This window comes from Microtus oregoni, unplaced genomic scaffold, assembly GCF_018167655.1.
Source record: "Microtus oregoni isolate MIOR12 unplaced genomic scaffold, Mior012 000028F_ref0000031, whole genome shotgun sequence".
NCBI classification, from domain to species: domain Eukaryota; kingdom Metazoa; phylum Chordata; class Mammalia; order Rodentia; family Cricetidae; genus Microtus; species Microtus oregoni.
The window spans coordinates 10,170,889-10,242,977 of NW_024543087.1; the positions used below are offsets into that span (position 1 = coordinate 10,170,889).

General features: G+C 46.2%; 1 protein-coding gene across 1 annotated transcript; it reads right to left on the reverse strand.

Annotated features, from left to right (window-relative positions):
• Positions 1-5,586: 5,586 nt before the first annotated feature.
• Positions 5,587-49,292, reverse strand: Susd5 (sushi domain containing 5). The gene is made up of 5 exons (XM_041676784.1): positions 48,793-49,292; positions 41,421-41,598; positions 36,705-36,823; positions 23,362-23,550; positions 5,587-8,674 (listed from the first exon to the last, which is right to left on the reverse strand). The coding sequence occupies exons 1-5, from the start codon at positions 48,890-48,892 to the stop codon at positions 7,401-7,403; spliced, it is 1,860 nt and encodes a 619-aa protein (XP_041532718.1). The 5' UTR covers positions 48,893-49,292; the 3' UTR covers positions 5,587-7,400.
• Positions 49,293-72,089: the final 22,797 nt, after the last annotated feature.

The window sequence follows — 72,089 nt, forward strand, 5'->3', positions numbered from 1 at the left end:
GTGGTGTGCAATGGTAATCCTAGCACTGGGGAGGGAGAAACAGGGACCTCTGTGGGATTCCTGGGCCAGCCTAGGTCCCAGTAAAAGACTCTGTCCCAAAACACAGCTCCTGAGGAACGGCACTTAAGGTTGACCTCCTCCTGCACAGTGTACACACACAAAGGAGAGGGATTATTAGTAAATACGGCCAGTACATGTAAAATAGACTTTCATTTCCCACAAAGATGGTGAGCAATAGCCCCAAATGTTATTTCTGGCCCTGCCTTCCTCTTGAGTTAGGGTGGTATGTTCAGTCTGTGTCTCGGAGGAAACTAGAATTTGGAAAAATAGTTGGGAAAAGAAGCTTTTTTTAAAAAGCTACTTAAAAAGTTTTGTTTTGCTTCCTTCCCATTTTCTCTTCCATCCCATGGGCTCGGGGATCATAGCCACACCCAGTCATTCCAGGACACGGCTGCAGTGAACTCCTTTCTCTCAAGTCCATGAGATTTCTGATATTCACCTACCAGGGCAGAATCTTCACAGAAGGACCCCTGGGTCTCCCAAAGTCCAGGTGGCCTCCCTACAGAGCCCTGGACTGGCCAGGATTGGGTGAAGCAGGAGAGGCCCATCCCTCTCCCTGGGAAGACTTCTGGAGGAGATCTGCAGTCCAAGGACCCAGAGCACTCTTGGACATAAATGCCCATGGTGACTGCTTCATGCATGTCACTGAAAGGCAGTGGAGGGGACAGAAATGAAAAGCAATGAGCGGAAGGAATAAAGAACTACCCGGTACAGAAACAAGGGATGCTGGGCACGGTGGTGCATGGCCTCAAGCCTACCATGCAGGCTGAAGCAGGAGGATTGCGGTTTGAGCTAACCTTGAACTACATTTCAAGACCGTATCATCTCGTTTTAGAGGTGGGTCAGGCAGTGGTGGCACACACCCTTAATCACAGCACTCAGGAGGCAGAGGCAGGTGGATCTCTGTGAGTTCAAACCCAGCCTGGTCTACAGAGTGAGTTTCAGGACACCGCTGCCTGGCCCATCTCTATTTTTTTTTAAAAATTTAGGTTTCCTCTTTCCTTATTTATGTCTTGATAACCAACTCTCTCTCTCTCTTTCTTTCTTTTTTTTTTTTTTTCGAGACAGGGTTTCTCTGTGGCTTTGGAGCGATAACCAACTCTTTGATTCTTTGGATTGCTCTTTCAGTCTTGGTCTCAAGCCCTCATCTTTATTACATTGACTTACACACTAAAAGTATCGAGACACACTCATCAAGTTATTTGCTTCGGACTTGTTTAATTTTTTAATTTTTACTCCTATTCATGGGTATGTGTGTATGCACATGTGTGTGGGTGTCTGAGGAGACCTCAGGAAGGTGTTGAGTCCCTGGAACTGGAGTCCCAGGTGGCTGTGAGAGACCAGTGTGGATGCTGGCCACTAAGCTCCTGTCGTCTATAAGAGCAGAGAGTGCTTTTAACATGAGCCAATGCTTCAGCTTCCTCTTTGATTTTTTTTTTTTTTTTTGGTTTTTCGAGACAGAGTTTCTCTGTAGCTTTGGAGCCTGTCCTGGAACTAGCTCTTGTAGACCAGGCTGGTCTCAAACTCACAGAGATCCACCTGCCTCTGCCTCCCAAGTGCTGGGATTAAAGGCGTGCGCCACCACCGCCCGGCTCCTCTTTGATTTTTTTTTTTAAAAAATTGTACTGTTTTTTTTTTTAAAATATTTATTTATTTATTATGTATACAATATTCTGTGTGTATTCCTGAAGGCCAGAAGAGGGCGCCAGACCTCTTTACAGATGGTTGTGAGCCACCATGTGGTTGCTGGGAATCGAACTCAGGACCTCTGGAAGAGCAGGCAATGCTCTTAACCACTGAGCCATCTCTCCAGCCCTCCTCTTTGATTTTTAAAGATTTTATTTGAGAACAGTTATTATTTTATTTTTATATGTATAGGTGTTTTGTCTATATGTCTGTGTTGGCCAGAATACGGCGTCAGATCTCCTAGAACCAGAGCTTCAGAAGGTTGTGAACTGCCGTGTGGGTGCTGGGATCTGGACCCAGGTCCTCTGGAAGAACAGTCAGTGCTCTTAACCACTCAGATATCTTCCTGACCCTGATTAAAAAGTACTTTTTAGGTTTATTTCTTTTATGTGTGAGTGTTTTCCATGCAAGTATGTTTGTGAGCCTCGTGCCTGTTGTTCATGGAGATCAGAAGAGCCGTTGTGAACTGAGAGAGCCCTTGGAACTGAGTTACAGACAGTTGTGTGTGAGCTGCCATGTGGGGCTGGAACTCAAACCTGGGTCTTCTGCAAGAACAAGTGCTCCTACCGCTTTGAGCCTCTCCAGTCCACAGCCCTGGATTTTTAAACATAAGCATTCAGTTGTAAACTTCTTTCTTGGCTGCAACCAAGAATTGAGCTTTCACGATCATTTGTATCCAGTTTATGGTCTCCTTTCTTCAGTGACCTATTAATCACTCAGGTGTGCTGCTCAATTCCTGCGTTCGTATAATTTCTTTTGCTATTGTTTTCTAGTTTTATCCCCCTGTGATTTGATGCCAGATCTTTCTCTGCATACTGCACCCCACCCAGCCGGACCTCTTTGCCTCCTTTTCCCAATTCCCATGGTGTACACTGCCTGGGCTTCCTCACTCTCTGACTTCCTGTTGCTAATTGGACACATATGCAGAAGGCTGCAGAGAGAAGGTGTCCAGTTTTTACCTCCAAATGCTTTAGGTCATGGCTGGACCATGGCTGCATCTTCTCCAAGGCTAGAACTCCCCTTTCAGCATCCTTACAATTACTGATACTGTCATTGAGTTCCTTGCCAGCTCCCTACCAACCTTTGCTACTTCTCTCAGGCCACACCTTTGCAGACCTCTATCTGACCCTCTTTAATTGTTCCTTTGAGAGTCTACATATGGAGAGGGTGTCCCTGTGGAGAGGGTGTCCCCTGTCCACAGCCCATGTCCCCTGTCCACAGCTGATGTGGGAAGGTCATTTGTCGATCTGTTGATTCATTGGTTAATCAATAAAGAAAACTGCTTGGTCTGATAGGTCAGAAAATTAGGTAGGTGGAGTAAAGAGAACAGAATCCTGGGAGGAAGTGAGGCAGACACCATGCCTCTCCTCTTCAAGGCAGACACAATGAAGTTCCAGCCCAAGATGGACGTACACTAGAATCCTTTCTGGTAAGCCACCACTTTGTGGTGCTACACAGATTGTTGGAAATGGGTTAGTCAAGATATGAGAGTTAGCCACTAAGAGGCTAGAGCTACTGGGCCAGGCAGTGTTTAAAAGAATACAGTTTATGTGTTGTTATTTCGGGGCATAAGCTAGCCAGGTGGCTGGGAGCCAGGCGGCAGGAACACAGCCCGCAGCTCCCTTCAACTCACAGCCCGTGTCCCCAGTCCACAGCCATGTCCTCTCTCTACAGGGAACCCTCCCTACAGGGACACCATCTCCACAGCCCATGTCCCCTCTCCACAACCCATGTTCTCTCTCCACAGGGGACATGGGCTGTAATCTCTCAGATCTTCCCATGCACACTTATCACTGGGCACCTTGCTCAACGAGGTTCTAGCTCAGCAGTTCTGGAGAAGGCCCAAATTCTCTATTTTCTAGCACGTTCTCCAAATTCCTCTGTGGTTGGCATGAGGAAGATGAACAGACTATAGAAGAGGGAGGGGGGAAAGAGCTCTGTAGCCCCCTCCCCATCCTGCAGAAGGAGGTAACACAGCTGAGGTCAGGGGTTAGAGAAAGCCACTGTCAACATTGCAAGCCCTCAGATACTGCTTTCAAGATGACTAGTGAATACTTAAAACAACAGTCATGGTAGGGTAGCGGAGATGGCTCAGCGGGTGAAGCACTTACAATGTGAGACCTGGGGTTGATCCCCAGAACCCACACAAACCCAGGCACAGGAGTGCACGTTTGTGTCCCCAGTGCTCCTGCTGAGAGATGTGAGCCAGAGACCAAGTCCCTGGAAGCTCACAGGGAGCTAGCTTGGCTGTGCAGAGGTACGCAACAGGACACTGTCTCAAACAATGCAGAAGGTTAGGGCCAACACCTAAGATGGCCCTCGGACCTACACACACAGTCAGTCACACAGACACCAGATATAGACACACCCACACAGACGCTCACACACAGACATACAGTCAGACATAGAGATATAAACACCCCCCACACCCACTTACAGACGCTCACACACAGACACAGTCAGACATAGAGATACAAACACCCCCCCCACACCCACTTACAAACGCTCTCACACAGACACACACAGTCAGACACAGAGATATAAACACACCCACACAGATGCTCACACACAGACACACACAGTCAGACACAGAGATATAGACACACCCACACAAACACCCACATACAGGTGCTCACACGCAGAAACACACAGACACACATAAGAACATACAGACACATACACAGACTTGAATTCATGCATACACACCATATACGCAAATAAATTCTTAAAAAATGGTACAATAATGTAGAAATTAAATACATTTATCAAGTGTTTGTGGGAAATAACTGTTTATTTTAAATATATCAAAAGCTTTATGTTAAGGAAACCCTTCTCCCTCCCCATTTTCACAAGCATTACCATTCTCAAAGCATTTGCAGTGACAGCTTGGGTTCCTAGCTAGCCAGTCACTCATGCCCTTCTGACATGCAGGCTCATGTCCTTTCATCTTTATTTAGAAGACAGCAAGTCAGTAAAATTTATGAGCTAATGCGTTGAGCTTACTTTACACTTCATGTCTACAAAAGAATGCATTGGCACAGGTTAATAATTTATAATAAACTTATTAATACCCTTGTATTAATACCACCTACTTACATGTTGATGTAAATTCAGTGTTCTGGGTTAATTTGAGTTACTGACAGAATCCCCATGTGGAAACAGAGGTTATTTTACATAACTAGTAATAAAAATAGAAGTGCCACTTCACAAGAGATTAGAGTCTAATTTAAAAATACGCAGTCTCTGGGTTTACTCCGTCGAGTTCTTCTTTGGCTACATACCGGAAGCATCTTCTCCATTTCCTCTGCAGCAGACGTATCCCAGCAGGCTCCCTCAGGCCTTCGTTTAACCTAGTTATGGTCAGTGGGATTTTGTATGCTGTTCTATGCCGATTCGTAGCTACTGATCCTACTGTTTCCCAAAGCTTCCATCAAACACGTGGCGGCACGGAAAACACATTGTGAGGTCTTTTCTCTTCCTTTGGTAAACTCCCATCGCCAGCACATTTGTTTTTGTGGTACCAGAGTGTTGGGGAATATTGTTTTAAGGTGTGTGATTTTTGTTTACGCTGCATTTGTTTAACTCTGTGAAGCTGTGATTCTTTGCCTGTCTAAAACACCTGATGGCCAATAGCGAGGCAGGAGCAGGGATAGGTGGGGCTGGCAGGCAGAGAGGATAAATAGGAGGAGAAATGAGGAAGAGAGGAGCAAGAGAACAAGGAGAGGAGAATGTCAGGGGCCAGCTACCCAGCTACCCAGCCACCCCTGGAGTAAGAGTGAAAGGTTTACAGAAGAGAAAGTTAAAAGCCCAGAGGCAAAAGGCAGATGGGATAAATTAAGAAAAGCTGGCTGGAAACAAGTCAGCCTAAGGCTGGGCATTTGTAAGTAATAATAAGCCTATTTGTATGATTTATTTGGGAACTGGGTGGTGGCCCCCCAAAAAGCCAAAAGAGTGAAACATCGTACAACACCGGAGATTGAACCAAGGACCTCACACCTGCCAGACAGTGCCCTGTCTCTAAGCCACACCCCCACTAAGCCACCTCCTTTTCAACTATAAAACCACCACAACCAAAGACATGAGCCAGAATTTCTTGTGCCATACAAAAATAGACACTCCCATGGTGCCTCAGAATACATGTATGGCCGCCATCACCTTGACACCTTCAGGAAGAATTCAGATAGAAAAACATGGTGTGCTTACTTCTGGGCTAATACCCTGGAGTCAACTGGAGGTAACACCTTACAAGTCACTGTCGAGATGCTGAGGTCAGGCTAGACAGGGCACATGAGGTGCTCACCACCCCATCTCCAGGCCTTCCTGGGTTCCAAGACCACCACAGATGACAGAAGCCAACGGCTCTTCGTATGAATACACATCAGAGCCATCTGAAGAGTCTGAGCTCAGAGCTGGCCCCATCCCAGGCTTCCTGAGTCTGGGGTGAGACTAAAGAATTTACATCTCACCGTGCACCATCTTGTGGTGGCGCATGCCTTTAATCCCAGCACTCGGGATACAGAGGCAGGCAGATCTCCTGAGTTCGAGGCCAGCCTGGTCTACAGGGAGAGTTCCAGGACAGGCTCCAAAGCTGCAGAGAAACCTTGTCTGGAAAACCAAACCAAAACAACCCTCCACGCCAAAAGAAAAGAATGTATGTCTCCAACCAATCACCCGGTGATGCGTTGCTGGTCTGATAAACATCCTTGTAGAAACCACACCTGGTGAGATGCCACTCGACGGTCAGTCTGACAGGAAATGGCTGGGTTAGATCAACCCAGGGCAATCCATGTCCACATTCATTGCTTCTCTGCCAAGCAGGCACCTGTATTCGATATGCCAGTCTTTGTGCTTTGTCAGACATTATCCCCCTTCCACATCGCTCCCTCTTACTGGAGTTCAGAGAAACAGTTAATCCCGAGAGAGGAGACTAAGAGTTGGCCTTTGTCATCAGCCCTGGTAGCAATCCCAGGCACTTGTAGGCACAGAGCAGACAGGGACACCAGATGTTGTCCTCACTGGCACTAAGGTCACCTTGTTCTTAAAGGAAAACAGTGGGCTGTCCCACAATTGCGGGACCAGGGGTGGGCATGTGCCTGTTTGGTCCTCATGCACCAAGGCAAAAAAAAACGTCAGTGTTAAATTCTCTCCAAATTCAGCAAACAGAAAAAGGAACTCCAAAGTTTATAGTGTATGTTCTGGCTCGAGACTCGTTTGTCCTAGGCACCGTCACATGATCCTTCCCTGTCCCGGTCCACAGTGCAACGTCTGTTTCCTAACACGGCCCCCGGATGCGCAGCTCATCGAAACTCTTTCCTATATTTCAGGGCATGGAGTCTGTGACTCCCTAAAGATGCAGACATTAGTGCGATAAAAACAGAAGGTGATTTAAACAACAGTCCAACCTTACGTTGGAACAGGGCCAAAGCAGAGGTCTGTGATTTGGGTAGTGAATTCCAGGGAGCACGGTTGAGGAGGACTCCACCAGACCCTTTCCGCTCTCTAGGTGCCTCCAGAGACACTTCTCAGCGTGTAGAAGGAAGGCTTGAACTTTAGAGGGTGAACCCTTTCCACCTTCGATCCTGAGAATTATCAGTGTGGTGCTTCACAGTTAGCCTTCCTCTGAGCGGCTTTGTGAGAAGCCATGCTGACAGAGGCTAGACCTTCTCCATCTCGATCTGCTGGTGGTAGTGTCTAGCCTGCCGCTGTCCTACGTTCAGCTTGTATACAGAGCTCTTGTGCTGGTACCTGCGGTAGCCCCACACAGCCCCCACGACCGCCAGGAGCAGCAGCAGGCACAGGACAGTGACAATGATGGCGATCACTGGGCCTCTCCTTAAGTTGGGACACTCGTTCCCCACACATGGTGCCAAGGTTGGAAGAAACTTCTCGCTTGCACCAGGCCCAGGACCCTCCTGTCCCAAGAAGTCCTCAGACAGTAGGTATGGGAAGTTGTCCTGAACCTCAGGAGCTGTGGCCTCTGCTGGAGGCTGGGTGGCCTCCACACTAGTCAAGGGGTTGAGTTTAAGTGTCTGCTGCACAGTTGTTGGGACCGTCTCTTGGGTGGAGGTGGTGAGTTCATAGGGTAAGGTGGCCATGGGTGACCACTCTGTGGTGACTCTCCGGGGTATGGTTGATTGATACTTAGTCAAGTCACCATCACCGGTGTGGGGAGCCTCAGTCTCGGACACATCCATGGGTCCTGGAACCAGGGCCTCTACATCGAGCATTTCAGACGGAACAATCGAACTGTGTATCACAGATTCGCTTGTGGTGACGGTGGCATTCTGCACCTTAACTTTCCCAGTAGGCTGGTCAGGGGTCACGAGAACACTTTCGTCCAGTCCCACTGACCCATCATCCTCCCGCCCTGCCTCTACCTTCCTCCAGGCCCCGTCTGTCACAGGGTAGCCATCTAACCAAGAGTCGTCACTGCCGCTCACCACCGGGTCCTCTGCTCTGCTGTCGTTCCTATCCACAAACGGCTCCGAGGGGCTGTCGGTGGTGGCATAGACCAGCCTAGTTTCAGACTCCCCTGGGACCAGTTTTCCTTCGCTGTGATTTTCTCCAGCAGGAAGTGGATCTTTGCTCTCATCCCCCACTTCCTTTTCCAGCTCTGACTTGTGGAACGTCTCAGCAGGAAACCAGAGTGAGTACTTCCTGTTTAGGCGGGATCTGGGCCAGTCTGTGTGGACCCTGCTCCCAGGGCCAGGCAAGCCTGTGGTCGGCATGAAGGCTTTCTCCTGGGCTATGTTTTCTTTAGACACAGAGGTGAAGACCAGACGGTCTTGTTTTGGTGTCTCCTCAGAGGCGTCCTCCTGAGCCTTTTCCTCGTCTCCCTCTGCTTGGGAGTCTTCCATGAGTTCCCTGAGTGACACAGATCTGTCATCTGGGAAATTGTCTTCATAGTCAATGTGGGCCTCGGCCTCATCTGAAGGGAAAGAGGAGAAACCTTGTTAGATCTAAAGACGTGGAATTAATGTAGAAAACCTGAAGGGGAACAGAACACGAGACTGAAGAGAACAAACAGCCCTGGTGTTGCTAGGGAACCATAGCCATCCCGGAAGAATGCACATTTAGGCAATTATAACTAAAAGATGAGCTTATCATAGGCATTGGGGCGCTATGAAATATTAAAAAATTAAGCATATTTGTATATACTAGAAACCATCGTTTTAAAGGGATTTTCAGGAAACTAATAGTTTTAAGGAATGGTAGCGTATGCCAGTAATTCTGACATTTGCAGTAATGAGGCAGGAGGGCATGAGTTTGAGACTAAGCCATGCAGTGAGACCCTGTCTAAAGAGTGTGTGTGTGGTGGGTGATGGGGGGGGGGGGGGTTGCGGGACGGGGTAGCTCAGTTAGGAGTGTGTTTGCTAGCATGCATAGTCTAGTTGGTTTTCTATACCCGTGATAAATACCACGACTAAATGGAATTTGGTCAGCTTATACTCTGAGTCACACTCCTTCCTCGAAGGAAATCAGGGCAGGAACTAAAGCAGAACCATGGAAGAGCACTGCTTCCCAGCACGCTCTTCGGGCTGCGCTCAGCTAACTTCTCCCTTCCTCTCCCTCTCAGAAACCCTGGCTGATCTGGGACTCACCATGTAGACGGGGTTTGCTTCCAACCCAAATTTACCTGCCGCTGTCTCCTGAGTTCAGCTAACTTTCTTATCCAGCTCAGGTCCACAATGAGCTGGGCCCTCCTGAATATCCATCAGTCTAGACACTGATCCAGACATGCTCATAGGCCATCTTGCTCAAGGCAATTCACTCTTTTCTGGGTGACTCAAAGTTGTATCAAGCCAATGACAAACAGTGACCAGTACAGGGCACAAGTCCTGGGTTTGATCCCTAGCACCACATAAACCAGATGTGAACATGCCTACCTGTTATCCCAGCTCTCAAGGGGTAGAGGCAGGAGGATCAGAAAGTCCAGGCCATCCTCAGCTACATAAGGAGTTTGAGGTCAGTCTGGGATATATGGGACTTGTCTCAAACACATGTGTGCACGCACACACACACACTGTAAATCAATAAAATGTAAAAATATTGAATGAATAAAATTTAAAAAGAGGTCAGGAACACACGTGTCTAACCTGAGCACCGGAGGTTAGAGACAGGACAATTCCCCAAGATTTGCTGTCTAGCTAGACTAGCCAAAAACAGAACTTAAGGTACAGTGAGAGACTGTCTCAAAACAAAACAGGGGGAAAGGAGCTAGGGAGATGGTTCCGTGGGCCATGAAAGTATAAGGACATGAGTTCAAATCCCCAGAACCCACATAAAGCCCAGTGGGTGTCTTAAGCCTGTGACATCCCAGTGCTCCCCCAAGGAGAGACACACAGGGTGTCCAAGGCTCACCAGCCTACTGGTCTTGTGTATTCAGTAGGAAAATGAACCTGTCTCAGAGTGAAGGACCAGAACCCGAGCTTGTTCCTTGTCATCTTTCCAGGCCTGCTTTGACCCAACTCTGACACTTAGTGAACTTGAGGGAAGGCCAACTGCCTGTCTTGAAATCTGTCACGTTGAGGTTCACAAGCTTTTGTATGTGAGGTCTTACTCATGATGCTAAATAAACAGCGGGGTTTTGTTTACAAACTGTACTTTACTACAAAACACACAAGATAGACGACAAAACTTTTCTCTAAAATTTATGTGAAACTGACCAGTTGTTCTGGATTCAGGAGGAGATTTACAAAGGCCTCCGTGAAGTCTTGGGCCTCAGGAATAAAGAGGTTAGGTTTGCCTGAGTTCACTGACTGGCCTTGACGGGAACGTTGCCGATGGATGTGCTCCCCAGTCTTCCCTTTGTCTTTTTGTTCTTCTCTCTCCATGTAGCCCTGGCTGAAACTCAGTAGACTGGGCTGACCTTGAACTCAGAGGTTCATCTGTCTCTGCCTCCCCAGGGCATTATGTATCCATCCCAGCAAATAGCTGAGTATGATCTTAAACTTCTCCCCAGAGCCTCTTACCTCCACATCTTCAGTGCTGAGATTGTAATTACTAGACACTTCACAAGGCTCTAAATGATTATTGTTTCTTATTAAATTTTTTTTATTGTGTAATATATATATATACATATATATATATATATATATATATATTATGGGTGTTTTGCCTGTGTGTGTGTATGCATGCGTGAACCGTGTGTGTACTGCTCACAGAAGCCAGAAGAGGGCATTGGAACCCCTAAAACTGGAGTTACAGATGGTTGTAAACCACCACGTCATTCATTCATTCATTCATGCCCTAGCAACGCTTAAGCATGCATGGGCAGCCCGTTTATGGTGTTCTCCAGTTGTTCCTATCCTGGACAGTGCTAGATGTTTGTGTTATTGTCATATCCAAGGTTCCATAGTCTTCCTTTATGCTGTCTATCCAGCATTTTGGGGGCCTTCCTCTTTGCCTTACCCCATGCACTCCTCCAAACAGTGCTATCTTTGGGTATCTGCCAATCATTCATTCTCATAACATGGCTGAAGTATCTCTAGTGCCATTGCTGCCATGAAACCCAACATGGAACTGCCATGTGTGTGCTGGGAACTGAACTCAGGTCCTCTGGAACAGCAGCCGTCGCTCTTAACCACTGAGTGATCTCTCCAGTTCCCTGATAATTGATTGAGCCAGGTTTTGGGGTGAGGGTGGTTTACTGTGCAGAAAAGCTAAGACATGGCAATGGATTGCTTGCAGGAGGGAATCCAAGTATTGAATTTTTAGGATAGGATAAGAAGACCTATTGCGAGTATTTTAAAAAATATCTATCTATCTATCTATCTATCTATCTATCATCTATCTATCCATCTATCTATCTATCTATCTATCTATCTATCTATCTATCTATCATCTATCTCTATCTATCTATCTATCTATCATCTATCTATCTATCTATCATCTATCTATCTATCATCTATCTCTCTATCTCTCTATCTATCTATCATCTATCTATCCATCCATCTATCTATCTATCTATCATCTATCTATCTATCATCTATCTATCTATCTATCTATCATCTATCTATCCATCCATCTATCTATCTATCCATCTATCTATCTATCTATCTATCATCTATCTATCTCTCTATCTCTCTCTCTATCTATCTATCATCTATCTATCTATCATCTATCTATCTATCTATCTATCATCTATCTCTCTCTATCTATCTATCATCTATCTATCTATCTATCTATGTATCTATCTATCATCTATCTCTATCTATCTATCTATCTATCTATCATCTATCTATCTATCATCTATCTATCTATCTATCTATCTATCTATCTATCTATCATCTATCTATCTATCTATCTATCTATCGTCTATCTATCTATCTATCATCTATCTATCTATCTATCTATCATCTATCTATCATCTATCTATCTATCTATCTATCTATCGTCTATCTATCTATCTATCTATCTATGTATCTATCTATCATCTATCTATCTATCTATCATCTATCTATCTATCTATCTATCTATGTATCTATCTATCATCTATCATCTATCTATCTATCTATCTATCTATCATCTATCTATCTATCTATCTATCATCTATCTATCTATCTATCTATCTATCTATCATCTATCTATCTATCTATCATCTATCTATCTATCATCTATCTATCTATCTATCATCTATCTATCATCTATCTATCTATCTATCTATCATCTATCTATCTATCTATCTATCTATCATCTATCTATCTATCATCTATCTATCTATCATCTATCTATCTATCTATCTATCTATCATCTATCTATCTATCTATCTATCTATCTATCATCTATCTATCTATCTATCTATCTATCTATCATCTATCTATCTATCATCTATCTATCTATCTATCTATCTATCATCTATCTATTATCTATCTATCTATCTATCATCTATCTATCTATCTATCTATCTATCTATCTATCTATCATCTATCTATCTATCATCTATCTATCTATCATCTATCTATCTATCTATCATCTATCTATCTATCTATCTATCATCTATCTATCTATCTATCATCTATCTATCTATCTATCTATCATCTATCTATTATCTATCTATCTATCTATTATCTATCTATTATCTATCTATCTATCTATCTATCTATCTATCTATCTATCTATCTATCTATCATCTATCTAGAGACAGTGTCTTGCTGTGTTGCCCATGCTGTACTAAAACTCATCATCTCCTAAATTGCTGGGCTTACAGATATTAATCCTCATGTCTGCCTCACAGAGGCATCTTTGAATGAATGAAAGAGTAAATTGTTCTGGCATGAGGAAGGAGAAAATCTGAAGTAGCTCACACCCCAAACTGCTCTCCAAAGCGGCTTCATAACCACTCAGAACCAAAGACCTTTTTCCAGAAGCTCAGCCCACCAAACGCAAGGGGGATACTGGCCCACTGCCAACTGATGAGGAACGGACGGCTTGTACCAAGTCCTCTGAAAAGACGCCATTGTTGGGCACACACACAGACACACACACACACGAGGCCAAGAGCCCAGCTCCTCCTTGATGCCTGAACCCCCCCCCCCCCCCCCAGTTTAACAGAACACCCCGGCAGACCACTGCTGGCGGATTCGTCATAAAGAGGAAGAGAGGAGATTTTTCACTAGCATCAAATCTTACTGCACGGAAGCTTGGCATTCCTCTCATCCTACAAGTTATTCTAGGCGGTGTCCAACTTGCTTTTAATTAAAAGTGGAGGGGGGAGCTGGTAAGATGGTTGGGCAAGTAAGATGCTTGCTGTCTGGTGATCTGAGTTCTCTCTCCACGTGGTGGAAGGAAGGAGCTGGCGGCCACAGTTGTCCTCTAACTTCCACTCTTGTGCTGTGGTACATGTACACACACACATACACACACACACATACACACACACATACACACACACACATACACACACATACACACACACATACACACACACACATACACACACACACACACACTCTTTTCTAAAGGCTGTGAGCAGCATTTGTCTATATGGTTATCATCATAAATATTTAGAAGGCATCTTGGCACCATGGCAATTTAGCTAAACAATATGATTAAGTTTACGCTTCTGGCCTCAGATCTCTTCAGCCATGGTAGTTTTGTTGTTGATGATTTCGTGTTCTGAGATGGGTTTTACTATGTAGCTCTGGTTGGCCTGGAACTCATCATCTAGATCAGGCAGGCCTTGAACTCAAGAGCCACCTGCCTCTGCCTCCCTAGCTCTGGGATCACAGCCCGCAGCCACCACACCCGGTCAGAAGACAGCTTTTGTAAAGCTCTATTGGGTCTGAAGCCAGTGAGCCAGATGGACAGAGCCTGTGATTTCCAGCACTGGGAAAAACCACCGCTCAATTCCTCCTATGTGATTTATCCTGCGTTTCTAAGTATGTTGCAAAGTGAAGTAGCATCTTCAGCAGGGACAAGAGATGAGCCATGGTCTCAGTCCCACCACCTGGAATAGGAGACACTGGCCTTGTGTATGGTGTCTGAGGTGTTGAGGATGGGGAAGGTTACCCACTTGGGCTAGGGAGTGGACAGTGTCCATGAGATACTTAAAGTCACTCTCAGCTCGTGTGTGTGTACATGTGTATCTGCCTTTAGTTTCCTATGGCTAAATCTCCCAGTGTCCTAGCCAGGACCTTCCTGTCCCCAGATCCTAGGTCCCATAAGGTCCTGGCTATTTCCCCCAAATCTGTGTCTGTTTTCCCAAAATATCAAATGAGGACAAGGACCATCAAGTGTTTATGAACAGCTTCCTCATGGAAGAGTATCCCAGGCATTTTTTTTTTTTTTTACAGCAGACAGCAAAGTCTGCTGTTGACTGAACTCTACCAGAAAGTGCATTTGCCCCAGAGATGCAGAAAGCCAGCCCTTTGCTATTCAGGTGTGACTTCTCTCAGCTCCTCGTGTTCATTCTTATTGCAAGCTGACTTCACGCCCAGCCTCCTAGGTCTTCCTTACATGGTACTCTCCAAGGAGCCTGGGATGACACAGCCTGGAGCCTGCAATTAACACAAGTGAGGCCAGAGAAAGAGAGATCGTGGTTTTCCTGGCAAAAAACCAGGTCAGTCGCTAGGCATTTATATTTGACTGCTACTTTAGGAAACAGAATACAGAAGTCAGGAGTAAATGAGAGGTTTGGCCTGGGTCTTTTTGTTTGTTTCCTGAGACAGGGTTTCTCTGTGTAGCCCTGGCTGTCTTGGCCTTGAACTCACAATCCCAAGTGCTGGAATTAAATGTGTGCACCACCACAACCTGGACTTTTTGTTCTTTAAAAAAAAATCAAGTTTAAAACTGGACATAGTGGCTCATGCCTGTAATCCCAGCATGTGAGAGGCTGAGGTGGGAGAATCACTGTTTTTGAGTCAAGACTGCACTACAGAGTAAGACTCTGTGCCCCCCCCCCAAAAATATCAATCCGTTTTAGTGAGGCACGGTGGTGCATGCCAGCAATCCTAGTATTTGAGGAGGCTGAGATACAAGGTTGGCAGTTTGAGACCAGTTTGGACTATACAACAAGAATCTATTTCAAAAAGAAAAACAAATCGATAAAAATTTTAAATTAAAAACTAGTTTTAGCAGGACAGGCTCCAAAGCTACAGAGAAACCCTGTCTTGGAAAACAAAAAACAAACAAACAAACTAGTTTTAGGGGTTTAACAGTTTAAGAGCACTGACTGCTCTTTCAGAGGATCCAGGTTCGATTCCCAGCATCCACATGGTAGCTCATATGGTTGTTTTTGCCTGCATATATGTCTGCATACCATGTGTGTGTGTATCTAGTGCTTAAGGAAGTCAAAAGAGTTTATCTCTTAGAAGTGGAGTTACATTCGGGCAGTGATGGTGCACGCTTTTAGTCCCAGCACTTGGGAGGCAGATGTAGGCGGATCTCTGTGAGTTTGAGGCCAGCCTGGTCTACAGAGTGAGATCTAGGACAGCCAAGGCTACATAGAGAAACCGTGTCTCAAAACAAACAAACAAACAACAAACAAAGAACTGGAGTTACAGATGATTGTAAGCATTCTACTCATGTGGGTGCTGGGAATCTAACCTGTATCTTCTGGAAGAGCAGCCAGTGTTCTTAACTGCTGAGCCAGCTTTCCATGTGTTTATTGTGTATATTTAAAGTATACGATGAGATGGTTCAGGCAATAAAGGTGTTTGCTGACAGATGAGAGAGGGAGAGAGAGAAAGAGAGAGAGAGAGAATAATAAATGTAAAGAAAACAACAAGTTAAGGGACACATTGAGAGTAATACCACACAGTTAAGGAATCAGCGCCTGATATCTCAGAGGCATCCATGCTGTGCCCTTTTGTTGTACAAGAGCAACTAAAAGAACCTGAAGGAGAGTTGGTGGGGCATAGACAAGGAATGGGAGAGCAGCTTCCTGAGATGGTGGCTTCTTGTTCCAGGAAACCATGGGGTGGGTATCTAAACAGGACCAAAAGGGGAAAGGAGTCCTATAAAATCCCCAAGTCTGCGCCTATTTAGTGGACTTCAGTCTCACGCCTCTCCCATCTTTGAGGAATGAAGTGTTTACTCTCCCTTTCTCTAAGGGTTGGTCTTTTGTCTCCCTGAGATGTTCAATTCTTTCTCTGAGCCAGGGCATGGCCACTAGCATCCCCATTACAAAATCTATTTGCCATGAACTCCACAATTATGTGTTATACAATTTTATATAGCACAGTTATATTGCACGTGAGTCTCATGATTAACTCTATACTTGAGTCAGGTAGAGTCTCCTGCCTGCAATTCCAGATATTTAAGAGACTGAGGCAGGAGAATCACCCCGTTTGAACCCAGCCTGGTCTAATACAGCAGATTCCAGGCCAGCCAGGCAACATCATGGACTCTTGTCTCAAAACAAAAGTTGTGAGGGCTAAAGTCATGTTTTAAGTTTATATTACCATGCTTAAGAGGTCTAGAAAACAAAAATGCCTCTAACCTGTGAGCCCCACTTGCCCAAGGACAAACAACTTCCTGGAATGCTGGGGGCTGTTCATGTAAGACAGCAAACCCTGTGTTTTTCTTCTGTAAACAAGTTTGGTTGCTCTAACATCACAGGATGTACGCTTGATCACACATAGGCAGGAAGTACCTCAGGTTGTATCCTTGCCTCTGATTGGATGAAGGCAGGAAGTACACAGTCTTGTGAGTTTTGCCTTTCTAAGCCCCAGACTAATGTAAGTTGGTGACATATTCTGGGAATCCTGGGAATGGACCTGTCCAGTATCCAAGGACCTGGCCAGTATTTAATAACATTTGCTTCAAATTTGACTAAAAACTATGGTAGTGGTCCTGTCCTTGACCTCTGGGATTAGCAAAACCATCTAAATCAATAACACTGTGGTGATAATTTGTGACCTGAACTCAGTCCCCAGAACCCAGAGCAAAAAGCTGTGTATGAGCATGGATTCTCCAACCTCTGCTGGAAAAGTAGGGATAGGTGCTGTGGTGGTCTGAATAAGAATGGTCCCCATAGGCTTCAGGGAGTGTCACTACTTAAGAAGGATTAGGAGGCGTGGCCTTGTGGCAGGAAGTGTGTCACTGGGGGGGGGGACTTTGAGGTTTCAATAGCCCAAGCCATCCCCAGTGTCTCTCTCTTCCTGCTTTCTGTGGATCTAGACATAGAACTCTCAGCTCCTTCTCTAGCACCACGTCTGCCTGCCGCCAACACGTTCCCCACTGTGATGAGCGTGGATTAAACCTCTGAAACTGAAAACCAGTCCCAATCACATGCTTTCTCTTATGAGAGTGGCGTTGGTCATAGTGTCTCTTCACAGCCATAGAACAGTGACCAAGACAGACCACCCAGCCTAGCCTGCTTGGTGAATTCCAGGCCAGTGAGATGCCAAGTTTCAAATAAACAGATAAAAATGTAAAGATGACTCAGTGCTTAAGAACATTTGCTGCTCTTCTCGAGAAGCCATGTTTGGTATCCAGCACCCGTATCAGGAGGCTAACAGCCACATCTAGCTCCAGCTCTAGAGGCTCCTGCCCCCCTTTTCTGGCTTCTCTGAGCATTCACACAGGTGACATGCACAACATAGACACACACACACATAAACATTTTTTCTAAAGGTAGATAGCATAAGAAGAATGACACCCTAAGTTGTCCTCTGGTCCCCATACACACACACATACCCCCCTACATCCCCTCAGAGACAGAAAACGAGATAAACAATTCCCTGACTTATTCAGCCTATGGGATCTGTTCTTGACATCTCTGACCTTTCCCTCCCTTCTTTCCCTCACCCCCATCCTCAGCTGGAGTGGCCACCTCTGTACACTTGCATGTCTGTAGTTCTCACAGGGATGTGGTCAGGGGCCAATGTCCAGAAGGAACCCAGAGCTCCAGGGTTCTCCTGATGCCACCACTGTCTGTCCTTGTCCTGTCTCATTTTGGAAAACCTTCACATTGGTTTTCTTTGCCCTCTGGTCCTGGCTACACAGTCTTTAAAAATAGTCTTTTTATAAAAAGACACCCAGACATGCCAGAAATAGCCAGTGGCTCAATGAAGCGCTGCACAAATATGGTCATATCGACGAGGGAGTTCTAAATCCAGCTTTGGGCTCATATTTGAGTCAATGAGGAAAACGAAGCCCAAATGGCAGAGAAAAATAGAGACTGAAGTTGATTTAAGAAACCAAAAGAATGTCTTCCGAGACAAGAGCACAAGCAAAAGAGTTTGGGAGCGAGCGCCTGGCCTTTGCTTGCTAGAAGTGTTGAGGTTCCTGGCAGAGGCACCACGATCCCAGGATGACAGTGGAATGACTCGGGCCTGCTTTAAGTCCCAGCTCTGTGATTGTTTTCATGTCTGTATGACATAGGCAAGTCAAGGAAGCTTGTGAACCTCAGTTTCCCCATCTGCACACTGGAGCTAGCCATTAATATACTCACACTTACAAAGACTAAATGAGGCGGAGTGTATGACCACTGAGCCATCTCTCTAACCTTGGAGTCCTGTATTTGGTTGTGATAATGGGTTCACAGGTGTATCTGCCTGGGATAAGTCAGATACTTTTATAACTGAAGTGGGAGGTTTGTTAAATGTAAGTGAAGCTGTAAACCAAGGTTTAGGAAGAAAACATCACAATTCCCAGGACAGCAATAGCGTGGAACAGATACTTGGCTGGTAACAGCTCTTTTCTTAGTGCCAAACTGAGATGTGTCTTGTGTCCATGGCTAATCACACCAGGGGCGTTAAAAAGAAAGGCTAGAGAAAGTCAGACTTTTGTAACCTTGGAATGTGGGAGGTTCAGGCAAGAGGGTGTGGAGTTCAAGGTCATCCTCAATCACAAGATGAGTTCTAGACCCAGTTTGATCAACAGGAGATATTGTCCCAAAAAACCCTTAGGCAACATGATACAGAGAAGTCAAGCTTGTTCATGGGGTAAAGGTGCTCACTGCCAGCTCCAAGGACCTGTGTGGGGTATCTGGGTCCCACATAGTAAAAGGAAAAAACCCACTCCTACAGTTTGTCCTCTGAACTCCACAGGTGCAATGGCACATCTGCCCACACAAAATAAATAATAATAAATCCAAAAAAACCCTAAACAAGATACACAGATATCCCCCCGCCCTCTCTCTCACACACACATCTTCAACAAATATTTTACTCACTTTCATGTTTGTTTTGTCCAGCGAGCATCTTTTTTAGGTTAGGGAACTGCTTCAGATTGGAGAACAGCTCTTTGGGGAAGTATGTTGAGGGCTGGAGCTGGGGGCACATGGGTTTGGATGAGCACTCACCCTGGTTAGGTAGACTGGCCCACGTCATGTGCTGTCATTGGTCAGTTTCTTAAGTGTGTCTATAGAGCTGAGTCAAACCAATTGCTAGTCGCCGGGCGCCCCAAGAAGCCCATGAGGCAGAGGACGAGGAGGTAGTGGAGAAGCCGGGAAGCTGGTGTTTCGGGTGACGAGTAAAGAAGCCATGGTTTTGCACAGAAGGACTCAGAGGGCTTAGTGGCTCCAGAAGTCGGGGGAATGAAAGCTGAGGAGTTGTGCTTGGCTTCCCAGGCTTCAGGAGATGCTATGGCCCTTCTGTTCAGTGGGTTTTTTTGAGTGGGGGTGAACTAGGGCTGTACTGCAGTCATGAAGTGATTAAGAGGGAATGAGGAAGGGGACCAAGGGAGCGTTCTCTCCCCGGGGCCCTTGGACTCACAGAGATCCTCCTGCCTCTCTCCTGAGCTCTGGCATTAAAGGTGTGGCCCACCATTGACACATTTTAATCCCTGATTCTCATGGAGGAGACGGGGAAGACATGTGGTGGAGCTGGCAGGGAGAGTAGGCTGCCCAAGGGTGCTGAGGGCTGGTTTGGCTTGCTTGGTTTTTTAAAAACATTAATTAAATAATTTTGTGTGTGTGTGTGTGTGTGTGTGTGTGAGAGAGAGAGAGAGAGAGAGAGAGAGAGAGACAGACAGACAGACAGAGACAGAGACAGAGACAGAGACGGAGCACATGTGTGGAGGTCAGGAGATATTTAGAAGTCAGTTCTGTCTTTCTATCACGTATGTTCTTGGGCTCAAACCCAAGTCTTCAGGTTTGGTGGCAAGTGCTTTTACCCCCGAACCATCCTATCAGCCCTAACTCTTGTCATTTTAAAGATTATTTACTTAGGATATTGAAATGGTAGGAGGGTTTGAGGGAGCTGAAGACAGGCCACTCCTCTCTGTTTTCCTGAGTCCTAAAAGAATGGGAATGGTTTATCTCCTAGACTTAGCCCAGGTGTTGCTGGTCCTGCGAGCGCTGACCGCTGGGCTAACTGGCCTGCTGTGCTCGCTCACACGCTGGTGTTTTATAGCTCTGGCTTTAGAGCCCTGGTCTGGGTCTAGCTATTCAGTCTTCCATTCTCCTGTCCAAATCCACACATCTTGGTTTCCACTCCCAGGCTGGCAGCACTGTCTGGCACGCCTCTTTCCTGTGCTCAGTATCTAACTATAACTGCTTGTTGCTCTAATTACATAAAACCTCAGCGCACTGCTCCTTGAGCAGGATGCCACAGATTTCCATGCTGGGTCTGGTTTCTATCGGGTTCTTACTATGCCAAACCTAGGTTTTTCTTTAGGGCCATTTTTCTTTCTGGGCCACTGGTGCAAAGAGAACAGTTCCCACCCCAGTAGCAAGCACCTCCTGTTGGCCTCCTAACGCGCCTCTGCGGTTCTCTTGGCTCACAGACCCACCCGCTCTTCTCCATTCTCTCGTGTGCTCCAGTACAGCTACCGCCACCTGACCTCGGGATGAAGCCGTACTGTGGCCTCTGCCCCTGGCTCCAAAAGTGGCCACACAAAAGTGGCCAGAGTGGGAGACAATGACTATGGGCAAGAAAGGCAGAAGCAGAAAACCTGGACACTAAAGCCTTTAGTCCTCGTCCCCATGGTGAGCCCCAAGACTCCAAAGGGCCAGTAGAACCTTCCACCCCACGTTCCATGTGTGTTTAGTTCTTGTTTTAAGACTGTCTCTTGTAGCCCAGACTGCTCCCTAACTTGCTGTGTAGCAGAGAGGTGACCTTGACGGTTTGAGCCTCTTTCCTCCACCTCCCAAGCACTGGGGTGACAGGTGTGTGCTACCATGCATACTGTGTGTGGTGCCAGGGACCAAACCTAGGGCTTCTGATATGGAATGCTCATACCCTATCAAACGGGTAAATCCCCACCTCCCAGGTTCCTTAGGTTCCAATTATGTTTTCTGTAGTGTCAGGAGAATGGCTGTCCCTAAGCTTGTCTAATTTTTCTCTCCTCCCCATCTATTCTTCCTTCCTTCCTTCCTTCCTTCCTTCCTTCCTTCCAAAATAATCTTCTCCAACCCTCAAAAAAAAAAAAAAAGCTCACGTTGCCCAGGCTGGCTTAGAACTCACTATGCAACCAAGAATAGCATTGAGCTTCAGATCCTCCTGCCTTCACCTCCAAACTGTTCTGATGTGTCACAGGTGTGTGTCACCACAGACGGTGCTAGGAAAGCACGCTACCAGTTGAACAATAGTCCCTGTCCTTTTCTGTTTCTTTTCCAGGTGTATTTTCATGTATTCCAGGCTGGCCTTGAACTTGCTTTCCAGTCAAGGATGGCCTTCAGCTTCCTCTCTTCTTGTCCTTCCCACCTCCCAAGATTACAGGTGTGTGCCACTATGACCATGTTGTCGAACACGCATGCGCACGCACACACACACACACACACACACACACACACACACTTCTTACTAGGACACAGACGTTTTACATGCTAGCTCTTCTGAGTAAGGAGAACTGTGGAGGCCTGTCCAGCCAGCCAAGTGAAGCAGCCAGAATCAGTTGAGAGCTTTGACTCCTCATCACAGTGAGAAAATAAACACCTTCTGGAACACACAAAACCTGCTTTTAGTTCCCATCCTCCTCCGGCCGGTAAACCAGCCATTTGGTAGATAGGTGTGGCTTACAGGAAGGTGCGACCTCAGTGCCTCTGGAGAACGGTGCCCTGCCGGTCTGGGTGAGGGTGGGCGCTAGAGTTGATGGGCAGAGCCCTCCAGCACCCGCCTTTCTGTGCGGCTTTCCTTACCACAAACTGCTAACCAACTGGAGAGAACAGCTGGGGACACTGCTGGAATAATTTCACAGGGAATTTAAAAAGCTATGCTAACAAAAAAAATGTATTTGTAATGGGAATTCATTTTAGTTTATATAATTCAGTTTTTAAAATCTAATACCAAAAAGCTTGTAATAGTCCCCAGAGTTTGCAGCTAGTCTAAACCACCCTAAATGTACCCACTCTGGTCTGGAAGGTTATAAAATGGATAAAAACAAAACAAAAAAACAACCCATGCATTAAAACGTGCTCTGAAGAATAACAAGATTAAGCCGCAGACTGGGACAGAATCTTTATTTTTAACAATTCTGTTTATGGATTAGGGTGTAGCTCACTTAGACTGCTTGCTTAGCGTCCCGTAGCCCTGGGTCCGACCCCCAGGACTATATAAACTGCTGCCTTTTAATTCCTTTACTGGAGGGAAAACAAACCTGATCAAACCTGATCAAGAAAAACAAAAACAAGGTATGGGTGAGGTGGCACAGGTCTTTAATCCCAGCACTTGGGCAGCAGAGGCAGGCGGATCTCTGAGTTAGGGGTCAGCCTGGTCTACAGAGTGAGTTCCAGGACAAATACTTTATGAATGAGATATACCTCCCAGGCTGGGAAAAGTATTTATAACATATTAACTATAAATATTCCATAAGAAAACCTATGGTATGTAAATTAACATTTTTTCTTTCTTTTTCTTTTTTGTATTTGTTTTGTTTTTTTCAAGACACTTTTTTGTTTTTGTTGCTGTTTTTCAAGCTGGACAGCAAGACTATCTCTTTTTATATTGGCAAGCTCTGGGTTGACAGACAAAGCACCCATAAGACATAAAGTAATATAATACAAACTTAAAAAAACAACGACTTTTTTAACACCTGGGTCAAGTCTCTCCTTAGAGAAGAGGGGTGGGACATTGTTAACCATTCACTTCCAGCAGGAAGATGGAGAAGGGAGTTGTGAGATGCTAGGCACATATATTCCCAGACGTAGAAGCTCTCAATGTCTGTGGGTGGAAAGGGGGGTCACCTTCAAAGCCCTGTGTGGGCTCCACGCAGGCAGGTGGTGCTTACCTTTCCCGCAGGCTTGTACTAGTCCGTACCACTCCCCACAGCTGTTGCACAGCAAGGTGAAGGCGGTCTCTCGACGGCCTGGAACGGAGCCTGGTGCACACACATACAGCAGCTCATCCCCCATCTCCAAGCCAGTGCGACCCTGGAGGATGGTGTGTGGGAAGGATGGTGGGTCTCCACACGGCCTCTCTGAGGAGAAGGAGCAACAGTCAGTGTCCCTGGACTGTGATGGTTAACCTTGCCAACTTGACAGGACCTAAGATAACTATGGAAATGTATCTCTGGACATGAATGACTGTGGGATTTTCTAGACTGGGTTAACTGAGGGAGAAGGACTTTAACGTAGCTGGCACCATTTAATGAGCTGTGGTCCTGTGGTCCAGGACTGAAAACAATGGAGAAAGTAGCAGGGTGTGGCGGCCCGCACCTTTAATCTTGGGAGGCAGAGGCAGGAGGGTCTCTCTGCGTTCAAGGCCAGCCTAGTCTACAAGTCAAGTAATAAGATAGTCAGTACTACATAGAAAAGAGACAGACAGAGAGAGAGAGAGAGAGAGAGAGAGAGAGAGAGAGATCTAGCTAGCTAGCTGACTGGGGTTGCAAGAGCCTTGAATCTTCTTCACCATGTATGGACTGTATCCTCAGAGTATGAGACAAAAGAAGTCTACCTTGTCAGGTATCCCACCCAGCATCATGTCACATAAGGTATATACAAATGATATAGAATGTTTCCAGACTGTGAGAAAAAACAAAACACTGCAGCATGAACCTACCTACCCTGACACCGTATTCCCTGAGTGCCTTGTACACCCAGGACCAGGATCCCAGGGGCAGCCTTGATGCCTGACCGAAGGAAAGCTTGCCTAGTGACTCAGAGTGGTACCAAATGCTGCATTTTGTATTTTAAGACTGTCAGACACCAAGACCTTTTGCCCTGAATGACTCAGACATACAAGGCTAGGAGCAGTTCCTTTTGCCTTGTTAGGATGAAAGAATAAGTCTGACGTCAAGGAGTCTACGTCAGGCGTGGTGGATGACTCACACCCTTAATCCTAGCTCTTGGAAGGCAGAGGCAGGTGGATCTCTGTGAGTTTGAGGACAAACTGGTCTACAACAGGAATTCCAGGACATCCCATCCAGTGCTAGACAGAGAAAACCTGTCTCGAAAAAACCAAAAATAAATAGAATAAAACTAGAGATAGAACGGGGGAGGCTGCAAACACGCAAGCAAGCAGATGGGCATGTGTGCATTCCTTCTCTCTCTACTGAGCATGGAGGTGATGTGACCAGCTGCTTGAAGTCCCTGTGCTCATGGACTAATCTGAGCTAAAATAGCCCCTTCCTCCCTTCCTGAGTTGCTTTTCATCAGGGTGTATTATAACAGCCAACAGAACTGAAAATAGACCAGCAATGGTATGCATTTTCCTTTGTAATGCATTGGGCAAAGGGCATTGAACACCTTTTCATACGCTTGCTTGCTATCTGTCTATTTCTTTCTGGAGGTATTTGTTCAGGTCCTTTGTCCATTTTCTATTTTTATTTATTTTATTTTTATTTACTTTTTGGTTTTCCGAGACAGGGTTTCTCTGTGTAATAGCCCTGGCTGTCCTGGAACTTGATTTGTAGACTAGACTGGCCTCACATTTGTAGAGATCCGCCTGCCACTGCCTCCCAAGTGCTAGGGTTTAAGGTGTGCCCCATCGCTGCCCAGCTTTGTCCGTGTTTTAAACAAGCTGCTATTTGTTTATATTATTGCCGAGTCTTGAGAGTTCTTTGCCTGCTTGTCTGTCGATCCTTCATGTCATCCATAGACCTGTTCCCCAGCTTGTGGCTCATTTTCTCATTCTGTTAGTGTACCTGCAGGGCAGAGTTTACTCTAACAAGCCCCAATTATAACTACAACTTTCACAGACTGCCCTTCTGGAGCTCGCTGCCATACCCAAGGCCACCTAGGCTTTCTCCTACACTGTCTCCAGGAGTTCATAGCACAGTATTTTATACTTAGGTTTGTGATCCATCTCCTACACTGTCTCCAGGAGTTCATAGCACAGTATTTTATACTTAGGTTTGCGATCCATGTTGAGTTCATGTCTGTGAGGGGCTTAAGGTCAGCTTCAGGATGTCCAGTTGATAAAACTGTCTTTATTCCATTGCGTTTCTTTGATCCTTTGTCAAAGACCAGTTGCCTGAATTTATGTGAGTCTAGTTTTGAGCTCCCTGTTCTGCCCCACTGATGTGACTTACTCTTGCTTACCATAACTTTACAGGCATTCTGAAGCCCAGCAGTAACACCCCCCTCTTGCTTACTGTAACTTTCCAGGCATTCTGAAGCCCAGCAGTAATAGACTTCGACTTTGTTGTTTACAATTGAATTGGCTGCTCTGAGTGCTTTAGTTATAGTAGCTGTAGCAATTGATTATATCCATAAAGTAACTTCTGGGCATTTTGATAATGATATTGTGTCAAAGGAAATCAACTTGGTAAGACCCAACATGTTGACAATATCAAGTCTTACTGTTCACGTGGAATATTTTTCTTTCTTATTTCCTCACTATTTTGTAGCTCACCTCATACTTACCATCAGATTTAGGTTTATATCTAATTTCATTTGGGGATCACTACTATAAATACTCTTTTGAATTTCAAGTCCAACTTCCCACTGCTGTTATACAGGAAAACAGAGTAGTCGCTTTTGTTTATTAATGTTGTATTCTAGTTTAATTTATGTTGCTGTGACAAAATATTCTGACCAAAGGCAGTTTAGGGGACGAAGGGTTTGTTCAGCTTACAATTCTGAGTTATAGTCCACTGAGGGGAAATCAAGGCGGTAGGGACTTGAAGACATTAGTCACATCACATCCACAATCAAGACAGAAGAGAGAAATGAATTCTTGCTCGCTAGATAACTTTATTATTTGTGCTTGATGGAGGAGGGTCATCTGTCTATCTGTTGCTTTCATTGGTTAATTAATAAAGAAAGCTGCTTGGCCTAATAGGGCAGAATTTTGATAGGTAGAGTAGACCAAACAGAATGCTGGGAAGAAGGGAAGTGAGCCAGTCACCATAGCTCTCCTCTCCGAGATGGATGCAGGTTAAGAATATTCCTGGTAAGACATCACCTCATGGTGCTACACTCATTAGAAATGGGTTAATCAAGATGTGAGAGTTAGCCAATAAGAGGCTAGAGCTATGGGCCAAGAAATGTTTAAAAGAATACAGTTTCCATATAATTATTTCAGGTGTAAAGCTAGCCATGCGGGCGGCCGGGCACCGGGAACGCAGCCCGCTGTTCCAACTACATGTGCTCAGTTCAATGACTCCACTTTTATCCATTTAGGACCCTCCTGGCTAGGGATGGTGCCACCCACAGTGGGCCAGAGCTTTCCACATCAGTTAACTAAGACAGTCTTCCACAGCCATGACGATAGTCAACGTTGAAGATCCCACATGGAGACTCTCTTTCCAAGTGATTTGAGGTTATGTCAAGTTGACAGTCAAAGCTGACTCTATGTCATCATAATCTGTATCCCGCAACTTTATGTGATCAATTTCAAGATACTTTTGTCAGTTATTTTAGGTGTGGGGGTTGGAGAGATGGCTCGGTGGGAAAGGGCACTTGCCTGCAAGCCTGATGACCTGTAGAAATAACTATGCCAGCTAAGGATAAAACAATTATGTTTATTATATTTTATTTATTATAAGGGGAAAACTCACGAAACAGGAAACAAGAAATCCAAGCACAGCAATGCCCCATGGGAAAAGGTGCAGAGAGAGTGCACACAGAGATGCACACCTCTTAAAGATGGTTGGCTAACAAGGTTCCCCATCAATGACCTATGTTCAGTTCCAGAACCCACATTGTAGAAGAGGGAACCAAGTCTCAGACATTATCATCTGACCTCTACACGTCCACCATGGCAGGCACATGCCCTCTACCCACTAATCAAATAAACAGAGAAGCATCAAAACATTGTTCAGGGTTTTCTACCTACACAGCCATATAATCTGCAATCAAAGACATTTTTAGCTTTTCTTTACTGCTCTGCATACCTTTTATTTTATCTTATTTAAAAATGATTGATCTTTATTATTTTAAGTACATAAACTTGTGTGGGGGTTTGTGCGTGTGTATCTTGGAGTCCCTGGAGCTGGAATTACAGGCAGGTGGTCATAAACCTGATGTGGGTGCTGGGAACCAAACTCTTGCCCTCTGGAAGAGCAGTACATGCTCTTAACCATGGAGCCATCTCTCCATCCCTCTCCATATACCTTTTCTTCCTTCCAGTACTATCTATAGCCTCCAGTTGATGTTGGAAGGCAGGGGTAAAAGGTGCATTAGTTCTGATCTTCGTGAGAAACCCTTCATCTCTCACCATCGTGAGAAACACTTCACCTCTGACCATTCAGGGAAATGGGAGTGGTAGAGTTTTTTTTTTTCCTAGATGTTCTTTGCCAACTCGAGGAAGTCTCTCATTATTTTCAATAATGGTGAAAAGTATATTTTATCATCCACCAGTGCTGGATCTGGTCAACTGCTTTTCTCATGGGTCAAAATCGTCATGTGATTTTTCTTCTGTGGTCTCTTGGTGTAATGGATTATATCAGTTGTTCTTTTAATGTGAAACCAGTTAAGTGCACCTGGGGGCAATCCCACTTGGTCATAGTGTGTGTGTGTGTGTGTGTGTGTGTGTGTGTGTGTGTGTGTGTATGATGTCTGCATGGACGTACTCCTGTGTGCACATGCAGGACATCAAGTGTCCTTCTTTATAGCTCTCCACCTTATAGCTTTGAGACTTGATCTCTCACGCAAGATGAAGCTTGACTAGGCTGCTTGCCCAGAAAGCTCCCAGGATCCCCCCATCACCACCCCTAATTCTTGAGTAACAGGCATATACAGCTTTTTACTTACATGATGAGGATTTGAACTCAGAACTTTATACTTTCGGAGTAAGTGTTCTTAACCACTAAGCCACCATCCTAACACCTGTAATTTTGGGGGGATGGGAGGGAGAGCAGGATCTCACTATATAGCCCAGGCTGACCTCAGATTTGTGATTCTCTTGCTCCTACCTTCTGAAGTGATGGGATTCCAGGCATGCTACCACATGGCTTTGTAATCCTTTTATATCTTGTTAGACTAATTTGCTAATGTTTTCTTGTCTGTGTTCATGAGATATATTGGTCTGTAGCCCTCTTCTCTTGGAATGTCTTGTCTGGATTTGGTTTGGAGGTAATAATGTCCTCATGGAATGAATTAGGAAGTATTCCTTCTGCTTTTAACTTCTGGAAAATTTTGCAGAGAATCGGCATGATTTCTTTCTTAAATGCTCAGGCCATCTGTGCCTGATACTCTGTTTCAGAGTTATTATTTATTCTGCTCTTTGACAGAGAGGGGTTTTGTGAGATTGCTCCTGTCTTCTTAACTGTTTTGTTAGACTGTTCTCTCAGCAAATTGGTTCGTTTCATCTAGGTTTTCAAAGCTGAGGGCACAGCTACTTAGATCTTATTTATATTTAATCATTTGTATTTATGTGTGTCTGTGTGGGGGTTTGTGCACCTGAGTACAGAGGAGAGAAAAGGGCATCAGAACCCCTGTAGTTGGAGTTACAGGCGATTGTAAGACACCCAGCATGTGTGCTGGGAGTCAGACTGACTGACACATGACCTGCCTGCAGCAGGGGCTGAGAACGGGTCCTATGTGGAAGCAGCAGGCTAGTTCATCTGTTGAGCCCTTGTTTCAGCCCTATTTATATTGTTTTTGTGATTCATTTAACATCTACAAGGTCTGTAGTGATTCCCCTTTTCCCATTTCTCTTTTTCTTTTTCTTTTCTTCCAAGGGTGGGGAGGTCTCACTGTGTAGCTCTGGCTGCTTGGAACTTGCTATGTTGTCCAGGCTGGCCTCAAACTTGTAGAGATCTGTCTGCCTCTGTCTTCTGAATGTGGGGATGAAAGGCAAATGCCACTATGCCCAGATGTTTTTTCACTTCTTTTTAAAAGTATTTGTCTTATTATTTGTGTATGGTGTGTGTGTGTGTGTGTGTGTGGTGTGTGTAGGTGCCCATGGTGGCCAGAAGGGAGTGTCAGCTCCCCTGCATCTGGAGTTAGAGATGCTCATGAGCCACCCAATGCAGTGCGCATGCTGGGGATCAAAATCTGGTCCTCCAGAGGATCAGGAAGTGCCTGCACCAGTGAGCCATCTCTCCTGCCCTCCCTTTTCCATTTCTCATAGGGCTTTCCCTCTTAGTCTGGCTAGAGGTTTGTCAATGCCATTTGCCATTTCAAAGCACCAACTTTGGGTTTTATTGATTTTTCTCTTATTTTCCTTTTTTAATTTCATTGTGCTCTTCTGTTTTGAGTGTCTTTTTTTGTGTGTTTTGAGTGTCTTACTGAAGCTTAGACAACTGATTTTAGATCTTTGTTTTTCTAATATAAGCATTCAAAGCTGTACATTTCTGTCTGACTACAGTCTCATAAATTTTAATAAATTGTATTTTATTCTTGTTTAGTCAAAGAAAATCTCTTGAAAGTTTTTCTTTGATTCATGTGTTGTAAGATTTTTAAAAAAATTGTGAGTCTGTGCACGTTTTCTCTCTCTCTCGCATTTATTTTTGTTCTCTTTAAGAACTTCTATTTAGGGCTAGCGAGATGGTGCAGTGTGTAAAGGGGCTTGCCACAAAGTCTGGAGATGTGAGTTCAATTCCTACCACCCACCTAACAGAAGAAGAGAACTGACTCCCACGTGTTGTTCTCTCAGCTCTACACCAGTGCTGTGGTGCGCACACGCTTGCACACACACACACACACACACACACACACACACAATAAACACATTAATTAATTAAACAATGTTATCAATCTGCTGCCTCACTTCATGTTTTGCCTGTTGTTCTGGGGTGTAGCTTCTTAGACATTCACACGTTGGACCAAAAGACCACACTTCCCACCCCCCCACCGTGTGTGTGTGTGTGTGTGTGTGTGTGTGCATTTGTATTTGTCCATGTGTGCATGTCTAGAGGCTTATGTCTTGTGTCCCCCTCCATTGCTTTCCACCTTACGTTTGCGACAAGGTTGCTCATGGATCCTGGAGTTTACTTGTTTGGCTAGACTGGCTAGCCAGTGAGTCCCAGGATCCACCTGTCTCAGCTCCCTGGCGCTGGGGTTACAGACGTATTACAGACGTATGCCATACATTTGGCTTTTATGTGGGAGCTGGGATCCACACTGAGGTCTTGTTGCTCACACAGCACACACTTTACCCAGCCCCACTGTACGCTCTTGAAAAACATGGATTCTGGAGAACAGAACTCAGCTCCAAGCACTTTACCCGCTGAGCCTTCTCCCAGTCCCATATTTATTCTATGTAGTTATTTTTAGGATAAATCTGTAGGTGTAGAAGTGCCACATCAAAGTCAAGACATCTTTATTTCCCCAGAAAGGAAAATAACTTGAAGTTCGGATTTCCTCTTCTAGTATTCTACCTTCCTTTGTTTTAGTGCTCATGCATTCACGTCACCCAAGAAAATTTTGCTCAAAAGAGATACGCTGGGTTGGTGAGATGGCTCAGTGGATAAAGATGCTGGCCTCTCAGGCCCGATTAGGTTGTATTCTCAAATTGACTCAACCTAGAGTTATCTGGGAAGAGGAAACCTCAATTACCATGATCAGATTGTTCTGCGAGAGACTATCTTATTGGTGGATAATGTGGGAGAGTCGAGCCCACCTTGGGTGGCACCATCCCTAGGCTGGTGGGTCTGGGCCTCATAAGAAAGCTAGCTAAACACAAACCAGTCAGTGAGTCAGTAAACAGCATTCCTCTATGGTCTCTGCTTAGTTCCTGCTTGAGTTCCTGTCTTGACTTCCTTCAGCGATGGACTGTGACCTGGAAGTGTGAGACAAATCATCCTTTTCCTCCCCAAGTTACTTTTGGTCAGAGTGTCTTACCATAGCAGGAAAACACAATGTCACCACACCTGGCCAAACTAAGACCATCAGAAAACACAGAGTTTACATTACAATTCATAACAGTAGTAAAATTACAGTTATGAACTCTCAAGGAAAGTAGTTTTGTGGTTGGGGTCACTACACCATGAGGAACTGTTAAAGGATTACAGCATTCGGAAGGCTGAGAACCACTGTGCCATCCACAGAGGCCTGAAGACTAAAAAGCCCACAAGAGATAGGACACAGTGCATGGAGAGCCCTTGACTTAGTGACGGGGAAGAGTTGAAAAGACTTACCTGTCTGTCACTTGCTTCTTTGACATGGAGTCACTAGGCTAAATTTGAGCAGGGAACACTCAAAATCTTAGAGGAGGACCAGCCCTGACCACGGGCTCTGGACTCTAAAATGCCCACATAGATGAGGTTAAAAGATAGGCAGAGGCAGGGCTAGAGAGATGACTCAGCTGGGAAATTCTCCCAAAGCCATTCCTGAGATAGGGGGACTCCTCTAGGCAGACCTGAGAGCTGGGGACAGTGAGCATCCAGCTCTTCTTGAAGGCGACATGGAACTGAACATTCCCGTCTTTAGGGGAAACAAAGGTAACAGTGGCTGTAAAGAAGGGAGGTGAGGCCAGCTATGCCTCGGGGGCAGCAATGTGTAGGCTGGGGGTGTGGCAGACAGAATCGAGGGGGAGCTGGAAGTCACCAATCCTTGGGCTTCTGACCCCACTGAGAATCTACCCAAGTACAGTGGGGGAAAATGCAAGTGGAAGAGGCTTCAGCATCCTGTCTGTAAAAGCAACTGTGCACTTACTAGTTTAAGTGAGATCAGCATGGGCTGGAAATTCACACTCTGAAACAAAAACACCAGAGGGAAAAAGACGTGTCTATGCTGGTGGTGGACTCTGCTCAGAAGACCTGCAGGAGGGGCTGTAAGCATGTGAGCTTCCGTCTTTAGCAGGTGTGTGTCCACCAGTTTTGAAGTCAGCACTCTCCATTCCTCTGGTCTTACCAGAGGGGAGCATCGTGGTGACACAGACCTGGCATGCGGACCAGAGAGAGGGTAGAAAGAGGGCGCAGTGCTGAGACACTGAGTTGAGCCTCACCTATGCACTGGTAGGAACCTTAGACCCTGTGAGCTGGGCTTACCCTCCTGCCCTCAGGTCCTCTTAACACTGTGTGTGTGAGAAACCCCAGGAAATCTCAGTTGAGCAGTGCTTGAAAAATCCATAGGAACCCTCTGACTAGCCTGTTTGCTTTCGCCAAGGAGGTTCATCAGATCCCCATAAGGGAAGGGCAACCTCTCCGCCACGAAACCGGGAGGGTTGTGAGCAATGACTTCCACACTCCATCTAAGGCAGGACAGCAGGACACAGGGACAGCTCTGAGGAGAGCATCATGGGTGCAGCTTTCTCTGTGGGTACTCATGATGGGGTGAGCTTTCTATATGGTAGCTGCTCTTGAGTCACCCCGCTCTGGTGAGTAACCCCGGGACACTCACCACCAAGCTCAACTTGAATGGAGCAATTATTGTCCTGTCATTGGTGTCCTCTCAAGGTAAGATGTTTCTTTACAACGCACTAGGAAAAGCTCACAGCGCATGGGAGAGCGTGCGCGGGCACACATACACACACACACACAGCAACACACACACTTCTCTGATCCACTTTAGAGAAGGTTGTAGACATGATGCCCTTCACCCCCTAAGAGACTTAGCTGTGCATTTCCTAAAAGCAAGGATGCCCTCTTAGCACAGCAGCAGAAATTATCAAAATCACGATGTCTTGGCATCAATATCAAGCTGTGCAATTCACAATCCATATTCAAACACAATCAAATACAGTTGTCTTTTTTTTTTTTTTTTTTTTTTTGCTAGTCCAGGATTGCATTCATTATCAAGTCTCTTATCCCATTTAATCCAGGGCGGTTGCTTAGCCTTTCTCTGTTTTCCAATTCTCTAAGTTTTAATTATTTATTTTAGTGTATGTATAGGGAATATGTGTGTGTTGCTGTAGGGGAGATTGACGGTGTATCTCTATGTGTGTCTGGTACTGTGGAGGGTGTCACTGTGTGTAAGGGGGTGTCTCTGTGTGTGGGTATCTTTCTGTGTGAGAGATGTATGTGTTGGGGTGTCTGTATGTGTGATGTATGTCTATGGGGGGTGTCTGTGTGTATATGTGGTGCTGGGGGCTGAATGTCTGTGTGTGTGATGTATATATGTGTAGGGTGTCTGTGTGTGTCTGTGTATATGTGAGGTGCTGTGGGGAGTATCTGTGTGTGTGTGTATTTCTGTGTCGGGGTCTATATGTGTGATGCATAGGGGGTATCTGTGTGTATCTCTGTGTGCATGCCTGAGCACACTTGTGTGGAGGCCAAGGAGGACGTTAGGGGTCCTGCTGTCACTGCTGGTCTCACTCCTTTCAGACAGGGTTTCCCTTTGAACTGGGCGTTTGCCATTGCAGCTAGATGGCAGCTCTTGTGCTCCCCAGGAGCAAAGCTACCTCTGAACCACGAGCAGGCTAGAGATTGGTAGATGAGCCTAGCCAGGATTAGCACAAGTGCCACACAAATTGTGGGGCTACCAAGTTGTCATTTAAGTCACTCTGCTTTGGGTGGCACAAAATGTCACAAAACTAAAGAAGACCTGTTTCCTTGAGATCACTAGAGGGACAAGGTTCTGGCTTTGTTCTGTTTCCCTCAGGGTCAGACACTGGTGAGGTTTGGGATCCAAAGGGTCATTTGAATTTCCTTATACAGCTGTTAGAGAAACAGAGAGAGACAGAGACAGAGGGAGAGTCTCTTGGTTACTTGATTGGGCCGATGGAGAGATGGCTCTGATGGCCTTCCATATAACCCAGCAAATGCAGACCCTTTCCTAGCTGAGTGCTCACACTGGAAGACGGGCATGTCACTGATGAATGTGCGTGAGTGTTTTACATGTGTGTATGTATATGCACCGTATGTGTTCCCGGAACCCTCAAAACTCAGAAAAGGATGCCTGATCCCCTGGAACTGGCATTATAGACAGTCATGAGCCTCCATGTGGATGCTGGAAATCAAACCTGAGTCCTCTGCAAGAGCAATAAGTGCTTTTAACCTCTGAGCCAATTCCCCAGCTCAGGAAAGGAATTATTTTTAAGTATGGTCCTCACTAGGAAGAGAGACTAAAGCCTGAGCCGTGACCATCAGGATCTGAAGTGGACAAGGACAGGGTTCTGTTCTTTTTTGTTTGTTTGTTCAAGGCAGGGTTTCTCTGTGTAGCCCTGGCCGTCCTGGAACTCACTCTGCAGACCAGGCTGGCCTTGAACTCACAGAGATCCACCTGCCTCTGCCTCCCAAGTGCTGGGATCAAAGGCATGAGCCATTACCGCCCAGCCCAGGGTTCTGCTCTTATTCCCCAGAGAGCTGGATCTTTCCAAGCACAGGGCTCCTGGTGGGCCCCGGCACCTCTTTGTGGGATCGTGCCACTTGTACCCAGACAAACAAAACCCCTAGAAGTCAGTATTTTCTCATATATCCCTTGAGCAATGACTGACAGCTATAGTGGTATATCTATCCCAGCTCCCTCACCCCAATAAGGAAAATCATAATTATGTATTGTGATAATTAATCTTCATTATCAACTTAGCTGGATTTAGAATCACATAGGAGACAGCTCCAGGTGGGTCTGTGAAGGTGCTCAACTGAGGAAGGAGGACATGTCCTCAGAGTGGGTGGTGCCACCCCACGACCTCAGGGAAAGGAAAGGTCTGATGGCCAGCAGCATTTGTCTCTCTCTGCTTCCCAGATGTGGACACACTGCCCATAGTGCTCTTAAGTTCCTACAGCATGATAGACTCCACCCTCAAACTGTGAAGCAAAGTAAACACCTATTCCCTTATGTCACCTTTTGTTACAGCAACGAGACAGTAACTATACATGCACACCATCTCCCGAGGTTCTCAGTACATGCATACCGCCTCCGGAGTTTTTTAAAATTGATTTTTATTGATCTCTACAATTTTCTCTGCTCCTCTTCCTGCCTCTCCCCTCCCCTTCTCTCCCGAGGTCTCCATGCTCCCAGTTTACTCAGGAGATCTTGTCTTTTTCTACTTCCCATGTAGATTAGATCTGTGTATGTCTCTCTTAGAGTCTTCATTGTTGTATTAGGTTCTCAGGGATTGTGATTTGTAGGCTGGTTTTCTTTGCTTTATGTTTAAAAACCACTTATGAGTGAGTACATGTGATAATTGTCTTTCTGGGTCTGGGTTACCTCACTTAATATGATATTTTCTAGCTCCACCCATTTGCCTGCAAATTTCAAGGTGTCATTTTTTTTTTCTGCATTGTGTAAATATACCACATTTCCTTATCCATTCTTCAGTTGAGGGGCATTTAGGTTGTTTCCAGGTTCTGGCTATGACAAACAAAGCTGCTATGAACATGTCCTTGTGGCACAATTGAGCATCCTTTGGATATATACCCAAAAGTGGTATTGCTGGGTCTTGAGGAAGGTTGTTTCCTAATTTTCTGAGAAATCGCCACACTGACATCCAAAGGGGCTGTACCAGCTTGCATTCCCACCAGCCATACAGAAGTGTTCTCTCTACCCCACAACAACGTAAGTTGTCATCAGTGTTTTTATCTTAGCCATTCTTACAGGTGTAAGATGGAATCTCAGAGCTGTTTTGATTTGCATTTTCTGATCGCTAAAGGTGTTGAACATTTACTTAAGTATCTTTCAGCCATTTTAGATTCCTCTGTTGAGAATTCTCTGTTTAGGTCTGTACCCCATTTTTTATTGGATTATTTGTTCTTTTGATGACCAATTTCTTGAGTTCTTTGTATATTTTGCCTCCAGTGGCTCTTGATAAATGCACGCTGCCCCGTGCACACTGTTTCCAGAGGTTCTGGATACACGCGCTGCCTCCAGAGGTTTGTGATACATGCACACTGCCTCCAGAGGTTCTCTGAGACACTGGCTCCCTCAGCACCTCTGTGAACTCTGCTGAATATTGAACCATGGCTTGGCTATGTTCACTTTCCTGTCCAGGTTCCCACTGCCTTATCTGCTTTCCCAGTTAGTCTCCTTCTAAACTTGTAATTTTTAACATTTGTTTTATTGTTTTTAAATTGTGTGTGTGTGTGTGTGTGCGCGCGCGCGCGTGTGCGCACATATGATTGCTAATGCCCACAAGGACGAGGTTATTGGAGTCCCTGGAGCTAGAGTGACAGGCATTTACCCAACATAGGTGGTGGGAACCGAAGTTCCTTGGGAAGAGCAGTTAGTGATCTTAGCATCCAAGCCATCCCTCTATTCACCCTGGGAAGAATCAGCGAAGCATGCTCAGAGACATGTCACCCCAATGTGTTCACACAGACGGTAGCAGCCACTCACACCCTCCCGGACCCTTGCAAAGACTGACCTTCATCCTTAATGCAAAGGGCGTTGTACTTGGTACCGGGAGCAGGGTGGCTGTCAATTCTCACATCGACAGCTCTCACGATTGGCTGTTCGCCTCTCCCTTTGCTGCACACAGTTGTCCTGCACAGACAAAGGAGGACCCTGGGTTAGGACCGTCTTCAGGCTGAAAAGAATTCATTTCTACCGTCAACTTTGAGACCTTTGGACATAGAAACATTCTCCTCAGACAAAGGTCACATTGGGAAGACAGGTGATGACGGGGTTAACTCACAGGCGTCAGAGGCAACACCTTTTTACCCCCTCACTGAGAAAAAAAATCCATCCAAGGAGTCACTTGAGTTTATTTTTACATTTTAAGTGTTTACTTTGGTAATACGTGTATGGAGGTCATGTGTGTATGAAGATTGTCCACCATGCAGGTCCCAGGTGCTGAACTTAGGTCCTCAACCTTGACAGAAGGCGTCTTTACCTGCTGAGCCATCTCCCCAGTCCTCATTTGAGTTTTTGAAAGGTTCGGTAGAAGGGGTGGAGAGAAGGCTCAGCAGTGGAATGCTTGCTCTCGCAGAGAACCTGGGTTTGGTTCCCAGCACCGGGTATGGGGGCTCACAACCTCCTGTAACTCCAGGTTCAGGGGAATCTAAAAGACTAGAAAATCAACTAAAATTATATGGAATTCTTTAGCTTGCAAAGCGGAACCTAAATCAAGCAAATCTATCACTCTAGGTAAGCAACTGCAACCCAAAGGCTTAAAAATTAGCAGATTATTTGAGAACAAAAGGCATAAAATGGCATGTGTCTTGCATAATGGCACACAACTGTAGCAACGGCTACTTGGCAAGCTGAGGCAGGAGGATCACTTGAAATAAAGAGTTTGAGACCAGCGTGGGTAACACAGTACTCTCTACTACCTCCTCTCCTAAAAGACAGATGGTCACCTAGTGGTGAGGCAATGAGGAAACATTTCTCATCATGCCCTGCCTGCTGAAAGTCAAAAGCTTGATTTGCATAAAGTCCCCTGTCACCATGGTAACCAGGGCATCCTCTGCCAAAGAATACCTGACTTTCCCAGCCTGGATGTCACAGTCCAACAGCTTTCTTAGTGAGACACTTTGGAGGCATGGTGGCATTCTCTAAGCAGTGGCCTTCTGGCTGGGGGTGAGGGTGAGTGGGGATATCTCCAGCAAGGGACGCGAGGGAAAAGTCACTGTAAATAGCACGCTTCATTCCCGTCTTTCCTGGACATATCTTATAGATCTGGCTGCGTAAACAGCCTTCGCTATGTGCTCGAGGGAACCACTCTGTACAGTCAGCTGTCGGCATCTCAGCAAGGTGAGGGCAGTGCTTGTTGTAAACCACATCTCCATTACAGCTGATGGGGCCACACTGAGCCAAGGAACTCTTATGCCCCTTGGGACCAGCGACCACAGACCCACGGTCAGTCACCGCCATCTTCCCTAGTAAGTTCTGGAATGTCCTAGAGTCCTTGCTGTCTAAGCGGGAGAGGGTGTATTTCTATGTGACATTCTTCAGAGAGAGAGAGAGAGAGAGAGAGAGAGAGAGATCTTTCTAGGGGGGGTTCTCTTGTAGGAGGTCTTTTCCTAGGTTATGAGGGTTCAACTTTTTCTGAGGAGGCTTCATCTGAGGGGACTTTTTTTCTGAGGGGGCTTCTCCAGGGGGCCTTTATTCTGGGAGCAGGTTGGGTGGCTCTTAATCTTTGGAAGGCCATCTAAAATTCCCCTGGTGCACAGACTTCAGCTTCAACAGAATCCATTCCCTTTGAGTAGCCGCCAGCCAAGACACTGCTGCTGTCTTGTCCAGACCCTTCCTTTTCTGACCCCTGCTGGAGGAATAACTATCTTCTTGGGAGGGGAAAGGTCTTCCAAGTGACACCTACTCTTAGGTTTTCCCTTCCTTTGAGAGTTCTGAGTCCCGTTGAGGCACCTCACTAGGTTCGCTGTTCTTTCTATTCAGATATTCCGAAAGCCTCTCCAAGAACCATTGCTCCTTGACAAGGTTTCCAAGCTTGGCATTTCCTTCTAAAGCCTTTAATGGGAGGTCCCCTAAACTCCAGATTCTGTGGTTCAGAAGACAGGGGTCTGCCTGGGTGGCTGGGTGGAGAGCTGGGAGGAGTGGCCTATGGGTGGGAAAAGGAGGGTGCACTTATTCCGCTGAATCACCTCATCCAACATGTCTCAGAGGTCTGCAGAAACCTGTGGCAAGGGTGGGATCCTGGTGCCTGCACCCACGAGCCTGGGGGGGGGGGGGTGGAAGGGCGGTGGGGGGAACTGAGGTAAGACAGAAACTGAGGTAGGACTAAAGGAAGAAGAACAACGGAGCTCTCTGCCAGGCGAAGGGGAAGTGGAGTTCACCAAGCTGGAGCAGACAGGCTCCATAATCTGCCTGTGAAGGGACCATCTGAGAACACTGTGGTTATGCCCTCTGTGTTACCCAGGCTTCTGCAGAGAGGCTCCAAACAGTGTCCCTCAGGCTGGACTCCACACGGAAAGCAGCCTCCATGTGCAGACTCAATGTGTGGGTGCTGGGAGAGCGACAGTCTCCCCAAACCAGAACCCCTCAGCCTGGACTCCACACAGAGAGCAGCCTCCATGTGCAGACTCAATGTGTGGGTGCTGGGAGAGCGGTAGCCTCTGACATGAGACTTCCCAACCACCGACCTCTCCAGCCCCCTCTTTTCTTCCTTTTAGAATTCTAATTGCGTACAGTTTCATCACCTTTACCATTTTCTCTACATTTTTTTTAATTCTTTCTTTTTTTCTTTGTTCAGCATATCTCCCTCCCAAATAGCTTCCAGCTTACTAATTCTTTCTTTGGCTCATTTCAGTCAGCTATTAGATCCATCCATTAAATTCTTAATTTTAGTTACTATTGTTTTTCATTTCTAAAATATTTCCATTTGGCTATTTTTATAGTTTCTCATGCTGGTAAAATTCTTGTCTTTTATAGTTTTGAAAAATTTAAGGATTGTCATCTTTTTTAAAAAATTATTTTTATTTTATGTGTATGGGTGTTTTGCCTGCATGCATGTCTGTTCACCATGAGGGTGCCTCGTGACTGAGAAGGTCAGAAGAGGGTGCTGGATCCCCCGGACTGAAGTTACAGATGATTGTGAGCTGCCACAGGCATGCTGGGAATCAAACCCAGGTCCTATAGAAAAGTAGCCAGTGCTCTTAATAGCTGTGCCATTTCTCCAGCCTCAAAGGTTGTCATCTGAAAGTCACTATCTACCTGGGGTGATATATAGAATTTTTTTTTTTTTTTTTTTTTTTTTTTGCCTTTTCAAGACAGGGTTTCTCTGTGGCTTTGGAGCCTGTCCTGGAACTAGCTCTATAGACCAGGCTGGTCTCGAACTCACAGAGATCCACCTGGCTCTGCCTCCCGAGTGCTGGGATTAAAGGCGTGCGCCACCACCGCCCGGCTAGAATTTCATTTAGCTGGTGTGTCTCCTGAATTTTACTCATTATTAATCTCCTAGTGTGACTGGCTATTTCATATTGTGTGTGAAATACTCTGCTAATAAAAATCGTTGAAGTAAGATCAAGGACTAGGGTAGAATTATCTTCCTTAAAAGTGAATTCTTATGGATTCTTCCAGACACATGGAGGCCTGAAATTCTACTCTCATCTTTGAAACCCAAGGAACAGGTGCAAACCCTGTTGGGACGTTTTCTCCAGCTCATCACAAGACTTGCTTCTCCAAAGCATTTGCTGGGTTAGGAGCTCAGCTCACAACGGGGACAACTGCTCTGTAGGCTCTAGAACCTGAGCTGGGGAGACTCACAGGCTGCTGAAAACTCAACGGGGAGGGGGGCGCTAGAAACACCTGGGAGCCTTGCCACTCACAGTTCCGGCCCTGGCCGTTGGCTCTCGGCTAAGACACTGGGTAGGCCTTTTGGCAAGGGCCTGCGTGAGGCCGTAGCCTTCATCGAGGCTAGGCATCTGGTCTGTATTTGTTACTTTGAACAGTTGCAAAACACCCGAGAGCAACCACTCACGGCAGGAGCAGCTCGTTCTGGCTCACAGTTTCTGTGGTTTCAGTCCCCACAGCTGGAGCCGTGTGGCAGCCGGAACCACCCAGTCCGTGGTGCCAGAGGCTGCTCACCTGACTGAAGACGGGAATCCAGAAAGTGACAGGAATCAGGCTGTGTGAGCAATCTTCAGAGGCCAGCTCCCAGTGACTTGCTTGACCAGCTTGACCCCACATCAAAAATGTCTCACAGGACCCTCCCTACAAATAGTGCCACCTTCTGGGGACAAGCATTCAAAACAAGAGCCCGTGGGGGGGGGGTGTTTTAGATTCAAACAATAATTATCTCTAAGGCTACAAAGGTAACTGACTCCGGAGACCAGAACATGGTGGAGGGGTTGGGGAGGAAGGCCACTCTAAACGTAAAGGCCCTATAGAAGCCTGGCAACCTGGGTACTACCCAGGAACCCGTGTAAAATGTTGGATATGGTGGCACGCATCTGTGATCCTAGCATTCCTATGGCAAAATGGGAGCAGAGAGGGGGGAACCGCTGGAGTCTGCACAGGCAGCTTTAGGTAGAGCAGAAGGAGCAAGAGGGACCCTACTTTGACAAAGTAAAGTGAGAAGAGTCGTTCTCTGACTCCTGCAGGAAAATCGTTGAGCCCCATATACACCTAGGTAGCACAGCTGAGGTGGTTGGAAAAGAATGCTTCCCTGGCTATCCTGACTTACCCAAGGGTGCCGTCGGCCAGCCAGCCTGTCGTGCACACTGCGAAGGCACAGTCTTGGACCACTCTCTTCAGCTCCCCAGCAGACACCAAGTGGGCACCCCTGCTCCTGCAGGAGAGCCGAGCTGCCTCCAGGTCCAGGCCTTGAGAGCCGTTCTGAGACTCCAGCAGGAAGAGTTTCCCTGTACAGGATGAGAAGGATATGTGATGTGAGGTCCAAGGCCCTGGGAGTCTGCCACGCTCGCTGTCTGCAGACGTCTCCGTCCCTGGGACCAGGTGGTGACAGTTCTGCTGGGGTTTTCACTTATTTCAGCTCTAGGCATCTTGAGGTGGGTGCTCCTTCTGCTGCCCAAACGGGTTTCAAGCCCATGAGTTCAAACCTCCCTCCCACCCCATCCTCCCTCCTATCCGGAACCAGAGTACAAGACTACGTCTCACTTGTTCTGGTCTACTATAAACAACCCAACCAACAAATACTTAACTATGGTGGGGAGACAGACACATCAGTTAAATGTTTGCCTTGGGGTCTTAAGGACCCTGAATCTGATCTGCAGAAACCACATAACAATAGAGCTGGGGTGACGTTGACTTGGGGCCTGCAGTGATGAGAGTGGAAACGGGGGGATTATGGGACTCACTGGCCAGCCAGCCTGGCCTGCTTGAGGAATTTCAGGCCAGCAAGAAACCCTGTCTCGAGGGAACACGGTGGGTGGCATTTTAAAGGCAACAGCTGAAGTTGCTCTCTGGCTTCCCCATGCACCCATGTGTGTGCACACACACATATGTGCATTCTTCCCCTCACACACACACACCAACCACACCAACCGTGGTCTGGCATGGGTTTGAATTAGCCAGGTGTGGTGACACCTGTCTTTAATACTAGCACTGGGAGACAGACGCAGGCAGTTCTCTGAGTTCTACTGGCCAACATGGTCTACAAGGAGATTGTGTATGTGTGTGTATGTATGTGTGTGTGTGTGTGTGTTGCTTTGTTTCATCTAATCCTTCTTGGTGTAGGAGGTTCTTCTATCTATGTGTTGCTTTCATTGGTTAATTAATAAAGAAACTGCTTGGCCTGATAGGGCAGAACATAGGTAGGCGGTGTAGACAGAACTGAATTCTGGGAGGAAGAAAGCAGGGTCAGGGATTGCCGCCATGGAGCCAGCCACCAGGTCAGACACGCTGAATCTTTCCCAGTAAGCCACTACCTCATGGTGAACACAGATTATTAGAAATGGGTTAAATCATGATGTGAGAGTTAGCCAATACTAGGCTAGAAATAATGGGCCAGGCAGTAATTTAATTAATACAATTTCTGTGTGATTATTTTGGGGCTAAGCTAGCTGGGTGGCCAGGACAAACAAGGGGCCCCCACTTCTCCTTACTACACCTTCTACCAAAAAAAAAAAAAAAGATGTGACAGGGCTCATTGTCCTGGGTTCCCTTGCGTGGGTGTGGAGTTACAGAGGGTTGTGAGCCACCATGTGGGTGCTGGGACTCAGGCTCTGGTCCTCTGAAGAGCAGCAAACCTCTTAGCTACTGGCCATCTCCACCCCAATGCTCAGTAAGTTTTACTTGTGTTTCAGGTTATCCTGCATTAAGTAAAAAGTCTCTTATACTAAAGTCAGTAGCCCATACTCTGAGACAGAGGCAGGGGGATCACTGTGAGTTGGAGACCAGCCTGATCTGAGACCCTGGGCAAACAAACAACAGACAACAACCTCCCAACCTCCTGCCATGACTCTCAGAGCATCTTCTGCTCTTTAGCCTCATCAGAGATGGAAGCCGAAGCGGCAGCTGCACTCATCCAGCTGTCTGCTGGCAGCTCTCCTCCTGTGGGTTTTAAGCTCCCTGGTAGAAGGACCCATTTCTCCCCGTCATTCTGTCTTTGTCAGCAAGGGCCTTGCCTGGTATGTAGTAGTTACTCTTTGAACATGGACTGAATTGATGAGTCTTTCTCTTAAATCATTATCCAGACCACTCATTTGCATTTAGTTAATATGAAGACTTTTTTCCCCATTTCAAAAATTGAAGAAAGTAAAATTTGAGAAGATAACTCAGTTGGCAAAGGGCTTGCTGCTCTAACGTAAAGATTTGAGCTCCATTCCCAGCTCCCACACTTGCAGGCAAGACAGCTCAGGGGGTAGGGGGGCTTGCTGCGTGAATCTGACAACCCAAGTTTGGTCCTGGATCCCCTGTAAAGGGAGAAGAGAGAAAAGGCTCCACAAAGTTGCCTTTGACCTCCGCATGTGAATGTGGCGTGTGCTCCACCCAAAAACATAAACTCCGTGTTAAGCTACACATGCCTGTAATCCCAGCACTGGGGAGGTGGAGACATGAGGATTCCTGTGACTGAATGACAAGGTTCCCCTGAGACCCTGTCTCAAAAACACAAGGTAGAGAGGCTGGAATTGCTCAGCAGTTAAAAGCACACACTGCTCTTGCAAAGGACCAGAGTTTGGTTCCTAGCACCCATATGGGGTGGCTAACAACTGCTTGGAATTCCACTCTAAGGGGAATCCCACATCACTAACCTCAGAAGGTACCTACACACACATATTAAAATAAATAAATTTAAAAAATCCTAAGATTAGAAAGGGATTGAAGAAGACACTTGGTACTGACTGCTGGACTCCATCTTCTTGTGCACCCAATAAACACAAATACAAATGAAAAACAAAGTAAAAATACAGAAATACAGTAATCTTTCTACTTTGTGTATGTGATACATACTGAATTAGTCAAATATAAATGAATGTTTTTTGCTTAAATTTTATTTTTTAGAGCCTGTTTTTGTCCAAATATCTACAATCATTAGTATCAACTGAACAGTCCTCCCCTTGTTCCCACACAGGCCTGCTGTGGGACAATGGTCTTTTATCCTGTCACTTGTATTATTTTTAATAAAATGCTGATTGGCCAGTATCCAGGCAGGAAGAATGGGTGGGGTGACCAGGCAGGAAGTAGAGGCGGAGCAACAAAAATGCTGGAAAGAGGGAAGCGCAGTCTGCAGTTGTGACCCAGATACAGAGGAAGCAAGATGTGACTGTGTCACCAAAAACAGTACCTAGCCATGTGGCTAACACAGACAAAAATGATGGACTAATGTAAGTTATAAGAGTTAATAAGAAGCCTGAGATACTAGGCCAATCAATTTATAATTAATGTAGACCCCTCTGTGATTTCTTTGGGACTTAATGACTGTGGGAACCGGGCAGGACAGAAAAACTCAGTGAACAGAATGGCACCCAAAGTGGGACAACTGCATCCACATAAAACCAAAAAGAGTTTAAAAAATAATTCTAGACAAAAAAAAAAAGAGTTAAACACAGTTTCTTTTTTTCTTTTTTTTTTTTTTTTTTGGTTTTTCGAGACAGGGTTTCTCTGTAGCTTTGGTGCCTGTCCTGGAACTAGCTCTTGTAGACCAGGCTGGCCTCGAACTCCCAGAGATCTGCCTGCCTCTGCCTCCCGAGTGCTGGGATTAAAGGTGTGCACCACCACCACCCAGCTAAACACAGTTTCTTGATAGCAGCATTTTCTCAGGTGGGCTCTGCTTGCTAGAGGCAAGCACTCTCATTTAAGAGAGGCTTCCTGACTCAGCTTTAGCTGCAAAACCTTACAGCTCTTTTAAGAGGTCCTGCCATGAAATACTTAAATGGTGTTAATAAAAAACTGACTACATGCTTTTTGGTGGTGACAGGGTCCTTAAATCGCTATAGAGTTGTGACAATAAACATGGCTATGGCTGGTACCTCTGCCAAGGGGCTAAAATCTCAAAAAGCTAAGGAATAGGTTTGATCCAGCTGTCAAAGCCATGGCTTTTGTCCTAGCCATATCACTTAACAAAGTAAAGAATCATATGGTTAAAAAAAGAGAGAGATATAGTAAAGACAGATTCAAATTTAAAAAAAAATCTTTAAACAGTTTAGAGTGTGTTTAAAAATATATATAGGCTTGGTAAATAGGAAAAAAAAGATAATTGTCTTTAAAATAAATAAAAGAGAATAGTTGGGTGTGGTGGCACACACCTTTAATCCCAGCTCTTGGGAGGCAGAGGCAGGTGGATCTCTGTGAGTTCAAGAACAACCTGGTCTACAGAGTAAATTCCAGAACAGAAAAAGATACACAGAGAAACCCTGTCTCAAAAAGCCAAATATTAAAAATAAAAGAAATAGAGCTTAAAATAAGGCCAAGTAAAGATGAAAGGCACACAGAGAATCTGGATACTGCATGTTATTATGTTATCTTTAAATTGTTTGAATGCTGAGGAAGGAGCAACTGCTGCTAAAAGATATTTGTTTATAAATGCTGCTAAATTAATCCAAGATAGGTATTTTAAAAATAACCTGACTTCAAAATTGAAGTCAAAAGGTATGTTACTTTTGAGAAGAGGTTTGACTTTTGTTTACACAGAAAATGAGAGGCTGTGGATTCATTCTGGGTTAAGAAAAATCAGGTTTGGTCAAGGAAGACCCCCTGAGAAATCTCCAATAGGAGTGGATGGCCCAGATGTCTGAGTTCTATATCCAGAACAGATTCAAGACCGCTGCTTGAGATGATCAAGCCTCAACAGGATACTCCAGTCATGACTTGATCATAATTCTAAATATTCTTTAGGTCCCCATAAGATTATCAGCCCACTTTCCCAAAAAATGGACTATGGGTATTTTTCTTTGTTTAGAATGTTGGTTACTAGTTATTATGGATAATGGTCAAAAAAAAAAAAGCTAAACAAGAGAGATTCAATTCAGAGTTCTTGTTTTGAAAAAAGGGTGGGGGAGTGCTGTGGGACAGTGGTCTTTTATTCTGCCCCTTGTATTATTTTTAATAAAATACTGATTGGCCAGTAGCCAGGCAGGAAGTATGGGTGGGGCAAACAGGCAGGAAGTAGAGGCGGGACAACCAGGCAGGAAGTAGAGGCGGGGCAACAAAAATGCTGGAAAGGGGGAAGTGCAGGCTGCAGTTGTGACCCAGAGGCAGAGGAAGCAAGATGTGACTGCCTCACCAAAAAACAGTACCAAGCCATGTGGCTAACAGACAAAAATGATGGACTAATATAAGTTATAAGAGTTAATAAGAAGCTTGAGATACTAGGCCAATCAATTTATAATTAATATAGACCCCTGTGTGATTTCTTTGGAACTTAATGACTGTGGGAACCAGGCTGAACAGAAAACCTCAGTCAACACAGGCCCAGATAACTAGAGTCCTCCCCTCCTCCCCACATAGACTCAGATAACTAGAGTCCTCCCCTCCTCCCCACACAGACTCAGATAACTAGAGATGAGAGAGGCAGTAAGCACAGACCCAGGCAGCAAGCCGTTCACAATACAGCTTACAGTTCTTCCGTGGCTCTGCTATACAAAGGAGGGCTTGGCAAATGGCATTTTCTTACAATGAAGTGTGCTCATGATTCTCCATAGGTCAAGTGGAGAGAGGAAGAAAGAAGGTGGTGGTGGGGAGCAGGAAGCATTCCCAGAAATAAAAGGCACACACACACACACACACACACACACACACACACACACACACCCCTCAGGAGTCCTAGGTTTCTCTTTGCCAGAGGCAACCCCACCTTCTGTTTTCTATGCCCCTCCCCAATCCAGACAGGCACAAAACTTTGATCCTTATCTGTGTGGCATTCTGCTTAAGCGTTCATAATGGGGCGAAACTCTATAAAACATCATGGAAAGAGATCTTGTTCAAAGGAATTAAAACTAGAACAAAAGTAGACCTTGTTGGAAAGTTAGCACTAACCCAACTCATGCTGCTTGCTTTCTTTAAAACCAGTTTAATTCAAGCTCAGCGTCAGGCTGGAAATGCTAAAGCTTTACCAATGCACGGACCACGAAGAGAGGTGATGTTTTATGTGGCAGTCATGGAATGCTCTAGAATTAGATGCACAAACATTGTTTACACAACAAAATATTTACATGTGCATATTTTAAAAACCGCAGTTACACATTTTTAAATGGTAACTTTTAAGAAGCGTATCTAGATTTCTTTTTAAAATTGGGGCTGAGGATCTAGCTCAGTGGCAGGATGCTTCTAGAGCCCTGCCAGATAAATTAATTGGTAATTATTTAGAGGAGCCGCTGACAGCCGTGTCTTCTTACTGCTCATGGGCATGGCTAAGACGCTGACCGAGAGTCCAAGTCCTTGATTAAAACATGGCACATACATGCAAACTTGGAGCGCGCACCTGCGATGTCGAGTGACATATTGTCCCCCTCATCATTTCCTCAAGTTCCAGGGTTTCCTTTCCCTGATCTTTAGCGTCACCCTAGGCTTTACCAGGTTTAAATAACTATATTTCAATGTATGCAAAGCTCCCTAAATCGGTCGAAGGCTTTTCTCCCCTATTGGTCGAGGTCGTCCCAAGGGTGAACTTTCCAGAATACCTTCTGGGGCTGAGGACAGCCGCCTCCCTTCAAACTCTCCAGCTCCACGTTGGGGGGGGGGGGTTGTTTCAACAACTAAACACAGCTGAATTAGCTTTTCAAACTGAAATTGTATTGACACAGGGCTCTAATCCTGCTAGCTTAAGGCAAGTTTCAAAAGCCAAATTCAAGGGCCAGCGACATGGCTCGGTGGATAAAGGCGCTTGCTGCCAAGCCTGGTGACCTGAATTCCACCCCAGGGAACCCACGTAGTGCGTGGGGAAGGAGGGAATCCTTCAGCTCAGCAAGCACGCATGTAAGCACACACACACACACACACACACACACACGCACGCGCGCTAATTGTTTTTAATTAAAGCTGAATTTCGACTTAAAAACAAAGTACATAAACACATATGCATATCAATACTAAATGTTTAAAAAAAATTAAAGCTGAATTCGGGTTAAAAAAAAAAAACACAGTGGGTCAACTTGTCATCTGGCTGCTACCTGGCTTTCCACTGCCTGTCCCAAGGCATCCACCCCAACCTGGCGGCTTGGCTCCCGGCTAGCTATTTGCTTTTAAATCGTAGGTCCCATGTTCCCCAACACCGCCTGAGCGACTCAGCTCGAGCTGTTCCTCCTACCGGGACGCCTTGCTTCCCTGTTTGCCAGGAACACGAATCCTCACTCATCTTTCAAACCTTCCTAGACAACGCAAATATTTTCTGACCGCAGTCTCCGGGAAGGGCACCTACCTTACAGACGTTGAAAAACCGAGGGAACATGGAAAAATCAATCCCAACAGGGGAAGTTCGAGGGCAGCCTAGACGTGACTTCATTCTAGAGATCTCTCTCAGGGAAGCAGGCGGCGGGGAGGGTGGGGAAAGGTGGGGGCCGGTGATGCTGGGGCTCAGGGTAGCCGGTTCCAGGCTACACCTCCGGCCCGGCTGGCCTCCCGGCTGCACCGGGACCCCTGCGGCTGCGGACACTCACCCTCGGTGCGCACGGGTGGCGGCTGCAGACCCAGCAGGAGCAGCAAGGCGCAGAGCGCAGGCAGGCTGCCGGGTGCTGGCCATCGCGGCCCCGCGCTCATGGTGGTGGCGTCCGCTGGTTGTGCGCGACCGGAGAGTCTCGGGTTCCCGGGGATGTTGGAGCCGCTGCCGGGGATGCTGCGGGAGTCGGAGCCGTAGCGCCGGGACCTGCGAATACCCGGGGGTCTCGGTGGCGCCACCCAGGCGGCTGCAGTCCGGCTCCGCCTTTGCGCCGGGCACCTGGGAGCCGCGGTGCCAAAAGGGGCTGCGCCCAGGGCGCGGCTGGGGCGGAGGGCCAGGGCCCGGAGGGCGGGCAGTGGGTACCCTCGAGGGGAGGACGGTCGCCACGCAGGGCCCCAAGTCTTGACTGGGCGCCGACTCACAGACAGAACCTTCGTTAAACGAATCTTTTTTAAATGAAGAAGGGAAGCTGCTGATTTGCTAGCCTCTGTCCTCGGGACGGCAAGCTCCGTTCCATTAGGAAAAGGCCATCTTGGGACTGAGGATGTGGTTCATTTGGCAGAGTGCTTGCCTGGCAGGCACAGAGCCCTGGGTTCTAGTCCCCGGCACCGCAGAAAACCAGGAGTGGTGGCAATCGCTTGTAATCCCAGCACACTCGGTATATGTAGGTAGAGGGCTCTCATCTAATTTAAACAATGTTTCCTTCAAGGGCGTTAGCTACCTCCCCCTGGTGTTCCTCAACACGTTGCCACTCACTTCTGAGTCTGATTTGGGTGACCTCCGGAGCGCGTGGAATTTCCATATTTGGGGTGGGTAGGGGGTGATCTGAGAAGCTACAGTCTTGGTCCCACCTGGAACGGATGATCTCTTCCAGGTCACGGGGTCCTGTCTCCCCAGCATCAGCTCCCTGGAGAAAGTCCAGCTCTGTTGCCTTGCCTGGTGGCTCATAGCCCTGTAACCCTAGCACTTTGGAGGTTGAGGCAGAAGAATTGCTGCCAGTTCCGGGCCGGCATGGGCTACATAGCAAGACCCCCGTCTCAATTATAAAGAATAATGCATTGTTAAACTTTGAACACCAGAGGCTCTCTGCAGTTTGCAAATCTCTTCCGTATTAATGTACCAGTCAATAAACGGGTTAAGTGCCCACAATATGGCTGCCGATGACGATGACGATGTCATAGTTCGTTCTTTTGAAAAGTCCTGCTTAGTTAAGTCAAACGCTAAAGGCTGAGCAAGAGTTTGCTGTTAAACCACGAATAACTGTCACTAGCTAGTGAGCTAGAATATGAACATGGGGAGAACATGCTTTCTTTTCCAAGTATGGACTGGGATCTGAACCCATGTCTGGCTTAGGACCGATAGCATTTTCCAGCTCACATTATTTATATGAGCCAAGGCTAGTCTGGAACTCACTATGTAGCCCAGGTTGGCCTCAAACTCACAGCCCTCCCAACTACACCCCCACAGATATGCACTGTTATAGCCCAAGGCTTCACATAACTTCATTACTTTTTTACTCGTGTGTGTGTGTGTGTGTGAGTGTATGTGTGTGTGTGAGTGTATGTGTGTATGTGAGTGTGTGTGTGTGTGGTGTGTGTGTGTGTGAGTGTATGTGTGTGTGTGTGAGTGTGTGTGTGTATGTGTGTGTGTGGTGTGTGTGTGTGAGTGTATGTGTGTGTGTGAGTGTATGTGTGTGTGTATGTGAGTGTGTGTGGTGTGTGTGTGAGTGTGTGTGTGTGTGAGTGTGTGTGTGTGTGTGTGTGTGTGTGTAGATCAAAAGACAACTTGCAGGAGTCTCCTTCTACCATATCGGTCTAGAGAATTGAACTCAGATCATAAGGTCCTAACGCAAGTGCCTTTACAATCCAATACCATCTTGCAAAGCCTCTTGTAACTTTCCGACTTCACTGAAAAGATAGCACATCTCGAAAGCTACTAGCAGTGATGATTACGCTTCACATTTAAAACACAGGTGCTTAAGGGCCTGACGGTCATTCACGTGTAAGTGGAAATGAATTACTTAGCTACTTTCAGTTCAGCAGTTGGCAAGGCCACCTAGGGAGTGAGATTTCACATGTCTGGACTGAGGAGACATTGACAGTTTAGTGTAGAAAATGAAGGAGGGGCTCAGAAGGGGCCTGTGAGCTACGCCAAGAGACCCATCCGAGGACAGTGTCTACTAACATCCTAGAAGTCTTTTGAAACTGATTACCTAACCCTGATGGCATTTTAAACATTATCTTTGCCCAGGTCTGTCTTGGCCTGTCCTGCTCCAGGGAAATGGTATGTTCTAGAGGTATAATTTGTGCAAGCACTGGGGGAAACCATCCAGCTGTCTCCCGTGAGTGTATGCTTGCCTCATGTCCCAGAAAACACTGCGGTGTATATCCAAAACAAAGGAAAACATCAGCTACAGAAAGATCCTAGCTCCCTCGTCTGCACCATCTGAAGCCACGCAGGCATCCCCAACGCGTGAACAGAGTGACAAACGGCAGCGTGTTCGAGTGGAATCAGTGGACAAGGAGAGGACAAAACACAGTGCTAAAGGTCTGGATGCTTGTCTAGCACACACGAAGCTCCACATTCAACGCAATACAAGAGCGGCAGAAAATGCTATGGGTTCAGATTCCAGTCCATACTCTGTAAAGAAAGCACGTTTTCCGCATGTCCGTGTCCTAGCTCACTAGCTAGTGACAGTTATTCGTGGTTTAGCAGCAAACGCTTGCTCAGCCTTTAGCATTTGACTTAACTAAGCAGGACTTTTCAAAAGAACAAACTATGACATCGTCATCATCTAGGCAGTGCACACCTTCTATCCAGGAGGTTCAGGATCGGCAGTTCAAGGTCATTCTTAGCTACATTCAGACCAGTCCAAAACTGCAAAAAGGTAACCTTAAAACAGGCCAGCCAGATGCCTCAAATGAAGAAGGCAGTTGCCTGAGTTCAATCCCTGGAGCCCACATGGTAGAAGGAGAGAACCAAGTCCCTTGGGTGGTCCTCTGACCTCCATATTCAAATTATGACAAACATATTCACACATCCACAAGTAGAAAAATGTTAAAAACAAAAACACATGACTGGGCAGTGGTGGCACACACCTTTAATCCCAGCACTGAGGAGGCAGAGGCAGGCAGATCTCTATGAGTTCGAGGCTAACCTGCTCTACAGAGTGAGTTCTAGGACAGGCTCCAAAGCTACACAAAGAAACCCTGTCTCAAAAACCCAAAACTCTCAAGACCCAGTAATACCACTTTTGGATATATATCCAAAGGATGCTCAATCGTATCACAAGGACATGTTCATATTCTAGCTCACTGCTATGTTCATAGCAGCTTTGTTCATCATAGCCAGAACCTGGAAACAACCTAAATGCCCCTTGACCTAAGAATGGATAAGGAAAATGTGGTACATTTACACAATGAAGTACTACACAGTAGAAAAAAAAAAACAAACAACATCTTGAATTTTGCAGGAAAATGGATGGAGCTAGAAAACATTATTTTGAGTGAGGTAAAGACAATTATCACATATACTCACTCATAGGTGGTTTTTAAACATAAAGCAAAGAAAACCAGCCTACAAACCACAATCCCAGAGAACTTAGACAGCAATGAGGACACTAAGAGAGACTTACATAGATCTAATCTACATGGGAAGTAGAAAGTATAAAAAGACAAGATCTCCTGAGTAAATTGGGAGCATGGGGACCTTGGGGGAGGTCTGAAGAGGGGAGGGGAGCAGAGAAAAATGTAGAGCTCAATAAATATCAATAAAAAAAATTAAATGCCAAAAAACCCAAAACTAAAACAAACCTAAACAAAACAAAAGAACTAAACCAAAACACACATACACCCCATGATAAAGAGAGAAAGAAAGAAAACCAAATACCAAGAAAAGCCTAATGTAAAAATGTTCATGCCATATTATTCCATTGATATGAAATTTGATTCAGAAAGGATAAAACAGCCAGGCATGTTGCAGTCACCTTTAATCCTGGCACTTTGGAGGCAGAGGCAGGCAGATCTTCAGGGGAGGATGGGCAGTAGGGGTGAGTTCAAGGGCAGCCTGGTCCATATAGTGAGCTCCAGGACAGTCAGGGCTATATAGTAGAACCCTGCCTCATAAGTAAGTAAGTAAATAAATAAATATTTTTTGTTTAAAAAAAAAAACAAAAAAATCGGAGAGAAAAGGCCAGTTTTACTAGGTAGCCACCTCCTATAATGGAACTGTAGTCTCCAGAGGGAGGAAGGATCCTGAGATTCAGAAGCTTCAGAAATTTAAACCAACCAAAAAACTTGCAGAAGTTCCAAGGTCCCACCTCTAGTGTCTATTGTATGAACAGGAAGTAATTGCTAGGAAGAGAAGTTTCTTCAGTGGAGTCGCCTGCAGGGGTTATCGCTCACTCTGGGGTGGGCCTTTCTGGGGTGCAGCTGTGCTTGGCTAACGCATGCTCCAGTCAGAAGCCCAAATAAGCTCCCTGGTTCACCAAGCTAGACTTGGACTTCGCTTTAACTTTGAGCTGTCAATAATGTCCTCTCTGGGATGGAGAGGTATCTGTTGATGCCTTCCTAGGGAAAGCTTCTGAACTTCCCTCCACACCATAGTTACCTCTGAGAGGTGGGAACGCAAGTGTGAAGTAGGACCCCTCCCTGAGGACAGTGGTCATTACATGAGTGTGGACATTGATCAAAGCCCACTAAACTATGCATTTGAAGGGTACAATGCTTACTGAGTAGTTACTCAATGCGTAACTGATCAAATATTTTTAAAACCATAAATGCAGTTACTTCTCTGAGGAACAAAAGGGCTTAATGAAAAGGCCACATACTGAGACATGGGCAGGGCTAAGGGACGCCGAAGTCCTCGGGTGGAGCAACTGTGGGAAGGTGGTGCCATCCTGGGAGGGGATGTTGGGGTGTGGGTCTGGGTGATACCTCAGTGGGAAAAGAGAAAGTGGGAACAGGAGAATCAGAGGTCAGCTCTCCAGCACACACAAAAAAAGTTGGGTATAGCAGCTATTGTCCCGGCACCGTTGAGGCAAGACTGGCAGACCCTGGGGACACTCGTGGGACAAGCAGTCGAGCTGAACTTAGTGATCTCGCTTTTCAGCGAGAGACCTCGTCTCGTTTGCTTTGCTGCTGCGGCTGCTGTGGGGAAACCCTGACCAAAAGCAAGCTGGAAGTAAATCACAGAGGCAGGGACTTGACACAGAAAGGTCACACTATGCCCACAACTGCCCTGCTGCAGGGCTGTGGCCGGTTGGGGGTTTTGTTTGTTTCCTTGCCAACTGGATGCAGTGTAGAGTTATCTGGGAGGAGGAACCCCAGTTGAGGAGATGCCTCCATAAAGCTGGCCTGTAGACATGCCACCGGGCATTTTCAGGATTAATGATTGATGTGGGAGGGCCCAGCTGACTGTGGGCGGCGCCACCCCTAGGCAGGGGTTCCTGAACAGGATGAGAGGAGAAATCCAGCTGAACAAACAAGAAAATATGTGTGTGTACTCATTTCTCTGTGCTTTTAACTAGTGTCTTCTTGGTTTCTGGGTTTTTGTTTTGTTTTGTTTTTTGAGATGGGGTTTCTCTGTGTAACAGCCTTGTCTGTCTTGGAACTTGCTTTGTAGACCAGGCTGGCCTCGAACTCACAGAGATCCACCTGCTTCTGCCTCCCGAGAGCTGGGATTAAAGGCCTTTGCCACCGTGCCCAGTTTAACTATTGTCTCAGTTAGGGTTTCTATTGCTGTGAAGAGACACCATGGCCACGGCAACTCTTATAAAAGAAGATATTTAATTGGGGCTGCCTTACAGCCCATAGGTTCCATCCATTATCATCATGGCGGGCCTTATAGTGCTATGCAGGCAGACATGGTGCTGGAGAGAAGCTGGGAGTTCTACAACTGGATTCCAGGCAGCAGAGAGAGTCACACTCACCTGGCTTCTGCTTCTGAAACCCCAAGCACACTTCCTCCAACAAGGCCACACCTACTCCAACAAGGCCTCTCCTCCTAATGACTCTCCTAGGAGCCTGTAGGGACCATTTTCATTCAAACCACCACAGGGAGGAGAGAGTTTATTTCATCTCAGAGTTCCCAGTCTATCATGCAGGGAGTGAGGGCAGGAACCCAAGTGGTGCTGCTTACTGGCTCCCCACAACAACTAACTTAAGACAGTCCCCACAGACACGCCCACAAAGTTATCTACCTGAGCTAGACAATCCCTCATAGAGAATCTCTTCCCAAGAGAGTCTAGGTTCTGTGAAACTCATAGTCTAAAGCCAGTCATCACAAGCCGAAGCTTGCACCCGGCCTGCGTGGTGGTACAGGAGTGAGAGGCTGCTTGCACACGGCCTGGGTGGTGGGAGAGGCTGCTTGCACACGGCCTGGATGGTGCAGGACTCCTTGCTACTAGTTGCTTTCTGAAACATTTCCCAAGGCACCGCATGCTCCTCTCAATCACTCTGAAGTCAGCCAGTGTGTGATTGACAGCTGTCTCTAGCTACAGGCCCAGACACACAGTGACAGTGAGTCCACCTGAAGGCGAGCCTGCTTCTGATGAAGTGGGAATAACGTGTTTACTGGGTTAGAGGTCACACAGCAGGCATCAGAGGGGGTGTTGACAGATATCAGCCAGAGCTGTGTACCCAGGAGTGTGGCTTCATTCAGAATGGAGGCTGGGTGAGTTTGAATAGAAGTAACTGATACTTTTCCAAATTCTTCTAGCTTGTGCTCTGGTAAACAGGAAGGAAAGTCATGAAGGAATGGATATCCTAGTTCATATTTCTTACCTGTGTATAGATACTGAGATGGGACTCAGGATCCCGCCCAGTTTCATATTGACCCAGAGTTTTTATTGCTCTAAGGAAATACCAATGCCTCGTAAGGTGGCTCACCAGCTAGGGGTGCTTGCCACCAAGCCTGACGACCAGAGCTTGTTCCCCAGGTAACACATACACACGTCTAATTAAAATTTATAAAAAGCCTGTTGTGTTGGCACACACCTTTAACCCCAGCACTCAGAAGGCAGAGGCAGGTGGATCCCTGAGAGTTTGAGGCCAGCCTGGTCTAAATTGAGAATTCCAGGACAGCCAGAGTATCATGGCAAGACTATCACAAGCAAAACTAATCATAGCAGCAATCTAAAATCTAAAAATTAAAAAGCGAATATGGGCAGTAGGATTAACATAAGCCGGAACAGTGCCCAGTTTTCTATTCTTTACCATCCTGTGGCTCCCAGAACAGCTCCCGCCCCTTCCTTCTTTGGTTTCTGTCTTCTGTCTCTCGCTCCCGGGAACCTCGGCAGCACCTGCTCCCATCTGCTGCGCTCTTCTTCGTTTCCAGGGAAGCCTTTTTCTGGACTTTGGGTTTCTTCTTTCGGGTATGCTTTGTTTTTAGAGAGAAGTTCTTGCTACGTAGCCCAGGCTAGCCACAGCCTCAGCCTCCTGGGTGCTGGGATAAGAGATGTACGGGTTCCCTCCATACTCCCTTTCCTTGTGTTCTGAAACAGTGTCCTGTCTTGTTCTATGTTTATCAGAGCCTCACGTTTGTTCATGAGCTTGACTTCTCTGAAATTCTTGACCTCAAGTGACCCTTCCTGTTCTGTCCCCCAGATAGTCCAGGACTCCAGGTCCACTGCACCCAGCTTTGTCCTGTCCATGTACCACTGTGACCCATCTCCGTGAGACCAGGAGGGTTAGTTTCAGGGGTGATTTTATTTTTGTTTTTGAAGATAGGATCTCAATTTGTATGTATCCTTGGCAGGCTTTGACCAGGCTGGCCTCAGACTCACAGAGCCCCTCCGCCGCATAGTGTTAGGTCTTCATGGTAAAGATTTTTCTCTGGTATCTGAGACTCTTCACAGCACTCATGAGCGTTTAATGTCACTGAGGGACATGTCCTGAGACAGTCTCCACACAGCCAGCCACCTGAATCCTGAGACAGCTCCGTCTTAAACACAGATGTTTTTGAAACAAGCAGATACAGCTTCATGTCGCAGATACCCATAGACTCCAGATTCCTAGGTGATTCCCAGCCCTAGACAACCAGGTCCATCCTTCTGAAAGCCCTCTCAGGAGAAGCAGTCTCTCACTGTCGGTTAGTTTGCCAGGTCTGTCATCGCCATGTTTGCCACGAGATTTCTCTGAGTCACTTTCACTGAGGTCATCAGCGTTTAACATGACAGTTCGGTGAGTCACTTTCTTTCACGACTGTGTCCCCCAAGTGATGCAGAGAAGGATTACAGTTCCCAAGTTTAACCAATCACTGTACCATGTCTGTAGTGCATGGGGATTTCTCATTTAATAGTAGCAATGTCGATGTAAAACACAGCTCTCACCTTTAAAGGGAATGAGAGGTGGTTTATACTCCAGCCATTTGAATGACCATGGCCCAGGAGCCAGAGTTAGGTTACCCCAAATTCCGTGTTCCCGCATGGAATCAGTTCTATAGTTTTACAGAACAAAGAACATCTCAAACCAAGCTAAGTTTAAAATACATCAGTGAGTCCATTGGTGTGGTGATTTGAATAACAATGGCTCCCGGAGGCTCATATGTTTGAATACTTGGTTTGAAACTGGTGGAACTGTTTGGGAAGGACTAGGAGGTGTGGCCTTGTTGGAGGAGGTGTGTCACTGGGGTGGGCTTTGGAGTTTCAAAAGACCACATCATTCCCAGTGAGCTATCTGCCCCATGTTTGTGGATCAGGTGTAATCTGTCAACTACTGCTCCAGAGCCATGCCTACCTACTGGCCAGCCTGCCTGCAGGCCATCATGGTCCTGCCATGTTGATCATGGACTCTACTACCCTCTGGAACAATGAAATTCAGATTAAATGCTTCTTTTATAAGTTTCTTTGGTCATGGTGTAGAAAATTAACTAAGGCAATTAGAGAGAGGAGGCTGTTCTATAGGCCTCAGATGCTATCTGGTGATGTTCTTAGCTTTGGGGACCTGAAATCTTCCAACCCCTCCACATCAGTACAGTTTTAACCAGTGTCTTTTCAGACACAGCTACTTTTGTATCATCATCATCAACACCATCATCACCATCATCACCATCACCATCATCACCATCATCATCATCACCATCATCATCATCACCACCATCATCAACACCATCATCACCACCATCATCATCATCATCACCATCAACACCATCATCACCATTATCATCATCATCCTCATCATCATCTGTACACATAGGATGCAAGATGTAGTGTTTAAATAGTTTCCCCAGAGTCAAGACATCTGGAGAAACAGAAGTGCCTGCCTCAAGTGGCCTCGCCTCAGACTCTCTGCTGAGCTTCTCGGGATGAGATTTCCTAGCCAAATAACTCCCTTCACCAGGAAGAGTGGGCAGGGTTTCTGTTTATCCCTAAGTAGCAGGCTTCTGTTCTCTGCCAGCCTGGGAAATTATTCAAACAAGCCAACCGCACCCTGGGAGCGTGACCAGGCATCCATCACCCTGCCCTCCTCTTACCACAAAGCCTGCCTCTCACTGATGTCCTTATTTACCGTGTTCTGCTGCTAAATGTAACCCCTGGGTGGTCTGTTCAGTGTGTGGCATCTTCACCCAAATGAACTACTGTCAGCTTCACTTGACCAGCCAGGCATCAAGCCTCAACCATCTTCAGATCCCGAGGACCAGCATCAGTCCTGACCGTTCTGGAACTCATTATGCAGAACATCCTGGCCAGATCCATCTGCCTCTGCCTCCCGAGTGCTGGGATTAAAGGCATGCAACATCAGGCCAGACCCTATTGTTTTTAATTTATTATTTTCTTATTATTATTACTGCTACTATTATTGTGTGTATGTGTTTGTAGATGCACAGATGTAAGTCAGAGACAATTTTTTGGTTTGTGGGATCTTGGCGTTGAACTCAGGTCCTCAGCTGTCCAAGTTTGTTTTTCTTCTGCTGTGATAAATACCACGACCAGGAGAAAGCCAGAGAAGATGTCTGAAGTCATGGAGGGGAGCCAAGACAGGAGCCCAAGGCCGGAGCCTGAGGTGGATAACATGGGGGAGCAGTGCTTGCTGGCGTCCTCCCAGGCTCACATCCAGCTACCTTTCTTTTTCTTTTTAATTTTTGTTTTATTTATATATTTGGTGTTTTGCCTGCATGTATGCAGTACCCAAAAAGTGCCAGAAGAGGGCGACAGATTCCCTGGGACTAGAGTCACAGGTGGTTGTGAGTTTCCTTGAGGGTGTGGGAGCAGCCAGTGCTCACCTCTTCAGCCCCATCTGTTTGCTCTCTTACACAGCCCATGCCCACCAGCCTGGGCATGGTACCACCCACGATATCATAGCACCACCTCCCATATCAATTAGCAATCAAGAAAATGCCCCACCTACAGGCCAACGTGATGAAGGCAATTCCTCAGTTGACATTCCCTCTTCCTAGATGACATTAAGTCTGTGTAAAATGACAGCTGATGGTAACCATGACATCAAGACAGAACAGCAGGTGTCCTCACCCACCAAACCATCCTCCTGGTTCCAATTTCACCATTTTTTTTTGCTTTGGTTTGTTTACCATCTTCCAGTGTTTTCTCCTTGCCTGTCTCCTGTCCATTCTCACCATCATAGTCTTCCTCCACTTTTGGTCTCTGCTCCCCCTGGCTTCCCACCATAGCCCCAAATGCACCCAGCACTCATAAACACCCCAAGATGCCGAAACTTACAGATTAGGGCCGAAGGGAGATTAGACCCTGGCACACAGGGCTGTCTTCCGAGTCAAACAACTTCCATCTTTAGGAGTTTGGCTGAACCTGATCCCCAAAGGTCACAGCTGGCCTTATTGACCCCGCCCCTAGAAGTACGAGATGGAGACGATCATGGGACCCTCACCAGGCACTGCCCCCAAACAGTTGTATGCAATTCTGCCCTAATTCAGCCTTGGGGTCTCTGGGAAGGGCCAGGGCATATAGGTGGGGGAGAACGGGGGGAGGGGGCTACACAGCCATAGAAGATTCATTATCCTAGCTGAGTATGGCCGCTCCAGCTCGGCTGCTGCCTGTGACTCCTCAGCCCTTGCTCTGTACGTGAGCCTGATACACTGGTTGCTCCCCAGAGTGGACTCTGGTGGAATCAGGCCTTGGGACAATCAGAGGAGGGCTGTTTAGGACTCCCCCAAGGGAAGGAATTTTAGCAGCAGATCCACCCCAGAGTCGCATTACTTACATTCAAAAGACTTTGCTTTTGGGACGAGGCAGAAATCCTTAATAAATAAATAAATTAAAAAAAAAAAAAAAGACTTTGCTTTGAACTGGGTGCATGACTGTAATTCAACACTAGAGGGCAGCAGTGAGACTATCAGATTTGGAGTTCGAGCCAGCTTGTGCAATTTAATTTAGTAAGACTCTATCCCTCTATCTCAAAATAAAATACAAAAAAAGAAAAGGTCCGAGAAAGGCAAGGTAGGGTGCTTGCCTAGCATTTCAAGAGTCCTTACATCAAATCCCAGTCCTACAAAGGGGAGGGGGGCTGAAGAAGGGGGTTCAGCGGCTAAGAGTACTTACTGCTCTTTCAGGGCACTGGAGTTCAGACTCCAGCATCCTGTTGGGCAGCTCACAACTTCCTGTAACTCCAGCTTTTTTTTTTTTTTTTTTTTTTTTTTTAGATAAGGAAGGGAAGGGGGAGCATGAGATGGGGGAGGAAGGGAAATAGGGAAATTAAACTCCAGGGACTTCATATATCAGTGTGTGTGAGCAAAGCCACCTGGGACAGCCTGTGCCTGCACACCCGGGGCCACAGAGATTATGCTTATGAGCCTGTCCCTTTCCACAGGGTGGGGACGGGGTCTTCCAACCTCTTTATTGTGAAGGTCTACCCCTGCTCCTATCCTGGTGCCTGGTGTACTGGTTGATGGAGGTTTGCTGAATGAGGGAGCATTGAATACAATTTCTCTCCCACAATCCTTCTGGGTCCAGCAGCACCTCCGCTGGTGCTGGCTTCCTGGTGACCATGCCCACCCCCTCTGCAGCCGACCCCCTCCTACACCTTTCCTGGACAGCTGTAGAGCTCCCTAACTTGGCTTGGGGGCAGAATATTTACGTCATAGATTCGTCTGTCGCACCTGCTCCGCTACTACAAATATCCTTGAGGACAGAGACCCCACGTCCTGTCTGGATTGCTTGCTGTTGTGTAAATTGCTTGAGCAAGGACACGGCTTTTCCTTTTATTGGTGTATGTTCATTGAGTACGGTACTGGGGTTGTATAGGAGCGTTCTTTCCAGCGTGGCACGTACTCAGACCATCTCACCCCTCCTGTTCCTTTCTCTTGTCTTTTCCCGCTCTATCCTGCTTGTCTCCCTTCCCCTAGTCTTCTTCCTGATTTCCTCTCATATATATGTGTTCATGTCTATTATTTATACACAGATGTATAGATACGGTTTTACATATCTGTAATGAATTCTAGGGCTCACAAATGAGAAAAATATGGTATTTGTGTAAATCCGGATTATTTCATTTAATGTGATTAGCTCCATCTCCAGCACCTTTTCTTTCTTTCTTTCTTTCTTTCTTTCTTTCTTTCTTTCTTTCTTTTTCCAGACAGGATTTCCCTCTGTAGCCCTGGCTGCCCACTCACTCTGTAGACCAGGCTGGCCTCAAATTCATACAGATCCATCTGCCTCTGCCTCCCAAGTGCTGGGATTAAAGGCGTTGCCACCACTGCATAGATCATTTCATTCTTTTTTTTAAAAAAAAAATAAATGCTTTTTTATGTGTTTATGTGTACCACATGCATGCAGTTGCCCAGGGAGGCCACAAGAGGGCACCAGGTCCCCTGGAGTTGGAGTCACAGGAGATTGCTGGGAACCAAAGTTTCTCTCTTCAAGATCACGGAGCATTGAGTCAACTTTCCAGCTTTATCAATGCATTCTCTGTAGACGAATAAAATTCCATTGTGCAAATGATGTTTATGTTGATTGTCGACTTGACAGGATCTAGCATCACCTAGAAAACAAATCTCTGGCTGTGCCCATGAGGGAATTGCCTACCCGTGGGATGAGCAGGAGGGGTCGAGCACCGTATGAAAAGCCAGGTGTAGTGATGCCCATTTACAACCCCATCACTGGGAAGGGAGGCAGGAAGATCTCCAGAGTTCACTGGGCAGCCAGCATAGCTGAGCCAGCGAGCTCCAGGCTCAGGGAGAGAGCTTGGCTCACAAAATAAGGTCACGGTGAGAGATAGAGACACCCAACATCTACCTCCAGCATCCACATGCACATACGTGAACACACAGGAATACATACATATGCAAACCATACACGTAGCATGCATGCACGTGCACACATACACACTCACACACATGCACAGTAGAAAGTCAACTGAGAACCAGCTTTTATCTTTCTCAACTTCCTACCTGGGATCGGAATCACCCACTGCCTTTTTCTCTTCTCGCTATGCCTTTTCCTACCAGAATGAGCTGAAATCAGCCACTTGTGGAGGATTCGAACACAGCGATGGGAAAAGTAACTAACACAATGCGTGTGCCGTGTCTTCTTCACTCACTCGTGTGTTCTTTACCTGTTGTTCCACTCCCAGGCTGATTTGTGACTTGGACACCACACTGTAATAAATATGGGTATTCAGGGGTCTCCGAAGTGAGCGGTCTTAGGGTCCGTCGGGTACACACTCAGGAGCAGTATAGCTGGGTAGTTCTGGTGTCAGAATTTTAAAAATGTTATTTATTTATCATGTGTATGTGTGTGTGTGTTGGTCAGAGGACAATTTGTGGGAGTTGGTTCTTTGGACCATGCGAATCCCAAAGATCCAACCCGGGTCATTAGGCTTCCTGGTTACCTCAGTTTGACACAGCTAGAGTCTCCAGGGAAGTGGGAGCCTCAGCTGAGGAATTGCCTCCCTCATCAGACTGGCCTGTGGGCGTGCCTATGGTCCAGTGCCTTGGTTGGCAGTCGACATGGGAGGGCCAAAGCCCGCTGTGGGCCTGGGCTGTGTGAGAACGAGCTGTAAGCTGTTCCTCTGCCATTTCTGTCTCAGTTCTTCCTAGAGAGACTCCTGACTTCCCTCGGATGGGATGTGACCCAGGACCGGAGCCCTTTCCTTCCCAAGTTGCTTTTAGTCTGAGTGTCTTATCACAGCAACACAATGAAACCAAGACGCCCCTTCATCCACTGAGTCACCCCGGCAGCTCGATTTTTAATTTGCTTTCGATAGTGGCTGGGCCAACTTGCCTTTCTGGGTTTTTTATCCGTAGTGCCATTCTCACGGCGGGTCCTCCGTCATAGGGTCATGTGATAACACACCCAGTGTGTCAGCCTAACTCATAAAGGGCCCTAGGAGAAAGCAAGGCCTATGGCAATAAATTCATTGGTTTCAGTGTCTCTTATGTACTTGGTTTTTTAAAAAATATTTATTTGTTATGTATACAATATTCTGTCTGTGTGTATACGTAACAGAAGAGGGCACCAGACCTCATTACAGGTGGTTGTGAGCCACCATGTGGTTGCTGGGAATTGAACTCAGGACCTTTGGAAGAGCAGGCAATGCTCTTAACCCCTGAGCCATCTCTCCAGCCCCCTGTACTTGGTTTTTGTATGTGCTTTATGTACTTAGTTGTGTATTTGTGTGTGTCTGTGCACGCGTGCAATGTGTATGCTTGTGTGAGTCGGGTGTCTTTCTCAATGGCTCTCATTGAACCCGAAGCCCAGTTAGCTAGACTGACTGGCTGACCCGCAAGCTCCAGGAATTCTCCTGTTTTAACCTCCCCAGTGCTGGAACTGCTTGTATGTAACCACCACACCTGACTTTCCACATGGGTGACAGGAATGTGAACTCAGGTCCTTTGGCCTGCACAGCACTTCACCGGTCCCTCCGTGTCTGTTTTATAGGACAACAGCCACTGCAGGACCCCGCACGTCCTGCCCCTTCAATGAAGCGTTGCTAAAAGGAAGGATAGCTCCGTGAGCCTGCAAGGAGCATTATACCAGCCAATATAGAATTTCAAAACCTGCTTGATGTGCAGCAGCCTTACAAATCATCTTGCTACCAGCCTGAAGCCACTGACGGCACTGAAAAAAAAACCCAGAGCACAAAGTGGCATTTACATGTGGGCTGCCTTGGAGGCCCCGGAGGCTGTGGGCGGGGTCCTGGGTAAACACAGGCTGCACTGAAGAGCCATTGTGGACCCGGGTTTTCAAGTTGCTCCGGAGTCTGAAGCTGATTCGCAGCTGGACGCAAGTCATTGCCAGAGCTGCTCCCTACCTCCCAACCCTCAACTTACCTCCCCTGCCTCTTTTAAAAATTAGCTAAAAGAAACCATCTCGGGAGAAGCCGGTTAGCCGCAGAATGCCAACAGCAGGAAACTTGTTTACCACGGGGTTAGCGCCTAATCTGCAGCGGAGGGATGAGTCCTCAGTGAGGGGTGCTGAAGCCGGGACCCCAAAGGAAGCCCCCCTACATTCGGAAGGAAAGCAGTTTAGCCAAGTGCACCCCGGAGGAGCGTTGTCTCTGGCTGCTTCTGCTGGCATCTCAGGACCCTGGGAAGCCCCCAGTCTCCCAGGAAGCCCCAGCAGGCTCCATATGGTACCCCTGCTGCTTTCTTCCTTTCTTGTTGAAAAGCAGATGGTCCTGAGAGGGACAGTTCTGGTAAAACAGCGTATTTAAAGCCTGCGGTTAATTCCGGCTCTTGCGATTCCAGCAGCAGAAGCCTTGACGCCTCATTTTACATTTCCGAACTCAGTTGTTTTTCCCCAGAACACACAATATTGTCACCTATATAGTTGTTTTTTTTGTTTTTTTTTCGGTCTAAAAGCGGGATCTTGCAGCCTGGAGACGTGGCTCAGCTTTTGCAGAGGTCCAGAGCCCGGTTCCCACCTGTAACTCTAGCTCCTGCTCCCAGGATCTAATGCCTTCGGTTCGCGTGGACAGCTACACTCATGTGCACCCCTATCCCCACACATACACATAATTGAAAAATAAGAAGAGGATCCTAAAGATCACAAACTAACCAGTGAAACATAGCCTTGTTTTGAGAAGCAATTACCTTCTCCATTGCTTCCGCCATTGTCCTCTGGGCCAGTCATTCTAGGGACTGTCCATCCCTGATTGTCTTCTTGTACCCATCGGTATACATGTGTTTGTCAGTCTGCATGCCCAAATCTTTGTTTCTAGGTATGGTTGTCATTGTATGGGACACAGCAAATCCTGCCCTAATGTTCCAGTAAGTTAAAATCACTCCTCTGGGATGCTGTGCTGATTCAGGCTTATATTGTAGCTTCAGCAAAAGCATATAGTGGGATTCCCCTCTATATGCTGTGAATGTGTTTTATTACCATTGGTTAATAAAGAAGCTTCTTTGGGCTTATAGCAGGGCAGAATAGAGCAAGGTGGGAATTCCAAGCAGAGATAGAGAAGGAAAGAAGGTGGAGTCAGAGAGACTCCATGTAGCTGCCCAAGGAGACAAAAGACCCAGAACCCTACTGGTAAACCACAAGCCTCATGGTAAAATACAAAATAATAGGAATGGGTTAATTTAAGATGTAAGAGTTATTTCACAAGAAGTCTGAGCTAATAGGCCATGCTCTGTGTGATTATTTCAGGTCTGGGTGGCCGGGAACAAACGATCAGTAGCCATCTACAGAATAGCGCCCAATGTAGGACCACATAAGACCGAATAAAAACATAACCAAACACAGACCAAAAAAAGTAAAGAAATAATAAATAAATAAGAGGACCTCTAGGCTTCTTTAGGGGAGGGGTTCCTGGCTCACGCTAGTTGCACGAACAGCTCTGGCTCTTTCAGGAGGTTGGCCACTTAAATGGTGTCTGTGAGCAGAATGTTACAAATTGCTTAATGGTGACATAGACCCACTGCAACCCTGGAGCTGGGTGGTATGCATGGCTCTCAGAGGGACTCAGCACCTGTGGTCATCTGAACAGGCATAGACCCTTCATCAGGAAGAGGTCTAAGGCTTCCATCAGCTGTCCAAGGTCAAGAGATACAAGGGAATCAGGAAGAGGGGCATGGCCAGCCAGAGCCATGTTTGCCATGCTCAGACTGGCTAGAGTCCCTTCACTGAGGGTACCTCAACACACTCTCTCTCTTACACACACGATAGTAATAATAATAATAATAATAATAATAATAATAATAATAATAATAACAATAATTTTTGAATAAAAAAGAACTGTGCAAGTTTTCTAGGCCATTGTTGTGTGACAGATTTTTCCTGGGGAAACACAGCATATACCTCTATTTACCCCAGAAAGGGAACCATGACAGATTGAGGTTAGGACGACACCAATGTCCCATTTGGTGAATCACTGAGTTATTATAGAGGTTACTAATGGGAATAGGGGTGAAGGGCTTTTGTTCTTTTGTTTGTTTTTTATAAGGACAGGGATGACTCAAAAGTAGATGCGTCACCAAGAAGCGCATGCTGTCAGGGTGGCGGATGACAACCCCCTGCAGCCAATCCTGCCTTCTCCCCCCCACCCCCCACCCCCCGCAGCCAATCCTGCCTTCTCGGCACAGCTTGCAGGCAGGTGGGCAGTCCAGAGGTCTGCTCCCTCCTGCTACAGTTCCGCTGGTCAGAGCCTCCTCCCCAGGTGGCTTACTCCTTTATTATACTGCCGGGCAGGGATCCTCCATATCTTACAAGCCTTGACAGGGGTTGTGGGGCACATCTTTGATCCCAGCACTTAGGAGTCAGAGACAAGAGGATCTCTGAGCTCCAGGCCAGCCTGATCTACAGAGTAAGACCTGGGACAGCCAGGGCTACACAGAGGAATCCTGTTTTTGTTTTGTTATGTTTTGTTTTTTTGTTTGAGGCTGGGTTTCTCTTTGTAGTCCTGGCTGTCCCTGAACCCACTTTGTAGACCAGGTTGGCCTTGAACTCAGAGATTCACCTGCCTCTGCCTCCTTCTGAAATTAAAGCTGTGTACCACCACCACTTTGAACAAACAAGGGACCCCTTGAAAAACAACAACAACTAAAAGAATTCAAGTTTTTGTTCTCCTAGATTTGAGCTCTGTTTATTCCCAAGGCTGTAGTAATATGAGCGGTGGGGCTGCGTCCCCAGCACCCCGGCTGCCTCGCTAGCTTATGCCCCAAAATAACAACACACAAATTTTATTCATTTAAACACTGCTTGGCCCATTAGCTCTAGCCCTTACTGGCTAATCCTGATATCCCGATCAACCCATTTCTAATAAACTGTGTAGCACCGGTCTTAGCAGGAAGATTCTAGCCTATGTCCATCCTGGGTCGGAGCTTCATCAATCGAGTCTGCCTCAGAGAGCAGAGCTATCGCATCTGCCCGGGAGAGGGGAGCATGGCGTCTCTGAGCTCACTTCCTCTTCCTCCCAGCATTCTGTTCTGTTTACTCCACCCACCTATGTTTTAACCTATGAGGGCCAGCCAAGCAGTTTCTTTATTTTTTAACCAATGACCTTCCTCCACCACAAGGCTGATGGCCTTCCTCCTCCCTCCTGGAGGGAAAGGCCACACAACAGTGATGTGGACCTGACTCCAGCAGGCCAGGCCCTCAGGAAGCAAGAGGAATCCTTTTCTGTTCTCCATTTACAGCGGGCAGCACAAAGCTGATAAGTCACCTTTACAGAGGGCTCCTCTAAAGGGCTCACAGGACAAGCAAAAGAGCCTTGCCACTGGGAAGGCCTCTGGCCAGAAACAAGTTGCCCAGCACTCAGTCATGCATACATGCGATACACAGGTGATGGACCATGAGGGGTTGGCACTGTGCAAACTGGAGAAGACTATCTGGTTTGACGGCCCAACGCTAGGACCTAGTTGGCTGGAATCCAGAGGCGGCAGCAGAGCACTGGGTAATTCCACAGGCATAAGGTGCTGTGTACCCCACCAGGCTCCTAACGGGGCCCTGTCGAGGGGGTACCTCAAACTGCTCGGCTGGTCGTCTGTTACCCCACTCCCTGTTCACTACCACGCTGCCCGTGAAAAAGACGGCCAGACTGGTGTTTGTTTCTTGGAAGAGGTAGGAAAAGCTGAGGCAGAAGGACCCAAAGCCCAGTTTTTCATCTCATTGTGTTCCAGCGCTCCATCTTTTCCTGTCTATTGACTTTTAAGAAGCCTTGCCAGACTCTGCCGGAGCAAATGAGCAAATAGAAGGATCGCTTTGTAGCTGCTTGGAGAGCTTTGTAACTTTATCTTCATTTGCAAGAAACAAACAAACAAACAAAAGAACTAAACCAAAGCAAACCAAAACATTTCACGAGAATGGACTGGATGACGGGTGCCTAAGGAGCAGAACGGAAAGGATGGAAAGAATGACCCCATTACCAGCAGAAAAGCTGCTCGTGCCGGTAAACCGGACACGGAGGCCCTGGGATGGACTGCGTAGGTGGCGCTGAGGATCAGACACTGTGGAAAGCGGAGGGGCAGGCAGTAGGGCGTTTTCAGTGCTCTGTGGGGAAATAGTGTAAAGAAAGAAGTTAAACTAATCCCCAGAGGTGGGGAGAGGGTTTAGTTAGCAAAGTGCTTGCAGGACAAACATGAGGTCTTAAATTCAATCCTGAGCATTCAAATAAAGATTCAGGCCTGGGGCCAGAGAGATGGCCCAGAAGTTGAGTGCACTGCCCTTCCAGAGGACCCAAGTTTGGGTCCCAGCATCCATGTCAGGTGACTCACAGTCTCCTGTAACTCCAGCTCCAGGAAATCTGACACCTCTACAGCAAGGACAACTGCAGTCACCACACACACACACACACACACACACACTCACACACACTCACACACACACTCACACACTCACACACACTCTCACACACACTCACACACACACTCAGACACACACTCACACACACACACTCACACACACACACCACACACACACTCACACACACACCACACACACACACTCACACACACACCACACACACACTCACACACACACACTCACACCACACACACACTCACACACACACACTCACACACACACTCACACACACTCACACACACACACTCACACACACCACACACACACACTCACACACACACTCACACACACACACTCACACACACACCACACACACACACACCACACACACACTCACACACACCACACACACACCACACACACTCACACACACACACTCACACACACACCACACACACACACACACACATACACACACACACACACACTAACTTTAAAGAAGCTGGGTCTAGTAGCATATACTTGTTAGCCCAGTGCTAGAGAAATTGAGACAGGTAGATTCTTGGGGCTCACTGACCAGCCAGGCCAGTGAGAAGTTACTTGGTAACTTCTAGGCCATTGAGAGACCTATCTCAAAATGCACCCAAGGAATGACATCCAAGACCTTTTTCAAGGGCATCACATGAGTACATACACACATGTAGACCTGCCCCCAGCATGAACATACATGCATACAAATAATTCCCATCTGGAAGTATATTGTAGAAACATAGGACTTAGGAAGTGGCCACTACTTACAATACTTAAGACAAGAGGATGCCAAACGATAGACGAGAGGTAATGAGACCCTGTCCCAAAAGATCAAATATCAAACAAAAACAAAACAGACTATACATCAAGCAAACACGCAGAAAAACAAAACAAAAACCATCCAAAGAAAAACCTCCAAATCGGGGGGCTGGAGAGATGGCTCAGAGGTTAAGAGCATTGCCTGCTCTTCCAAAGGTCCTGAGTTCAATTCCCGGCAACCACATGGTGGCTCACAACCATCTGTAATGAGGTCTGGTGCCCTCTTCTGGCCTACAGACATACACACAGACAGAATATTGTATACATAACAAATAAATAAATAAATATAAAAAAAAAAGAAAAACCTCCAAATATTAGAAGATGTCTGGCAAAAAGGTGTTCTCTGCCCCAAAGGCCTTCTGCTCTAGCCCCAAAATGTCTTTTAGACACTTAGAACTCTGACTTGTTCAAACTTTTAATTATGTAAGTTACAATTAATTTGTTTATCTTGTAAAAGATTAAAATGTTATGAGAAAGCCCAAACACCAGAAGTCTGTATCATTATGGGCTGTGTGCATAATCTTTAAAAGGATAGACTGGTCACGGTGGCTCCTGCCTGTAAGCCGGGGACTCTGGCTCAGTGGTGAAGAGCACTGGCATCTCTTCCAGAGGCCTCATGTTCAATTCCCAGTGCCTACATATTGGCTCGACTCCCTGCAACTCGGGTTCCAGGGGATCCAACACTGGCTTCTGGCTTCTGTGGACACCATTCATGCATGCAGTGCACGAATGTGCATGCAGGGAAAACACCCAAACACATAAAACAAAAATAAGTAAGCCCTTAAAATAAAATATGCATAAAACAAAAATAAATAAGTAAGTCCTAAGTCCTTAAAATAAAATATGCATAAAACAAAAATAAGTAAGTCCTAAGTCCTTAAAATAAAATAAAAAACTACAGAGAGCCTTATCTAGGTATCATAAAACTGCTGAAGCCATATTACAGAAAACATCTTAAATATTAAAGAAAAAAGTGAGTGGAATATTTATAATTGTGAACACATTAAATGTGTATTCAAAGCTAAGACATCTCCTGTTAAAGATGGGCATAATATGGCATGCACCTCTCTGTTGACACAGCAGTTTCATCTATTCAAAGAGAGGACTCTCTATACATGTATGTCTGTGAAACCAGTCTGATTGATAAGTTCATCTACCAATCACCTAAAACCAGCCTTCCAAAATACACAGCATAGGACATTTGGAAATGAAGAAGAAGAGGAACACAGACTAAAACCACATTACCAAGCGGTACCTGGCAAAGCAATAGTCAAGAATAAATGGGACTCTTGGTGAAGAGTTCAGAAGAGAGAGGATATTTCTGCTAGATAGGATGATAAACCACAAGACAATACCATTTTAGAATGTATTAGGGATGGGAATGGAGAGACGGCTCAGCAGTTAAGAGCATTGGCTGCTCTTCCAGAGGAGCCGCGTTAATTCTCAACAACCACATGGCGGCTCACAACTGTCTATAACTTCAATCCCAGGCAATCTGACACCCTCACACAGACATACATGAAAGTAAAACACCAATGCACATAAAATATAAATAAATAAAATAGTGGGTATCATTAAAGAAGAAGAAACCAGGAGGTGGTAGTGCACCCTTTCATCCCAGCACTTGGGAGGTAGAAACAGGTAGATCTCTGAGTTCGAGGTCAGCCTGGTCTACAGAGTTAGTTCCAGGATAGCCAAGATCCAGATGTAGTACTCTCTGCTCCTTCTCCAGAACCAGGTCTGTCTGCATGCCACCATGTTCCCCTCCATGATAATAATGGATTAAACCTCTGAAACTGTAAGCCAGCCCCAGTCAAATGCTTTCTCTCCTAAGAGTTGCCAGTTGCACTGATCATGAAGTCTCTTCACAGCAATGGAACCATGATGAAGACAGCTAGGGAGCCAGAGATATACAGAGCATCAGAAAGAAGAGAGAGCCGACGTCAGCCAAGGGGGGCGGAGAGAACTGACTCCCACAAGCCGTCCTTGGACCTCCACCTGTGCCCGTGGCACTCACCCCCCCAATAAATAAATAAATCCTTAAAAACATACTACATATAATAGAATCTGATATTTCCCATGATCTCAAACCTCTATGAGAATGTTTCCTAGCAGTTACAGAAGGCACATAACAACTTTAATAAAACACAAAGATTGACAAAGGACAGAAAAGAAATTGACAATTGTTGAGGACTTTAACTATATATAGGTGTGTTTCATTTTTTATACTGCATTTGTTTAATTATGTAAAGATGTGTTGTTGTTTTAACTTGCCTGCTTAAAGGCACCTGATTGACCTAATAAGAAGCTGAACAGCAATAGCTAAGAATAAGTAGGAGAAGCAATCTAGGCTCAGCAAAGAAGAGAGAGAGAGAGAGAGAGAGACTCTGGGGCTAACCAGCAAGACATGGAAGAAGCAGGAAAAATAAGACATACAGAATGAAAGAAAAGTAAGAAGCCCTGAGGCCAAATGTAGATGAAGGGAAATAGATAGTTAATTTATAAGAAAAAGCAAGAAACAAGCCTAAGCTAGGGCTGACCATTCATAGCTAATAAAAAGTTTCCGTGTCATGATTTGGGAGCCGGTTGTTCACCCAAAAGAAAAAGCCTACTACAGACCATCTATAGTAGTTTTACAAAGTTTTCATGAGTCAGTAATAGTAAAATTATAAAATTGGACTAACTGAGTGGCCTGAGCTCATAAATACAGTAACTTTAGTAAATAGTATGTATCTCATTGAGGCCCCCACATTTTTTTTTTCAAGGCAGGGTTTCTCTGTATAGTTTTGGAGCCTGTC

What these genes read in the sequence shown, in the direction of transcription:
- Susd5 (XM_041676784.1), bottom strand. Translation starts at nt 48,892, where the DNA reads ATGAGCGCGGGGCCGCGATGGCCAGCACCCGGCAGCCTGCCTGCGCTC. An exon ending in CCTTTGCATTAAGGATGAAG is followed by an intron (nt 23,551 to 36,704) that starts GTCAGTCTTTGC and finishes CCTTCTCCTCAG; the next exon opens with AGAGGCCGTGTGGAGACCCA. An exon ending in AGTACAAGCCTGCGGGAAAG is followed by an intron (nt 8,675 to 23,361) that starts GTAAGCACCACC and finishes CTTTCCCTTCAG; the next exon opens with ATGAGGCCGAGGCCCACATT.